The 72,089-nt window shown below is 34.8% G+C and overlaps 5 protein-coding genes and 1 long non-coding RNA gene across 7 annotated transcripts; 4 read left to right on the forward strand and 2 right to left on the reverse strand.

The window, feature by feature from the left end:
• Positions 1 to 1,773: 1,773 nt before the first annotated feature.
• On the forward strand, positions 1,774 to 2,503 carry LOC110882104. Its single transcript, XM_022130193.1, has 2 exons — positions 1,774 to 1,778; positions 1,840 to 2,503. Exons 1-2 carry the CDS (start codon positions 1,774 to 1,776, stop codon positions 2,501 to 2,503), a joined length of 669 nt encoding a protein of 222 aa, XP_021985885.1.
• Positions 2,504 to 12,926: 10,423 nt separating this feature from the next.
• Positions 12,927 to 16,817, forward strand: LOC110885352 (probable protein phosphatase 2C 60). Of its 2 annotated transcripts, none has more exons than XM_035978527.1 (5): positions 12,927 to 13,227; positions 13,546 to 13,972; positions 15,178 to 15,545; positions 15,707 to 15,943; positions 16,291 to 16,817. In XM_035978527.1, exons 2-5 carry the CDS (start codon positions 13,657 to 13,659, stop codon positions 16,537 to 16,539), a joined length of 1,170 nt encoding a protein of 389 aa, XP_035834420.1. In that variant the 5' UTR covers positions 12,927 to 13,227; positions 13,546 to 13,656; the 3' UTR covers positions 16,540 to 16,817. The 2 variants fall into 2 exon arrangements, with proteins under 2 accessions (XP_035834420.1, XP_021988726.1); XM_022133034.2 differs by having other exon boundaries at positions 13,564 to 13,972.
• A 32,908-nt stretch (positions 16,818 to 49,725) lies between these two features.
• LOC110882103 (ATP-dependent DNA helicase PIF3-like) lies at positions 49,726 to 50,130 on the forward strand. Its single transcript, XM_022130192.1, has one exon. The coding sequence runs from the start codon at positions 49,726 to 49,728 to the stop codon at positions 50,128 to 50,130; it is 405 nt and encodes a 134-aa protein (XP_021985884.1).
• A 38-nt stretch (positions 50,131 to 50,168) lies between these two features.
• LOC110882101 lies at positions 50,169 to 50,642 on the forward strand. The gene has a single exon (XM_022130191.1). The coding sequence runs from the start codon at positions 50,169 to 50,171 to the stop codon at positions 50,640 to 50,642; it is 474 nt and encodes a 157-aa protein (XP_021985883.1).
• Positions 50,643 to 52,849: 2,207 nt separating this feature from the next.
• On the reverse strand, positions 52,850 to 55,252 carry LOC110882100 (ATP-dependent DNA helicase PIF1-like). Its single transcript, XM_022130190.1, has 2 exons — positions 55,018 to 55,252; positions 52,850 to 53,955 (listed from the first exon to the last, which is right to left on the reverse strand). The coding sequence occupies exons 1-2, from the start codon at positions 55,250 to 55,252 to the stop codon at positions 52,850 to 52,852; spliced, it is 1,341 nt and encodes a 446-aa protein (XP_021985882.1).
• A 705-nt stretch (positions 55,253 to 55,957) lies between these two features.
• Positions 55,958 to 56,716, reverse strand: LOC110885351. Its single transcript, XR_002562103.2, has 2 exons — positions 56,449 to 56,716; positions 55,958 to 56,270 (listed from the first exon to the last, which is right to left on the reverse strand). It is a non-coding gene; the product is annotated as an uncharacterized LOC110885351 (long non-coding RNA).
• Between the last annotated feature and the right edge of the window lie 15,373 nt (positions 56,717 to 72,089).

Genomic DNA, 72,089 nt, shown 5'->3' on the forward strand with positions numbered 1-72,089 from the left:
AATTCGATTTAATTCAGATTCTTTAAAACATGTAAAAAACTATCAAAATGAAACGTAAATTTTAAAGCAGCCATAAAGCACGATATCACATTAAAAGTTTTCAAATAAAGTACCACAAGTCTAAAATTCAAAACGAGAAGTCGGGAATAATCACTCCACATTACAAGTTAATATTTTTATGGTTAGAAATCTATTGATAGATACTTAGGTTTTACTTATGGGTCATGTAGTGGGTTTGGTAATGGGTAATTTTAATACTTGGAAAAAATTTTGAAAATAATTTATAGTATAGCTTAATAAAAGTTATATTTGTATTATATATAAAAATAATAAATAAAAATGTATAATTTTTATTCGAATTTCAAATCGAATCGAATTTGAAATTACAAATTCGTATTCGATTTACTTGACTCGAATTGAATCGAATTCGAATTCTTATAATCGAAACGAATTCTTGATAATCGGATCGAATTTAAACGAATTTCGAATTCGAAACGAATCCTGAACACCCCTACCCCCTCCGTCCCGTCCCCATCGTTCGATTATTGCCGTTTGCGATGGACCAAACATGTGAGCCCCCATCTGAAAAGTAGCCGTTATTAAAAAAATGGAAAATTTAAGTTACCCCGGAAAAAAGTTTATGTTACCTCTGTTCCTTGGTTTGTTTGCGAAGTTTAAGTTAAAAAGAGAAGAGAGACATGATATTTTAGGTGTTGCCGGAGCTGCAGGGTTTACCGAAATTGCAGCTTGCTATTTCGGTGGAGCGAGGAGGGAGATGAGATGAGGGAGACGATTGAAAAGAATAAATAATAAAAATAAGTGTATAGGCTTATTACTAGTTAGTAGGCATATAGGTTGTTTACTTTTTTGCAGGAAAGTATATGATTTGTTTTATATGATTTGTTTTGAAAAGAATAAATAATAAGAATAAATAATAAAAATAAGTGTATAGGCTTATGACAAAGGTAGAGCGATATGCGAGTACGACGAAAACGCATCTACTGGAAATTCTGTTTCAGTTAGTGGGGAACAACAAGATTTGAACATGTTCGCTCTACGTAACGAGTACACACATCATAACCTACAAGCGGACTTGGTGGAGTACATTTGGAACAACGCTCAAAACGAACCCGACCACGACATGGAAGACGAAGACTAGTAGCTTATTTTAATATATTAGAATTTTTTTTAAGTTTATTTTTTTTAAGTTTATGTAATGTTTTTTAATATTAATGAAAATATTTTGTTAGTTTATTTGTTAAATGTTAAAAAAGTAGAAGATTAAAAAAATTAAAAAAACATAAAAGTGGTGGGGAGGACTATGATTAGGACCATCCTCCCATACCCTCTAGTTTTGGGGGATGGACCATCCTTGGGAGTATTATGACGTGGCGTCTACGTGGCGGATCATCCTCCCTTGGAGGACCATCACCATACCCTCTAGCCTTAGTACCTAAGTATGTTACTTTGTGTAAACCACAAAGACTAACTATGTAATTAAGTTTATGTAACAAAGTTGTCAACTTTTGAACCATCTCTTTTATTAAAATATTTATAAATAAATAAAAAAAAAAAAAAAAAAAAAAACTACATTTTACAAGAATGAGACGGTTGCCCATGAGAAGAGAGATGATTGGTTCAGAATGACATGCATGACCATCCATGTATTGTCATTTCATTTCATCGTACAACTCTCTTAAATGAGATGGGTCAATAGCGAAGCAATTTGGGGCTTTGGGCTACGATATCAAAATCACTAATAATTTAGTGGCAATGAGGTGATATCCATAACTTCGAGGCCATTGTAAACTATATTGTTTATTGGCGATGAGATGATAGCCAGGGTCTTCATTCTAGGCTGGAGCAGTTGATTGGGCTGCTGGATAATGTTCAAATCTCGGCTGGTGCGGCTCGGTGGAAGTGGACTGCTGATCCGACAGGGAACTTCTCGGTTAAATCGGTAAAAAAGTTGCTAAAAGATGATCTCAGTCAGGTTAATGGATTTGTTTTCGAATGGAGCAAGTGGATTCCGGCCAAAGTTAATATTCATGTGTGGAGGATGGAGTTAAATAAAATCCCAAGTGCAGATGCATTGAAGAAAAGAAATGTGGTTATTGTCGATTCGACGTGCCCTCTTTGTAGCTCGGAAGAAGAATCAGTCGACCACCTGTTTTTAGCTTGCTTCGTTGCTTCGAACGTATGGAATGGAGTTAGCTCTTGGTGTAATATCCCTAATATTTTTGCGTTTTCCCTTCATGATCTCCTTTCGATTCATAGTAACATCGGGATGTCGGAAAGGAAAAAGGAGGCGGTTAAAGGTATTATCATAATCGCTTGTTGGAGCATTTGGCGTGCAAGGAATAACCTCAAATTCTCAAGCTCGTCGGCTAGAATTGAAGATAATATTAGTGAAATAAAGGTTTTAAGTTTTCTTTGGTATTCGAATAGAACGAAACACAGGGATTTAGATTGGAAGGATTGGTGCTCATTTGTAAATATGTAATTATGTAGTTTGTTTGTCGGCCTGGCTTGGGTCGTCGTTTTTTTGTTAATGAAGTTTACCTTTCAAAAAAAAAAAAAAAACTGATAGCCAGGGTTAGCTCTGGGCTAATGTTTGATTTTAAATAAAATTTTGTATTTAAAAAAAGTGTAATGCAAAATATATTATATTTTTAATTTGGACTTGTGTTACTATTTTTAAAGTTTTATCGGTGTCATTTGAGTGTCCGAAACACATATCACACATAAAAAATGAGTATTGAATACTATATAATGTTAGTGTCACGTAAAAAGGAGTAACCATTAAGATTATTTGTCTTGATGATAAGACAGCATAGAAGATCGATATGCCATGTTGTAAAAGCACCCACAATAAAAAAGGCTAAAAATGCTAAAAACTAAACTGTGTCCAAATAACTATCATATCATAAAAACACTCATCAAAAAGTCTATATGTACGTGGAAATTGCCAGTAGACATTTGGAAACTTGACATTGGTGTGGTAGAGAATAGAGATTTGTGGAAATTGCCAGTAGACATTTGGAAGCTTGACATTGCTGTTAGTGGAAACTGGAAAGTACCAACTTTGTTTCAATTCCCTCTTCCTTGTTTATGTTAAGAGCAAAGCTACTAGAAAACTCCCTTTTGAGATGCTATGAAATAATGAACAATCGTGGTAACAAATATTCCAATTCCCTCTTCCTAGTATATAATGCTTAGTTCTTGCCACTGTGTAGTATGGTTTTATTTTCTATGTCGTCATCTCAGCGTCATATCAAATTTCACTTTCTTCCACTACATGGGGTGTGGTCAATGGTTTCACATTCCTTTGCCTCGTCATTTTTATTTTTTAAATACCAGATAATAAATTTATTTTTAATAATTATAAAAAAAATTATATATACACACACAAACATTACATAAAGTAAATAAAAAATTATATATTTTTGAAAACTTGATCCTTGTGCTCCTCACGGTATTTTTTTTAAGTGAGTAGTTCAATATATTGGTATCACTTTCTCACTTTTATGGTTGTTCCATATGTTGTAAATACTACAAAATTAACTGACCTTCATCTTCATTTCACGGTAATTCGAGATACAAGTATCAACAGTGTGATATGATTTCATTTCATCAAACAATGGAACTTCAAAGTGACCGTCTCGTGAAAGCCATCAATCTTTTTATTGTTTCTGGCGATCATGTCTTGCAATACATCGACCCAAGCACGAGCCAACGCTTCTTCTTCATCAGAAGTCCACTTTTGAGGACCATTACTTCCAACGGCTTTCCCACGTGCTCGTCTACGACGCTCTTTTACGGGTTTGGGTTATGTCTCCGGTATTGCTTGGGTTTGAGAATTGGGTTGGGAATCAGTTTGGGTTAGTGGAATAGCAGTATCACCATCGGCATAGTTTCAATTAGGGGTGAGCAATAACTGAACCGTTAACCAAACCGAACCGAAAACTAACGAAACCTAATTGAAATTAACCGAAAAACGAATTAACCAAAAACTGAATTAACCAAAAGTGGGTTATCGGATTTTTTGTATCCTCGATTAACTAGAATAACCTAACCGAGCAGAACCATTTATATTTTTGTATATTTCTAGCTTGAGTTAATTACTGTTTTCGTCCATGTGGTTTGTCAAAAATCACTATTTCAGTCCATTAGTTTAAAAATTGCGATTTCAGTCCTTGAGGTTTCACTTTAGTAACCATTTCAGTCCACCTCGTAACCATTTCAGTCCCTATACTTAACATAATAATGGATTGAAATGGTTACGAAAGTGAAACCACAGGGACTTAAATGGTTACTAAAGTGAAACCTCAAGGACTGAAATCGCAATTTTTAAAGTAATGGACTAAAATAGTGATTTTTGATAAACCACAGGGACGAAAACAGTAATTAACTCTTCTAGCTTTTATGCCTCAATTTCATGTTTAGGTTATGTCTCTAGTATTGCTTGTGTTTGGGAATTGGGTTGGGAGTCGGTTTGGGTTAGTGGAATAGCAGTATTGCCACCGACATAGTTCCAATTAGGGGTGATCAATAACTGAACCGACGAAACCAAATCGAAACTAATCGAAAACCGAATTAACCAAAAACTGGTTATCGGATTTTTTTTTTGCCCTCGATTAACTGAAATTAACCGAGCCGAATCATATATATTTTTGTATATTTCTAGTTTTTATGCCTCCATTTCATGTATTGTATTTAATGTTTTATACCTTCATTTCATGTATTTATATCTCTATTTCATTTATGTAAACCTCCATTTCATGTATTTATACCTCCATTACATGTATTTCTAAGCAAAAACTTTAGCCCAAGTTTGATTTTGATTATTAACCGAACCGAACCTAAAACCGACAAACTAACCGAATAAACGGAAAAACGATTAATAAATAAAGTAGATTAACCGATAACTTCGGTTTCGGTTAATGCTAATAACCGAACCAAATCGTGCACACACCTAGTTCCAATAACCATACTGTGGCCTGATTGAGGGAGCGGTACATAATAAGCTTGTTGATTTAGGTCATAATTTGGTTGCGAGATGGTATCCACCATGCGTTGCTGTTCGGGTCCATTTATTTCTCATTCTCTCTCACAACCTCTACAAATACATGCACCTAGTCAAGGAGTTTTCTACCCTATATCCCATACAACTCGTCATCCATGTTATAAATACACATCAAATAGATTACATTGAGTTTGATCTAACTACAGTTGGTTCATTTGACCATGTTGTATCTTCGTCCATTTTTAGATATCATCTCGTTTTAAACGAATTTCCAAACACACATGAAAAGAAGACAAATCATGTACATACGTAAATAGTAAAACAAAAGCGAATATCATCAAATGATTGTTAACTAGTAACGAATCTCACAATTTACTAAAATATTATTTTCTCACACACGAAGTCCCAACTAGACAATATTTCTTGTGACTTTTTTTTTTTTTTTTTTAATTCTAGTGATTACTTTTAGAGTTAATTACTATTTTCGTCCCTGTGGTTTGTCAAAAATCACGATTTCAGTCCATTAGTTTAAAAATTGCGATTTCAGTCCCTGTGGTTTCACTTTCGTAACCATTTCAGTCCATCTCCGTTAACCCCATCCATTTATTCTGTTAAGTACACGTGAATTGACCATAATGCCCTTATTAATAAAAAACAAAAAGATATCTAAATGAGTTAATTACTGTTTTCGTCCCTATGGTTTGTCAAAAATCACTATTTCAGTCCCTGTGGTTTCACTTTCGTAACAATTTCAGTCCAGTCTCCAAACACCGTCTATTTTACCGTTAAGTTTTTAATGAAATACCTAAATTACCCTTGTGTTAATTAAATAAAAAGCCATGGAAATTTAAAAGATTGTATTCTATGACCCACTTGTTAAAACACAACCCCACGCTACCCCACCCCACTGACCACTCCATCCTTGCTCTCATTTCCGGCAAAAGTTTCCGGTCATCATCTCCGGCATCACAACCCCACCCTCTTATGTCCAGCGACCCATTACCCCACCTCAATTAATATCTTCCTAGCAGCATTAGTTAACATAATAACTTTGAAAAATAATGCTTACCTGGACATTTTCTCATTCTAACATCAAAAATTAAAATTTTGGAACCATATATGTAAAAATAGTACCAGACTTCTACTTCTACCGAAGCTATGGTGGGTCGAACCCTACGATCCAATTTAAGTCCATATGTCATACAACAATAAAATCATATAAATCCAATAATAAAATCAAATAAGTTCATATTTAATTAACACAAGGGTAATTTAGGTATTTTATTAAAAACTTAACATTAAAATAGACGGTGTTAAGAGACTGGACTGAAATGGTTACGAAAGTGAAATCACAGGGACTGAAATCGCAAATTTTAAACTAATGGACTGAAATAGTGATTTTTGACAAACCACAGGGATGAAAACAGTAATTAACTCATTTAGATATCTTTTTGTTTTTATTAATAAGGGCATTATGGTCAATTCACGTCTACTTAACAGAATAAATGGATGGGGTTAACGGAGGTGGACTGAAATGGTTACGAAAGTGAAACCACAGAGACTGAAATTGCAATTTTTAAACTAATGGACTGAAATAGTGATTTTTGACGAACCACAGGGACGAAAATAGTAATTAACTCTTACTTTTATATTACCTTCCCCATCTTTAACTTTTCCGGAGTTTTGATCTTCTCATGTATGGTGTACACTTTATTTATTTTTTGACGAAAAAATTCTTTAATTCATTGTCGTCTGTATATATTGAACCCAATATCTCATTCTTCCAAACCCAAGTGTTTAAAGGATTTATTTTGCCAATGGACCATCACCCTATTGGTTGGTGTACACTTTAATTAGTTTCTCTTAGCCTACATATTCGAACTCAATATACTCATAACTTACTGTTTGTATTCTAAAATCTAAGTCATTATATGGTCTTTAATTGGTAATACGTTTCTAAACATTAACATAATCAATTTCTCTCATTATCTTGGCCATTTGTATAACAGACGTTTGATTAATATCTAGTTGGTCTACATGAAATGTTAAGAACGGATGACCCTATTTTTCTTATATTAAACATCAACATGTTGATCAACATATCTTTTTAATGATGTTTAGAGTTTAAAGATTTGTTATTCACACTGGCTTGATAACCTCTACTTATATTATATTTGTATTTTATGAAATAAAAGGCCATAATTTTGTTTCTGGGAGAATATGAGCTCTCATCTCACTCTAATACCACATAAACATATGAAAAATCAAACTAATGATATCATGTTAGCTAAATATTTTATAGAGTGAATTTCAAGGATTGTCCTTTATCTTTATACCCATTTTTAGGCGTTGTCCTTTATGTTCAAAATTGACGAGTTTTGTCCTTTATGTTTTCATATAATACACGTTTTGTCCTTTAGGCTTAACTCAATTAGTTTTTTCAGTTAACTTTGGTCATGTGCTTTGCACATGAGGGCATTTTTGTCAATTCAAAGGTTGCAAAAGCTTTGAGCTATAAATCTGCCGTTGAACTTACCTTTGAATTGACAAAAATGCCCTCATGTGCAAAGCATATGACTAAATTTAACTGAAAAAACTAACTGGGTTAGGCCTAAAGGACAAAACGTGTATGATATGAAAACATAAAGGACAAAACTCGTCAATTTTAAACATAAAGGACAACGACTGAAAATGGGTATAAAGATAAAGGACAATATATATAAATGAACGTTACCGAGGATTATGTGAAAATATAACTCAACTGAAAGAGGTCACATGGACATGCATTTCGGAAGTGACGTAATTTTAGGCTCAACACTCACGACTGGCATAAAAATCGTTATTGACCGATAAAAATCGTCATTGGCGCTTTTTGGCTTAAAAGTGTTATTAGCATTGCTATGTGTCATCTTATCATTGGTTGAAGTGTCATATTTGAAATTTAGATTTAAAATCCATTGAAAACATACTTTTGTGTTGTCACGTGTTATTTACTCATTGGTTGAAGTGTGCGGCCGCATTAGTTTGATACATACCTCTATTTGCGTATTTGCCCTGTTGGGCGTCCTCATACAAAACAATAACTGATGTCGTATCTTATTATGCTAACATTGTTTGATAAATTTTATATATACAATTTAGGGGGTGTTTGGGATTGCGTTTTCAACCTGATTATTTGATTATTGTGTTTTGAAATCGCAAAAAATCTATTTTGAGTGTTTGGTAAAAAATTAATAAAAAGTGATTTTTTACGTTTTGTATAGTTCAAAACGTGATAATCCATAAGTAGGTCACCCCTTGCTGCAGGAAAACGTGATAATCCAAAAACTGATTTTTTACGTTTTCACTTATTTATTTTTTTAAAATATACATACTTGCCAAACACTCAAATAGTTGATTATCTGATTTTTGTGATATCAAACAACATAATCAAATCCAAACAATGTTGATTATCTGATTATTGTGATATCAAACAACATAATCAAATCCAAACACTATCTTTCTGCAGCACGTTTTGTTACAGCTAATTATCTGATTTTAATTATTCAAAACGCATAATCTATTTTCAAAACTCAACCCCAAACACCCCCTTAATTACAAATGATGAATAGTAACTCAACGCTTGTAAATTTGCCACACATCACTATAATTAAAATAATTTTTATTTATTTTTGTAAGTTTTAGTTTCACTATAGTTCTTTCGTCCATTAACCTTTAAAAAAACTATTTATGAAGCTGTGTTTCATTTTATATCTCGATATTATGATTTTTTTAATTAAAAACAGAGTTGAATCAAGAATACTATTCTTTTTGTATCCGAAGGTATATCGAGTACCAAAATGTTACAAGGCAAACCAATACTAACCGAGTAACTTTAATAGTGGTATCCATATCTTTATTTTTGTTAGGATTATTGGATTTTATCACTCTTAATTATTGGGTATTGGCCGTTATCACCACCAACTATCATTTTGACTCCCACCAGTGGTGGAACTAAAAGAAAAATTCAGGGGTATCCCAAAAAGCGTTTACCTAGACATGTCTTTTAGAATTCAAGGGTCCTATGCGGCTAGTAAAAATGGGTCCTTAAATTCTTCTTTTACCTAGGTCATCCATGAGAATTCGAGAGCCCTTAGCGGCCTTATGCGACTAGTATATATATATATACTTACTAGGTCACAGACTTGTGTATCATACAATATAAATAAAAAATATTAAACAATTAGTAATAAGAGTTAGAAATTATAATATGATGTTTTGAGATAAGATAAGACACAATTGAAATTATGTATTAAATAAAAAAAAAACATTAAACAATTAGTAATAAGATTTAAATACTTTTTACAAATTTTATAAATAATATTGAGTTTGTGATAAAAAAATTCTTTACAACAAAAAGAACCGAAACTCGGTGTCCTTTAAAATCTACTAAAGCATGTAGTTTTATATGATTTTTCAATATTAGAAATTCTAGGTTTTAGTATGAATATCTTTATTTTTAATTTCATTATATAATCGCAGTTTAAAAAATTTCTTAATCATATATCCATAGAAACATATAGATTAAACATTCAAATTTTCTTCATGTTTATATAATATTTCTTTACATTTGAAAATAAAAATCTATTAAATCACATATTTCAAAGAGCTATTTTAATGTTTTTTCTATATTATTTACACTTTTAACTTGTTAAAAAAAGCCAGCGTACAGTAAAAAAGAAAATAAACTAAATGGTTAAAATTTTATCTAAAAAAATCTATTAAGTTATATATCTCAAAAGAACTATTTTAATGTATTTTCTATATTATTTACACTTTTACCTTGTTAAAAAAACTATCGTACACTTACACTGAAAAAGAAAATACACTAAGGGGCTGTTTGGTAGCCTCTGAATGATCATTAAGAGGCTACCTCTTAATGGAACCATTAAGAATTTTACCAATGAGAAGGTAGAAAAACGTGATATGTGATGATTTACCTTTCAGATGTTACCTCTTAACCATTCAGACTTGAGGTTACCTCTTATTCATTCAGAGGTTTTAAACCATTAAGAGACAACATCTGAATGGTCATTAAGAGGCTATCAAACAGCCCCTAAATGGTTAAAGTTTTGACATGACTTTTGTCTTTTCTAGATTTACTTTTTTCTTTACATTCAATGTTCCAATTCCCAAGTACCAACTCTTATTATTATATTATTAATTAAATATTAATAATACTTCATCTTCATCATTCTTGTATGATTTGCAACTTTACAATTTCCATTATCGTAAAATTTCCCATTCAATCGACCATGAAACTTCATTCTATTTTATCCTCACATACACTCAGGGGTATCCTAACGTTTGTTTAGAGGTATCCCATAAATAAAACAGAGATTAAAAAAAAAAGACATTGCATTACGCCAAGAAAGTTGAGGGGTATCCCGGGCTACCTCTCGCCAACCTATAGGTCCGCCCCTAACTCCCACCACTTCCAACTTAACACTTACACTGTGTTCCAGAGTTTCATTAAAGGAAATAAAAGAAAGGATTTAAGAGGAAATAATTTTTAATTGTGTTCCAGAGCTTTGAGAGAAAAGAAGAGAAAATGAGAGGTTTTTTGCCTAAAATTAATATTTCCAATTTGGAAGGAAATTAAGAGAAAAGAAAAGAAAATGAGGGAATCCTTTCTTTTCTCTCTTTAAGTTAATTCGGGAACAGAGCGTTAGTGTGTTGTGTCACCCCGCATGTGAACATTTCTTAGTGTTTGACTAGTCTTATTGGTGATATTAGGGTAACATTTTGTGAATTACTAATGACTACAGGTGTATTTGCTTCTAAATAACAAAAGAGGAGCAAAAAACCACTCAACCTGAGTGATAAAATACACAAAATGTTAAGTTAGGAGTGGTGAGAGCCAAAGTAAGGGTGTAAGGGGCACTCACCTCCCCTCTTTTACGCCCAACCAATCAACTAGTGCCACGTCAACTCCCCTTTTAAACTCCCCTAACACCCCATTTTGATGGCGGCACTCCCCTCTTAGGGGAGTTGGGTTTTTTTTTTTTTTTTTTTTTTTTTTGTAAAATTATGCATATTTATAAATTAAAAAAAATATTAATAAAAATAAAAATTAAATAAAAGACATTTCATTAAATTAAAAAAAAATACATTCAAACTAGAAAAATAAAAATTACATTCAAAGTAGAAAAATAAAATTACATTCAAACTAGAAAAATATAAAAACAAACTACTCGTCGTCCGAATCAACTTCAAGGTGAGGCAGATCTAAACTTCCGAGATGCTCAACGAGATCGTGTTTTAGTCTCCAATGCGTGTCTTCGTCAATGAGCTCCGTATAAGCTGTATCATCGAAGACGGGTTCGACTGGAGGATCTTGAATATGTACCGGTGCTATCGCCCTTCCGTCGTCTTTTATAATCATGTTGTGTAAAATAAGGCACGTATACACGATGGACCTTATCTTTCTCACCGTTTTCGAACGCATTGGACGATTTAGTATTCCCCACTTCGCCTCTAACACACCAAATGCCCGTTCCACATCTTTTCTTGCGGCCTCGTGTTGCCTCTTGAACTTTTTTTCATTCGGGTCGTGAGGATATGGAAAAGACTTCACAAACACGGACCAGGTAGGGTAGATCCCATCAGTAAGATAATACCCGCGTTTGTATAAGTGGTTGTTCACTTGAAATGGACAATTTGGCGCCGTTCCGTTTCGTTGAGCAAGAAATAATGGAGATTGTTGCAGCACGTTGATGTCGTTTTGTGAACCCGCCGGGCCACAAAAAGCATGCCAAATCCACAAATCTTGAGACGCCACCGCTTCTAACATAACCGTCGGGTATTGATGATCGCCTCTCATGTATTGTCCACGCAATTCTGTGGGGCACATTCTCCAGACGAAGTGTGTACAATCCAGACTACCCAACATACCAGGTAGGTGATGCCTCTCCTCATGAGCCTGATACAATAGCGCAACGTCGTGGCTCGTTGGTCTACGTAGGAATTCACCGGCATACCTTTTACAGACCGTCTCGCAGAAATATTCAAGGCACTCACGAGAGGTCCTTTCAGACATATTTAAATACTCGTCCCCCTCGTCTGGTGGGTTACCGGTTGCAAGTTGTTTAATCGCCGAAGTAACCTTTTGCAACGGCGTGAAACTTTTCTTCATTCTCCCGTCTAAGCCTTCTTTAAACCACTCGTCATACGCTTCCACGTCACTAACAATTTTTAGGAACAAAGACTTGGACATACGAAATCTGTGAAGAAAAGTATCATCATTAAATTTTGGATTTTCAACAAAATAATCGGCCATGAGTGTCTCATGGCCTCCCTCACGATCTCGACGGACAACTTTTTTTTACTAGACGATGCCGTGTCTAGTAGCTCCGCTTGTTGGACGAGATTTTGGAAGAAAATTAAGCTACCATCGCTTGACGATGCATCTCCATCGTCGGAAAGTCGGGTAGGGTAGAAAGAAACGGAAACTTGGAATCCATTTTTGTGTTGTATTTGAAAGATTTGAGAGTTTGAGAGTGGTGGGTGTGGTAAAAAATTTGATTTAGGTTGGTTTAGATTTATATTGTTTAAAAAAGTTGATTTTTTTTTTATAAAATGGACCGTTGAACAACAGTCCAATGTCGAACATCGTGCCAAACCAAGCGGTGACTCCACACCGATCCCCATCACCGATTCGGGTCTCCGCTTTGATGGCGACGGTGTTCCCGATCGGTGACTAAGGTCACCGATTACCTCCCCGAGTGGCGCCCCGTGCACCCTAATAGTTGAGAGTGATAACAGCGAATACATAATAGTTAAATAGTTAAAGGTGATAAAATCCGATAAAGTTTTAAGTGCACGCCTTGGACAACTCATATACACACCTTGTCCACTTTTTCTTCTTGATAATCTCCTCTGCCTATCTCTCTCTCTCTCTATACCCCGCCTGATAACCCCTCTCTCACACAATCACTCTGCTTTGCTGGCTTCAAGCTCCCCCCAATTCTTAATTCACTCATCATCATCAACAAGTGCTGTAATTTCTCCCACTCTTCATTCTTCAACCAAAAGTTTCTTCCAATTTCCCTCTCGATTTGATTCCTTCCATAGATCTAACTCAATTCACCTTCAGATCATCTTCAATTTCCCCTAATTTATTCTAATCGAACAAATTAGGGCTTTATATCCTCTTATCTTCTGTAAGTACACTATTCAATTACATTTTACTATGTATCTTTTTAATTTTGACGACTCCTATTTAGGTTTTCATTTCATTTATTTAAATTTCATCTGTTGTAATAATCATATTTCATATATATTTTATAATTTTGTAGAATTATTATTGAGATCGAGATTGAGGTTTGACTATTTCTATTTGACTGGAATTAGTTAATTTTGAATATTAATACTAAAATTAATAATAATCAGATTTGTTTCATTTTCCTTCTGTAAATTTCAAGTTTATAGACTGTTGTAATCATAAATTATGGTATATAAATTTATTTAATATTTGTTAGAATTGTTTAATTTTGTAGAATTCAAGATTGAGGTTTGACTGGCATAAGTTGATTGTGAATATCAATAATCAGATGTGGATAATTGGAAGAGGTGGTTTGATGAGATGAGGGATGTTACCAGGGTTGATGAACTATTTTTGGGCTTGTTTTCGGCCTCGGTGGGGGAGATATGTTTACAGTGGTGAATCCAGTGGTCGGCAGGACGGGTTGTTGTGGTATAAGGATTCAGGGCATCATGTCAGTGGGGATTTCTCCATGGCTGTAGTTCAGGCTAATAATTTGTTGGAAGATCAGAGCCAGGTTGAGTCAGGGTGTTTGAGCTTGCAGGAGTCCGGCCCGTATGGGACTTTTGTTGGAGTTTATGATGGGCATGGTGGTCCCGAGACGTCGCGCTTTATTAATAGTAATTTGTTTCAGCATCTCAAGAGTAAGTCAGTTGAGTTTGATAATGTTGTATGTAGCCTGTTAGGGATACTCATCATTGTGATGACTTAGCGGGCTTTACGTGACATGTTTAACCCTAATGGGCCTAACCTTGATTTTAGTGACTTTAGGGGCTCATTAGGTTAGGCCTTTTAGGGCTAGTCATTGTTACAATGACTCAACGGGTTTAAGCGGATTTAACCTGACTTGTTTAACCCCAGTGGGCTCAACTCTGATTTTAAAGAACTTTATGAGCACATTAGGGTTAGAGTTGTTACAATGGGTCAATGGGCTTAACCGTAATGAGCTTTACATTAGGGTTAAGTTCATTAGGTTAAGCCCGTTGGGGTTACGAGTCATTGTTACAATGACTCGATGGGTTTAAGCTGATGGTTTTAACCATAGTCACATAATTCGCTAGTTGAGGCACAATCTCCGATCCAGTTCGAACGATCCCAATCATGGTACGTTCGCGATTCAGGATCGACCCGGATCGCGATTTCGAAGTTAAAATTGGCGTTCCCAACTCATCAATTCAATTTTATTACGTGCTATCGGGATTTCGATTTGCTTGATTTCGGAACGTGTATACAAATACGTTGGAACGTCGAACCAAACCTGAAGATGGAAAGTCGGACAGAAAAAAAACAATTTCTCCCTGAAACCAGGAATAGCAGCGGTGCTTCCTGCGTTTTAAGCCTTCTAGGGTTGTAATAAGTTTAGGTCTTTTAACTTTTAGCCCCTCTATCTTTCACTAGTTCACATTTAATCCCTAAAACTTATAAAGTTCATATAAAAAGTGTAAAATTAGTTTGTATATTTTAACATTTAACCCTCTCTATCTTCACTACTTTACATTTTATACTTAAACTTATAAAATAGGACAATGTTTAACCGGTACATCGTACCACATTACATGGTACATCGTACCGGAGCGATCTGAAATGAGCCTACCCCCGACCGTACCGAATTTTAGGGACCTAGCGAATTGTGATTCCGTTCCACGTTCCCGTACCGGAGCGTACCACGAACCATGTGACTATGGTCTTAACCCTAATTTTAATGTACTTTAGTGGCTCATTAGGTTAACCCATTAGGGTTTTAATTGTTGCTACAATGACTCCATGGGCTTAACATGATGGACCATCTTGAATAAAGTTCTTTATGGGTCATGGGATATTGAATTCATCAAAGTTGTTGTTTTATCAGGGTTTACATCAGAGAATCAATCAATGTCAGTGGAGGTAATCAAGAAGGCTTTCGAAGCAACAGAAGACGGGTTTCTTTCTCTTGTAACCAAACAGTGGCCATTGCAGCCGCAAATAGCGGCCGTTGGATCATGCTGCCTTGTGGGAGTTGTGTGTGGTGGGAACCTTTACATTGCTAATCTCGGAGATTCTCGAGCTGTTTTAGGAAGACTTATGAAGTCAACCGGAGAAATTGTTGCACTTCAGCTTTCGGCTGAACACAATGCGTGTATAGAGTCTGTGAGACAAGAGCTGCACTCAATACATCCAGATGATTCACAGATTGTAGTTTTGAAGCATAACGTGTGGCGGGTAAAAGGTCTTATACAGGTAGTTATTGACCACACGATCCCAAGAATGATATTGCAATGTGTAGGGTTTTTGGTACCATACCCGATTGTGAAATCGTACTCATACCTGGTCCCACTCCATAAACTGTCGTATACTTTTATTATAATATTCAAGCCTTAAAACCTTTGCTTTCTCTGCAGATTTCAAGATCCATTGGAGATTTTTACTTAAAAAAGACTGAATTCAATCGGGCACCTTTGTATGCCAGATTCCGCCTTCGTGAACCGTTTAAAAGACCGATATTGAGCTCAGATCCATCTGTTTCGGTGCACCAATTGCAGCCACATGATCAGTTTATCATATTTGCTTCTGATGGCCTCTGGGAGCATCTTACTAACCAAGAAGCTGTTGACTTTGTTCAAAATCATCCACGTTCCGTAAGATGCTTAACTCAAAACATGCACACTTACACGTACTTCCGTTATCTTGTTTTTGTTTGACTTTTTAGAAGTCGAAATACCAACATGGATAGAATTTTTTTTAAATAAATTACTATCATTATTTATAATGTCTGCAGTACTTTTTATTTTAATATGATGTAGTTGATTCATGATTTTATTCTTTGAAATTATAATATTCAACATCAATGAAGCGATCAAATTGTTCTGTTTTGACCTGAAAAGTCAATTCGTTTTCTTGTATTTCAAGATATTTTCTAAAAAAAGACTATTTTATCCCTCCACACATAATTTTTGACTTGGAACTTCTTTAATCATTGATGCAGGGAAGTGCTAAGAGATTAGTAAAAGTTGCACTGCGGTCTGCAGCAAAGAAGAGGGAAATGAGATACTCGGACTTGAAAAAGATCGATCGTGGGGTCCGCCGTCATTTCCATGATGATATCACGGTGGTTGTGCTATTTCTTGACTCAAACCTCGTGAGTAGGGCTAGCTCGATTAGAACCCCTAACATATCCGTGAAAGGCGCAGGAATAAACCTGCGTCCAAACACACTCGCTCCTGGGCCCGCCTGACAGTCTGGTCTCTCTCTACATATCTATACTCTCTAATTTTCATACTTCTTGTATTATATCAGTGTGAATACCACCCAGAAAGAAAATCAACCTGGTGCACCCTGGTTCCATGGCTCTTAGCCTTGCCTGTTTAATGGTTGAACTGCGCAACCCCGGTGCACCATGGTTAACCGTGCTTTGAGCAAAAAAGTCGAAACTCTTAAATGTACACTGTAACCTGGAATAGCAATACCAAAACTTCACAGATGCAAGTAGTTTATTCTTTTCTTAGTTGATTACATGGATGGATCATATGGTGTGGTAGAGTTGAAGTTTACAGAAATTACCTTTTTTTTTTCCTTTTTCTGAGAACAACAAACTAACACACATTCTAAATCTATTCTTAAATTTACACCAATGCCTACAACGGGACTAAACCTTTACGCACAACACCTTACCACCTATCTACTACAAATTACTACCTATAATATGTTTGCCATACATGTTTGATCTTTGGTAGTTAAAAAGGTCTATTTAGTTTTCAAAAGTAAGTTTTACCCTCTGTAAATTAAACGATTTTTAAAACTCTTAAAGCCTTTTCACATGTTCTTCCTCGTTTATTTCTTGTATGACTTTTCGCTAAGGTTGCAAACGAGACGAGTGAATCGTGAGCTGCTCGAAATCGGCTCGAGAAAAAGCATGAAATGAGCCAAGCTTTATCGAGCCCGAGCCTAAAATAAAGCTCGTTTATTTTATCGAGCCCGAGCTTAAGGTTGGCATCTGAAGCTTGTCAGGCTCGTAGAGCCTTATCACGTCTTAGTGCAATATTAGTTTTTATTAATATTTAACAACATTTACTCTTTATTTTAAGTTGTTTAGTAAACGAGCCGAGCCGAGCCAAACTTATCTACACTTGTTTATGAGCCAAGCTTGAACCTAAAAATAAGCTTGTTTAGTAAATGAGCCCGAGTCCGAGCTTCAACGTGCCTAAACGAGTCTATCATTTCTGATATTATCTAATATATTAATTAATAGACTACAAACGAGTCGAGCCCGAGCCGAACTCGAGGTTGAGAAACTACCAACGAGCCGAGCTCGAGCTCAAGCTCTCATAAGTTAATCGAGCTTGAGCCTTCAACGGGCTCGGCTCCTTTGCGCCTCTATTTTCGCGACCTAGTATCAGTCACTAAATCACTTACGACAGCCTTTTTACGACATTCTCTCTCTTATGTCTCAACTCGCTTCTGCTCGTTCTGCCCACTGTTTCAATCATGTTTTTGGCAATCTGTCTTCGTTTGCCAGCTCGAATCAGCTCACCCTCGTTATCTCTGTCGCTTACTTGTCGGTTATCTTCAATCATCTCTTTCTAGGGTTGTAAACGAATCAAACGTTTATGACCTGTTTGCCAACTGTTCGGCAGAAAGTTCGTTTATGTTTATTTATTTAATAAATAAATGATCTTGAACAAATTTTTGTTCATTTAATTAAAGGAACGAACATAAACACACTCTTTGTAAATTTATGTCCGTGAACTTTTGTTTATGTGTGTTCATTTATGTTTGTTTTATTCGTTGATGTTCGTTTAAATTTTAATAAAAGTATATATGTTTTTATAAATATAAACATAAAATGGATTTTCTATTTCTAACTACTTAGTAAATATATATAGGATGGGGATTATTTAGGAACCACTTGTGAATACAACCAAAAATATCTTACAAAACTTAAAAAACACACAATTCTTTTTTAATTTTTTCCATTAAAAAAATTAAAATCAAAATTTTATTAATAAAAAGTCATGATTTTAATGGAAAAAATATTTTTTTAGCATTTAGTTTTAGGTTTAAGATTTAGTTTTTAACATTTAGCTTAGATGAGGGGTTTAGGTTTTTGGGGGTTTTTTTTTGGTAGGGTACTAGATTTTTACCCGTGCCGCGCGTTGCGGCGGCAATGTCGCATTAGCAACTTCGTTACACATGTTACGATGATGACATTAACGTGTGACGCTCTTGGGTGATATGACTTGTTTTAGACTTTATCACACACGTTACGTTCGTGACATTAACATGGTTAGACATAGATAAAGAAGAGTATAATGTCTCACACTTTGCGGTGTAAATTCGTAAAAGTAATTTAAACAAAAGAATTGAAATGCTGGAGAAGATGAGGCGTGAAGTTATTAAGTAGAAAAGATTGGGGTCAAAGTTGACAATTATCAAAAGTTAGAGGTCGGTATTTCACTTACCAAAAGATGTGGGTTGAATGTATAAAATATATGAAGTTGAGGGCTAGCCCGAAAAAGCCATGGTCGACACATGTTTTGTTCGTTGGTCTTTTTATCATTTAACTAAAACAACTATATAACTTTTTCGTATTTTATTTAGCTAAACAATTTAAAAAAGGGTAAATTACTTTTTGAGTCCCTGTGTTTTAGTGGTTTTAACTAGTTGAGTCCAAAAGCAAAAAGTTTAACGACCTGAGTCCCTATAAGCATTGTCTTTAACCATTTGAGTCCTTTTGAGTCCAGATTTTAACCTTTTGAGTCCAATTTTTTGGACTCAAATCGTTATAAAATAAACAAAATTGGACTCAAAACGTTATAAAATAAATAGCTAGGGACTCAGGGCATTAAACTTTTTGATTTTGGACTCAAGGGGTTAAAACCGCTAAAACTCAGGGACTCAAAAAGTAATTTACTCTTTAAAAAAACACCAATGACTTAGTGGTATAGTATTTGGTTCAACACAAAAATAGTGTGAATTTTTAAATATTTTGTACAAAAAACAAAATAAAATAAGAACTCAAGTTAAAGAATAATATAAGTAATGACTTGATAATTTATTGATTTAATGACTTGATTATAATTTATTACTGTAATTAATTAGGTGCAAGTATCAAATTTTACTAAATAAAATATGAACTCGTTACAAAAAAGAAAAGAGAAGCAAGTCATGATTACATGCACTTACAAAAAGAAATTTGAAGTAAGAGTCGAACCGTTGACCTCTTGTTAAACTAAAACACCACCAACCAATAGAGGACTTTAACATTTAGGCTCCCTTTCCATCGAAGATATCTATATATAGAAGATTGGTGCCTTTTAAACAAAAGACATGGTCACCGACCATGCTCTTTAAGAATATATAAATAGTTTTTTTTTTTTTTTTTGTGTGTGTGTGTGTGTGTGTGAGGGGGAGGGGGGTGGGGGGAGGATTTTGGGTGGTGGTGGGTAGATAGTCATCCACATTGTTTGTTTTGAGTCTATCATTTCTAATGTTTTGAGTTTAATTTAACATATTTTTATATTATTATTTTAATTTTGCAAAACGTTATTTTCTTTTTAATTGATTACTTATTTTTTTAATTTATTTTTTCATGAATAATAACTTTATTTATATAATAATATATAGTTTTTTAAAATTTTGTTATTTAATATTATAATAGTATATTTACTTTTAAGTTTAACATATTTTTATTTAATTATTTTACTTTTGTAAAACCATATTTTCTTTTTCATTTATTATTTATTTTTTAATTTATTTTTTTTCCTTAAATCATATTTTCTTGTTTCGATTAGTTTGATATTTCTTTAAGAACTTACGTTTGTTAATTTTTTTTAAGACCATAAACAATGATTTTATTTTTGTAATAATATATAGTTTTTTTAATATTTTATTATTTAATATTATAATAGTTTACTATTATATTTACTTTTAAGTTTTAACATACCTTTTGTTTTATTTTACTTTTTTAAAAATATATTTCTTTTATCATTTATTTTTTGCTTTTAGTAATTCATTTTCTTTTTTTAATCATATTTTCATTATCAATTAATTTCAAATTTCTCTAATAATTTACGTTTGTTAATTTTTTTCTAAAAACTTAGGTACGAGTTGTGTTTAATTATTTTCCTCTACATTCCGATATAAGTTTTGTTAAAATAAAATTGTATTCAAAATAGAGTATTTATTTGCTGTCGTAAAATGGTATAATGATAAACTAAACCGATTCTGACAGTTTGCCTTTCTAAACAACATGCTTCAATTTCAAATAACATTTGTTTTACATTGGCATTTGCTTCGTTTCGCTGCAACGCGCGACATCAACGAACCTAGTTTAAATAAAGAGAGAGAAATAATTAGGTGTGATAGAAGACATGATGGAAGTTGTGGGAACCCATCAAAATGATTTAAGCAATATTTTCTTCTTGGAAATAAAAGTGTCTACTTTTTGTTAAACACTTCTTTGCTTCAACTAATATATATATATTATAATTTTGAATAGAATGTTATATTTGCCTAATGAATCATGTAATATTATGATTTCGAATTTAATACTAATAAAAGAGTCTATTTATTGTTATATGACATTATCTCATAATAAAGCATTCTATCAAAATGTCATCTGATAATTTCTCATGCTACCTCAACTATAATAAATAATAAGTAAATTAATATATAGACCATTATCAACCTTAATAAATAATTCTAAATAAATCTCTTCTCCTTCAAAAGAAATTGATATATCATGATGCTTGGGTTAATAATTGTTGGACCTACAAAAGAACAGATGATATCCAAAGCCAAAACATGATCATCTGATCAATAAATAAACAGGAGTTTGATCTTAAACACCTAAATCGGAGCATCTATTGAAGACAAGCAAACATTTGATCAAAGCCTTGGAACCGTTGTTCAAGAAGAAACAACCTCTGTTAAAGGCTAAAGTCTGTTGGAGAGCAAAAGTCTGATGTAGAAGACCAAACATTTGTCTAGCCAAACAGATGTTTGGATCAAAGAAACAGAAGATAGTCCAAACAATTGTTTCGCAATGTAACAATACTTGTGTTTGTATTAGTGTTTAGCATAGTTAGGTCTGATGTAAGATTTGCACATATGTTTGCAATATCTGTGGAATCTTTTCTGTTAGAAATGTTAGATGTCACTATCAGGGTGATGTCAGCCAATCACAAACACAGCTTTCGTACTTAGTATAAATAGATCTCACTTGTTAGAGATCTTTCTATCATTACACAGCACCTTTTCTTTTGTAAAAACAAAATAGTTAAGTGATCGACTGAGGGGGAGTCTGTAGAGTCAATCTTTTGTAAAACATTTGTAATCATTTGGATTATTAATGAAAAACAGTTGTTGATGACGACTTCTTGTTTATGATTATTTATCATCTGTTATACAATTTAATATTGTTTTGATCTTAATTGTTTTATAATCACAAACCTTGTAAACTTGGACCTCAATTGGTATCAGAGCTTGGTCACGTTAAACTCGATTTCACAATCAGTTCAACAAACAAAGATCAGCTCAACAAAGATCCAATACTATTTGTTGCTCAGAGTTGTAAAGTGAAGAACTGGATAGTGTCTATCACATACTCTATTTTTCTGATAAAGAACAAAAGAAAATGGCACAAAATGATCCCCACAATACCGGCTTCAGTAATAAACCACCTATACTTTTCATATCCGAATTTAACATCTGGTAACGTAGGATGGGTCATATACTCGCTCAGCAAAAGATAAGGTGTTGGAAGTTCGTTGTTTTCGGACCATATATTCCAATGGTACCAAGTGCCGAGAACCCAAATGTGTTTGAGCCATAGAAGCTGGAGAATTACTATGAGTAGGATTATCAAAGATCTGAGCTAGATGCCAAAGCCTTCAATATTTAGGTAATGGCTCTGCCGAATGATATCTATGCTGGCCTGTTGCATTGTACCAGTGCCAAAGAGTTGTGGGATGCCTTGAAGGAACAATTTGGTGGAACAGACGATGTTATCGAGAACACTCGAGAAATCCTTAACCAACAATATGAAACCTTCACTCATATCAAGGGAGATACCTTGACTCAGCAATTTGAACGATTTTCATGTCTAATTAGTGAACTAAAGTTGGTTAATAAAGAATTTATCAAAACAACTTTAAGTAACCGATTAAGATCTTTGTCTGAGAGTGAACTAAAGTTGGTTAATAAAGATTTTATCAAAGCAACTTTAAGTAACCGATCAAGATCTTTGCCTAATAAATGGAACACTATTGCTATAGTGATGAGAATATACCTAGATTTCAAGGACATGAGCCTGACTCAACTTCATGGAAAGCTCCTAACACTTGAGAGGGAGCTTGTCCAGAAAAAGAAGCTCCACGAAACTGGCTGCCTCTAAGGTATCACCTCAAACTTTCAATGAGTTGTGTTCTGATAAATGCAATGTCACACCTGAATCAGAGGCGGAAGCACACGGTGTGACTTGATCAGTTTTCATAGCATACGATGTAAGTAAACAAACTATATGAAATAAAACATGCACGAGGTTCATCCATTACCATAATATAAAATACAAGTCATAAGTTGTTTAGCAACAAAAGACGACATAACTTAATAGATTTTACAAACTAGACTTGTCCAAAATAAAGTTTGAAAACAATAAGGCTTTGCATCTTATGTCCCATTCGAGGACGGGATATATGGATCGACGGGATATATAGATCAAACCCTTCCAAAATATGGATGATATTGACTTCTTGAACACCTTGAAGCCTAGTGACTTTCCACACCAAGATCCACTTAATTTCCTAAAATACATGTAAGTTTAAAAACATCAACAAAAGTTGGCGAGTTCTTGTGTTTTAAATGCGTATCAAATGAATCTTAAAAGCATTTGAAAGTTCGAGTATCGAAAACTGGTATGTAGAGCGTCAATGAACTTGTTGATCATTAATGTGTAGCCAGGACATTAATATGTGTGCCGACATAGGAAGCCACCAACCCGTAGACGATTTAGTACCGGTCTACCCGACTGGGACAACAAAAGCACTCCATGCGGCCACACAAGGACCCGTGAATGGGGCTCGCCCTGTACCCGATAGATCTACCCCTTTTTGTTCCTTGGTCTTAAACAAGATTAATGGTGCTTAAGTTTCAGCCTATTCGCACATGATTGAATATTTCATTCCATAGCTTAACCATACCATAGTAACATGTATTTCCCCCGAGAGTTATGAAACCGAAAATGTTTAAAAGAAAAGGGGGACATGAACTCACAAGTTTGTGTCCGTAATATGTGCTAGCAAATCGGGGTATCCAAAAGCGCATAACAACCTACAAGTGCACTAACTCCTTAGACACTTGGGTTTATGTTAAATCGTGTAAACGTTGCTCATCTTGAACGTTATTCTATTTGTATTTGTTATGTATTTGGAACCCTCGTGTATTTTAAATATGTTGGCATTTGTTTCATCTGTTAGTTTTAATATATATATATATATATATATACACACACACTTCTATTATATATATACTTTGCATTCATAATGTGTACGAACGGGCCTCGCCCTTCGTGAGTCGTCGTACCTCGCACAAATGAAAGTCCTTGTGCCACACACATGTAAGAATTCCGTGTCTCGCACGATATATGTGGGCCTAGCCCATGAGTGCCTTTGTGCCTCGCACAAATAAGAATGGGCCTAGCCCATTTGAGTCCCCGTGTCTCGCACAATATATGTGGGCCTAGCCCATGAGTGTCTTTGTGCCTCGCACAAATAAGAACGGGCCTAGCCCATTTGAGTCCCTGTGTCTCGCACGGTATAAATGGGCCTAGCCCAATAGCGTCTCCATGCCGTGTACGGGCGTAAGTTCGTTATGCGTTATATATATATTCTTCAAATATATATATATTTTAAGTTCAGTTAACCTCATTCAGGTGTACATGTATGTTCGGTTTGCTTGCGTATATTTGTTTCACAAATATATATACATATCTTTTCAATATATAATTGTTAAAAATATTTATTTTTAACATCGTATATATGTTATTGTACACGTACGATATTCTTTGTGAGTGTACACTTCAACAAGTGTTTTTTAGTACATCACTGTATTCATACTTGTATTTGTAGATTTCATCATTTGTATTTATGTCGTATTTATATGTATACGTATACCGTGTGTATACGTGTACATGTACATTCCATCATTGGTATTTATGTACGTCTTTATACGTATACGTATACCGTGTATATACGTGTACTTGTACATTCCATCATTGGTATTTATGTACGTATTTTATACGTATTTGTATACATGTACAATTCTTGTATTTTTGCAATTTCCACCAAGTGTATTTTGTACGTATTGTATACGTATTCGTATACTTGTACAATTCTTATATTCCCATATGTTTACACTTAGCGAAGTTTTACCTTATACTTTCCGAATTTCGTAGTCTTGAAAATATATATTGTCGAGTCTAAAAGTTATATTATTTTTAGTGTTTTGTTGTAGTAACCGAATATATATATATATATATATATATATATATATATATATATATATTTTCGTGTCGAAAGTTACCAAATGTCATCCGTGATATGTGCACGCTCCTTGTCGTGACACTAGGGCGATTGTTGCTGATGACGACGCTTTTATTCCGTTTGAGTGTTTATTTTATAATTCTCGTCGGTTTTGGGTATATATTATGATCTTGTCAATATATATATTTTGTATGGTTTGTCCGATGCCCGCTTGTCCGTTGTCCGTCTCGTTTAAGGGTATAATGTAAGTGTGTTTCATATGTGTGTATTTTTAGTGTCATCAACTTCCCAAGTTTATATACATGAAGGTTCATGTCCATTTTTATACCTTTGAGTATTTATAGAGATTTCATGTGTGGTGTATTCTTGTATTTGGATAGTATGATCCTAACTATAATACATACACACAATACACAAACATTTATACATATACACCCATGATAGTTATGAATATATATATATATATATATATACCCCTAAAATATATATACACTAAATAGGGTGGGAGTTGGCTACAAAGTCCATTTTTCCTACAAAGTGTAAGAAGTCATAAAACACCATAATGTCAAGAATAAATGTAACGCCCCAGAACTCGAATTATTAAGTTTGCTAGTATGCTACCATGTTTAATAAAATGAAATATAATAATTAGGTTATTAAACCAAGTTAAATGCCTAGCAAAACAAGTAAGGAAATGAGTTGGGTGACAATTGTGATCAAGTAACAAATTTGAAGGGCCAAGATTGCCAAAAATGGGAACTTGAATTTAATTAAAACGAAACCCAACACACACACTAGGTGTGGGTGCGTGTAATCGAACAGGGGGAAAGGGAAAGGGGTGCAAACCCTAATTCAGTAATTCATGAAACATCTTCAAATTAAAAGAGGAATTCAAGTTTAAATTCATGCATGAACCAAGATTCTTAATCACCTAAGTGTTCTACACACCAAGTAAGTTGAATTTTATGTTTTGATGAGAAAGGAAGTGGGTCTTGATTAATTCGTGTGTATGTATGAAATTAGGATTGTAAGAGGCTATAATCATCGTATGAGACTTGAATTATGCATGAAATTCGGATTAATTTGATGTTGTTATGTAAACCCACTTGTAAGTAATAATGTCATGGAAATGTTGATGAATTATGTGTTATACTAGTTGTAGTTTGATATGTGAAGTTAATTGTTGAATATTGATGTTATATAAATCTGATTTTTGAAAGGAGAATTAGGTGAAAACGATGAATGTGATGATCTTGATAAGAATTTGGTATGATTGTGCACAAGTTACTTGTACACTATGCTTGGAAAGTAGTACGCACACCAAGTGTTTGATGAAATGCCTAGTATAGGTTAATATGTGTTATCACTTGTAAGGAATGCTAATTAAGTAGTAATGAAGATGATCATGTATTATAAGTATGAAAAGTGCTTAGTTATGAGTGTATGTATGCTAATTGTGTTATATTTGTGACGACATGTACGGATAGGAGTCATATCAACATGGACATAAACATGGAAGGACAATGGGTCAAAGGTAAACACGGAAGCTATGCACGAACTCGGATGCACGAGGTAAGTAAACTCCTGGACTCCCTCTTTAGTAGTAAAAGAGATTAATTGTATGATAATTGTTAGAAGTTATGTTGAAATGTGTTATTGATGATGATATCAAGAAAGTAGTATTAAGTAAGTGATTTCCGAATCACTTCTTAGTTTATTTAAGCGAAGTTATGTGCTAGTTACTTAAGCATGATAACCGAAGCCTATTAAGATTTGGTTATTTAGAAGCAAAGGTTTTCGCTAAGTAGACCAACGGGTCAAAATAAGGATTTATTCAATACGGAATGATTGCATGAGTAATGACGATGGTATTATAACCGGGTAATGGGTAGAATTTCTTATAAGTACGCTAACCGAGAAACAGGGACGCGGGTTAAGGGTCAAAAGACTCGGTTGTGAGTTTTGATTAATTGGAAACAAATATCGTGTAAGGAAATTTTACTAACAAAGTGCAATTACGTATAATTGTTTGAAATGAATGAGTTTAAATGCATACCGGGTATCGGGTGGATAAACCCCATATACGGAACTTTGGATAGTGTAAAACTTTTATAGTTAAAATGTTCAAGTGAGTTTTGAGTATAAACTAATGAGTTGTTTGATAAAGATATGAACGTATCGAATAACTAGTAAATGAATATTAAGTCGAAAACGTATAAGTTAAGAATTTCCTAAATCCGGATGTTGGATTTCAAGTTCCTATGATAGAAAATCAAATTACGATCATGTGGGAAGAAAAGGGAGGTTAAACGGGTGAACGGTTTAAAAGTTACACGAGTTTTAGCGCTTACGGACAATTAAACGAATCTGCAGAAAAACGAAGGATAGAGGGGACATCGCCGACGCCCTGATGGGCCATCGCCGACGCCATGTCTGGTGTGGAATTTTGCTGACACCTTAAAACACTGCCTACGAGGTGTTTAGGTTACGTGAAAAACTACGAGGCGTCGCCGACGCCCTCCCCATGTTTAGAATGCTGAAATTTGTCATTTAGGTTGTTTTATCCACCGTAAGCTTCGATATACCAACCGTGGACCTCCCAAACTCAATTTTGATTGTTCCTTTGTTGTTTTTGGGTTAAATCCAAGTCTAAGCACTATGAAATTTTGTATATGAGTATGATGATCAAATTCGTTTAAGTTAATCAAGAATTGTATGTATGTACCTATGTAAGTATGTATGTATAAACGTATTTATGTATGTATGTAGCTATGCATGTGTGTATGAATGTACAGTGTCAGACCCCAACCGATGGCGGAATCATCGGGGCGCGGCACTAGGCGAATCAGATTGCTCAAGAGAATCCATAACAACTATATTGCGACAGTATTTAATGCGTTCATTATCCCATACTAATAAACAATACAATCACATAAGGTATCACAGATTTCTTGTCCTCTCGAACAATACAAATTCGACAACATAGATTTTAGGTGAGTTTCTAGACTTCCTAGCTTGATTTTGATGTAGACTGCGACTAAACCTGCAATATACGTTAAAACAACGTCAATACAAAAGTATTGGCGAGTATACAAGTTTTGATAGAGTAGCGTAAATAGTTAAAAAGTGCTGCGAATTACCAAATACATAAACGAGATACCTCAACATACATGCAAAAAGATAGATACTACTAGCTAAGTCACTCGAGCTGCGATTGCGATTGCTATTCATCCTAACTAGACCATGTCGGGTGCTATAGTACTATACTAGTTAAGGCGGGACCTTGCGAGTATAGGTCCTAACACATATGTAACTAGCATCACGTATAAGTATGCATAACAGTTATTCGCAAGTGATAAACAGTTTGATTGAATAGTTCGTTTGATAAGTTTGATTTGTTAGGAACGTATGTTACACCCAAAAATGCAATAAAAAGGGTTCGAGTATACTCACAGTCGGTGCTCAGCAAGCAAACACAACTTGGTTGGATTGAAGGGAGTGCGTCTGAGATTAGCCTGATTGCAGATTGATAGCGTAAGCGTTGAACAATGCGTTAAACGGTGTAAAGTGTCGATGGATCGGACAGTACTCCGATCGGATCGCAATCCGATTGGGTGGCCAGTCGATCGGGTGGCAATCCGTTCGGATGGTCATCCGATCGGATGGCCATTCGATTGGATTGTCACCTCGTTTGGTGAAGATGCGTTTGTGTATGATGGCTTGACCTTTGAAGTTTTCGTTGTAGCATTTTGAAAACATAGAAGTATCTCTACCTTTCAGGTGGATCGATCGAACGGTCGTTCGATCGGGCGACAATCCGATTGGTTGGACACTTTAGTGAGAACAAGTTCACAGCAGTTCGTCACTCGATCGGATTGTAGTTCGATCAGGTGGCAATTCGTTTATATTGAACATGTTGAAAATTGTTCGTGTTGAGTTCAAACATCACAGGGTCGGTTGGTCGGTCGGTCGGTCGGGTGGCAACCCGATCGGGCGACAGTCCGTTCGATGTTCAAACTCTTGAAGTCTGAAATAAAGTCTAAGTGTGGGACCCAAGGTGCAAGCCGATCGGGTGGCAACCCGGTCGGGCGTCAATCCGTCCTAGTCGACCTGATCGTCTTCTTCACTTGGTTGTTTTGGTAGTTTGTGTTTTCTCGAGACTGTTCAATAACGTGTCAAACGACAGAACCCCATCTTGACCCAAGTGACCCGGTCAAACAGGAATCACCCAAGTTCAACCAGTTAACTGGTTCAAGTCAGTTGTTCTTGCTTAACCCGAAATCGGTGGTCTCGTGGATAGAATCTAGATCTTGAGCTAACACAACACTAAGGACGAGTAGAGGTCAGAACGAGATCCGATTCCATCGGTTTTGAGTGCATTGAGTGTATAAGAGTTAAAAGAAAGTTAGAAACCCTCTTTCAATCCTTTTTCACCATGAATATGTTCAGATCTATGCAAGATCTTTGTTTATTTATGTGGAAATCGTTCAGATCTAAGTTGTTCTTGGTGGATTGAAGCCAACATAGGAAGCTCATAAGAACTCTATGATGACATCATCCTAGCACACCTCAAATCTGGTGATTTCACGATTAAAAGTTAAGATTCGAAAGAGAAAATGATGGAGAAGTGCGTGTAGATCAAAGAAGTACAAGATTTGAGTTGAAAACTTACAAAAATCGCGAGGAATCGAGAGGAAAAGGTCCAAAAGTGCGCTGGTCGAGTGAGAGCTGTCACATCACTGTTCAAGTGATGTGACAAGTGCTATTTATAGGTGAAGTGGAGTGAAGGAGATGAGGTGCAACGGATCGGATGGCAATCCGATCGGGTGGCTGTCCGATCGAGTGGCAATCCGATCGGGTGGCCACTCGATCGATCAGTCACTCGATCGGTGGTCTCCGACGTGTTGCGTTTCGATGTTTCGTTTTGTTCGTTAAGCCTTGCGATAGTTTGGTTACACATTTTCATACCCACATTCATATATTTATTATAATTAGGCACAAAGGGTCGTATATATATATATCCACATTTTAAAGTCTGCGTTGCGATAATAAAGTTGCGCGTTTCGAATATGCGTTGCGTTGCGACACATCACGGCTATCGAGGAGGGTAGAATAGGTCCTCACTCAACGTCATCGTGAGTGTTAATGCGTGCGATGTGATGTGTTATAGCGATAAAGTATGCGTAATATGCGAAAATACTGCGATATAGCGATGTATGCGATATAGCTACATTATGATCCGAATCTCTGATGCTAGGCGTAACGAGTATAACGAGTAGTAACAACGCACGAACGTGTGGGTTGTTACATACAGGGGAATATACGTATGCACGAAGTATGTATGTGTGTACGTATGTATACATGGTTTCAATACATTTGAGTATTGTCGATTACTAATAATGTGTCTTGAGATTGGAATGTAATGCAGGTATGAGAACGTCGGGTTCATGAGGAGTTGAAGCCGAACTTGGAACAAAAGAATTTAGGAGGATAACCGAATGAATCCAAGTTTATATTGTGGAATGTTATACGATTTTTCAATTATATAGAATAATGTTGTATGGTGTTGTCAATGACTAACGGTTAAATTGTATTTGATGTTCACAGGAACCACACGGATTTTCCTTCATCGCTAACGAGGATAAGCGGGTATAGAGCGATGTCAAAAAGCAAGGATTGTACGGAAAGATTGGTCACGTAGCTTCAATTATGTAACGCTTTGAAATGTTAATTAAATGTAAATGTTTGACATGTTGTAATTGAACCTTCACGTAAGTAATGTAACTAATAAATAAAGACATTTTAAGGGTCGTGTTTCCGCTGCGTTGTTTTTAGGATTAAACGTATTTGGATCTTACAATAAAACACAGTCAAAACCCACAAATAACATAGTGGAGATTACTAAAACACCGTATTTGTGGGTTTTGTGTTGTGTTTGGATGGTAAGGCTTTGATTATCGAATGACTAACATTAGTGTGTTTATGTTGATTATCATGTTGTGTTTTATATTCATAGTTGTATGATGGTGTGTTTGAAGTATTTAAGGACTGTTAGGGTTTGGATATTGTGTTTTAGTGATCTTCGCTATGTTATTTGTGGGTTTTGAGTGTGTTTTATGGCTGAAATTGTAGTGTTATATGACTTTGTACACTTTGTAGGAAAAATGGACTTTGTAGCCGAACCCCACCCCACTAAATAATACCCATTTTAACTTATAAAATATACATATAAGTGTTTATTAATATCCTTGGAAGATTAGGGCTTAAACCTTTTTATTAAAACTTCCTTAATCACGATTAAGGTTGCTAATCACGTTTAGCCTTGTTAATCACCCCGTTAATCACACTTTAAGCGCGATTAAGATTTTAGAAAATTTCGCCATAATTTCCCCTAAACTATGGTGTTTTCCACGTTTTAAAAACGTATTTAATCCATGTTTAAGCCCCTTAATCACAATCAACTTTCAATCAAGTTTCAAAACCTAATTTTACAAGTAATATTTCATACATAATTATCCTCATAATCCTTGAACTTTATATACATTTTTAACCACACTTTTTAATAAACATGATGACACTTTTAAATCTTTTAACAATATTATTTAAACCATCATATTTAACATACTTTATAACCTTGTTCTTTCATTTAAACAACTTTGATTAAGACACTTTTAAAGCCATTATAGTGTAAATCATGATTTTTAATCTTTATGAAAGTTATAAAATGTTAAAAATCACTTTTATTTGGTAGTATAGTTCATGGATTATTAATCTTTATGAAAGTTATAAAATGTTAAAAATCACTTTTATTTTGTAGTATAGTTCATGGATTATGTGGATGATGATCTTGTTAAGATTTAAACATCAAGATGTTTAAATCACCATTTTTAATCAAGTTCCATACAAGATCATCAAGCTAAACAACTTACTTTAACAATAACATCAAGAGTTTATAAACTAACTAGCACTAAAGAACATCATCAACACAAAATACATCATATTAGTAGACTTTTTATGTTGAGATTAGTGTTTTAATCTTTGACTTAAGTTAGGTTCAGGATGATTAAAATGTACTTTCATAATCTATATATCATAAGTGATAAGATGCTTAAAAATAACAAAGGATGATCTTACAATTTTGCAATTAATTAGTTAACTTTAGGATGAAGATTAAGAAGGTAATAAAGCTCCAAAGTGACCTCCTAATGCTTCTCCATGTGTGTGGCTTCTTAGATCATCTTAAAGTGGAGTTGTAAAGGATTAATTTAGGGTGTTTAGTGGTTGAAAAGAGGTGGTTTATGGTGGTGATGTATGGCCGAGAATGAGAGAGCAAAAGAAAGGTGTTATAAGTTTTTTTTTCTGAAGTGAAGATCATGATAAGTGATGGTGAATGAAAGATATGATGATCTTGCAACTTTGTAGTCAACAACTTCCTTAACCTTTCTTCTCACCATCATTTACATCTACAATAGGTTGAGGGTGTGGGCCCACATGGGGGGGGGTAAAGTGTAAATTATTTATAAAATATCTTTTATAAAATATAACATGTGATAGAGTTTGTTAATTGTGTAGATATTTTGGTCATTAAGAAAATCTTGCATGATTAAGACATTAATCATGTTTAGGGTGTTAAACTAGTCTTAACTAGTTCATTAGGTTAGTTGGTATTGATTTTGGATGGTAAAAATACCACTAGTTCGCTCGTCGGTTCGAAATTGATTAACATGTGAACGTTACATCATAATACCGGGAACGATGATTTTAATTTACCATTAATGCTTTGAAGTTTGTTTAAGGTGTTTACGACGTCAAATGGTAGCTAACTAGTTCGCTAGATTACTAGATTAGGGAATTGGGATGAAAGAAATATCACGTGTTCGCCTATCGTCTCGAAATTGGACAAGTTTTTCCAGCAAGCTTTTCAATAACTGATTTTTCGATTTCCACCAATTTAAACACTTTTTCAACCTTTCCACAATCACATTATGAATCGGAAATTCATCATCTGAAAACAATTTGTCAGATCCAACCATGAGATATGCCAACAATACTCGATCATCATTTGTTTTTGTATCAGATTCAGATTTTGAATTTTTCAAATATTTCTTATGAAAACCTTCTTCATCTTCATTTTGTGATTTGAAAATTTCAGTTTTGGTGGAATCATTTTCATCTTTGAAAACACTTTCAACGACCTTATTTACCACCTCTGATTCACCAACATCAGATTTGGTATATGTCTCGTCAATGTTCTCAGGCAATTTATCAACCATGTTTATTGCCTTCGCCACATTTTTGTCATCATAGAATGTATAATTATTCTCCAACGGCGGTGGAACCTGATGATATTCTGAACCAATTCCCTTTTTGTTCTTTTCAGAACCATTATCATCCGGTGTGATATTGAAAATGCGTTCGAGAACGTATGAAGAAGCATGATAACTTTGAAGTTTATTAATTTTCTTTTCTTTTTCAGCCAATTCACATTTAACTTCAGCAAGTTCATCAATATATTGATTTGAGACCCGTTGTTTACCTTCATATTTAGCTTCAATAAGTCTTGTCGTTTCAATATATTTTGCAAGTCTTCTTTCAATACTTTGCATTTCACTTTTCATAGTTTCATATGCTTCTTTTGCTGTATGATATGAAACTTTCATTACATCATATTCTTTCTTCATTTCTTGAGCAACATTTCTGTTTTGAAAACATTTTTTCACAATCTGCTGAACACTTTTGTTTCAAAAAATCATTTTCTTTTTCAAGAACATTACGTTTTAGTATCAGCTCTTCTATTTTTTCTTTCAAAAACTTCTTAGTTTTAGAAAATTCATTGTTTTTGGATTTTAACATTTCGTCCTTTTCAGTACAGGCACTGCATGATAAAACGTTTTTCCTGTACTGCATTTCATCTTTATTTCCAGATTTTTCATTACTTTCATCATTTTTACCCATTTCTTTAACCTGATTTGTTGATTTGGGAGATTCAGATAGAATTTCTTTCTCAGTTGTCTCCTCTGTATCAGGTGTCTTCTTCAAACTTTCTATCAACTCTTCCATACTTTTTATACTTCCATTAAACACCTTTTCCATACACTCCTCCAATCTTTTAACATATTCTATATCTCCTTTCTCCTTTGAATATAGCTTTCCAGCAGTAGGTATAGTTACAACTAAAACGTCAAAGTTTCGATTATTGTTAATTATTTTAATAAGTGTTTGGATTATTGTTGAATGTTTGGATTATTGGACCCAACAAAAATAATTAAAATTCGAGAAAACTGTTGTAAGCCGAGAAAACTGTCGAAAACTGTCTGGATTATTGTTGACATACTTGTAGTTCAGACTGACCTGTTTGGACCCAGCAAAACCTCAAAAACCTGAAAACTGTTTGGATTATTGTTGGTTGTTTGGATTACTTTTGACTGTTTGGATTATTGTTGACTATTTAGATTATTGTTGAATGTGTGGATTATTGGACCCAACAAAAATATTTAAAATTCGAGAAAACTATTGTAAGCTGAGAAAACTGTCGAAAACTATTTAGATTATTGTTGACATACTTGTAGTTCAGTCCGACCTGTTTGGCCCAAGTGTAACCTCAAAAAACCTGAAAACCTGAAAACTGTTTGGATTATCGTTGATTGTTTGGATTACTTTTGATTGTTTTGATTATTTTTTCGATTACTGTTAGTTGTTTGGATTATTGGACCCAACAAAACCTGAAAAAAATCAGCCTGACCCTCTAAACAGAGGTTTGTGTTGTGTTGTGTTGTGTTGTGTTGTGTTGTGTTAAAATCATCAGAAATGAGTTGTACACAAGTGATAAATGGGTCTGTTTTGAATAACTCAAACTAAAAATAAAAAATAGATGTGATAAACCAGATAAAAAAACAAATTAGATAAAAAATAAACTAGATAAAAAGACTACAAAATAGTTCGATATCTAACGATTGTTTTTTATGATGATTATAATTTTTATTCGTCTTTTAACCAACATCAATTCAGAACTACGGGTGGTGGTTATCCATTTCCAGTTGAACCACAAGGACCTTCAAACCATGGACGATCATCCCGTCACCATTTAAACCTTCTGGTTTCAAACCCTCTAACTTCAAACCCTGAAGTGGCAAACCCTTTTCGTCCGGTCGTCTACCGTCTTCCATCTTCAAACCCTCCCCAGGTGATAAACCCTCCTTCGGTGAGAAACTTTCCTTCGGAGACAAACCCTCAAGATGATGATCCATTTTTTTGACGGGTGAAGAGTTGAATTGGGTGTATGACTATACCTTTGCTCAACTACAATTTGCTGGACTGCGAATTGGCGAGGAGCATCAGCGTCCGGTGGCAAACACTCCTATAGTGCCAAACCATCCTCCACTTTCAAACCCCTCTCATGTGGAAAATCCCAGTAAAACACAAGAACTACCGAGCTGGACTGAGGGGTACGAAACTGACCTAGGGCGGAATACGAACCACCCATGGATGAAGAAATGATTTGGGAACCTTAAGACAACTTTGATGATGGTTACCTCCACCTCAATGATAATGATATATTATGTGGTTTATCTAATGTTTTATTATGGTTTAGTTAATTTGATTTCCAAGTTTTTTTCTCGAATTAGTTTGAATATTAATTACCTAGATGTTTCCGTTTTAATTATGTATTAGTTTAAATTTATATTTATTAGTTAATTTTAATCGTGTTTTAGTATAAATTTAAATTGGGTGTTTGAATCTTTAACTTAATTATTAGATTAGAACAGTAGAAAACATAATTATCCACCCCCCCCCACACACACACACACTCTACTTGACTTAAAAAACAAATTGATATGAATCTAAACATATGGAGTTTTCACTTTTTTAGTTACCTAACATTGAACACTTAATAGGATATGTTTGATTATTTTTCCGTTAAAGAATTCTCATCATTGAGAAATGATGGAGCATGGTATAATCTAATCCTTGTTATGGTGGAATTTATTTGGCATGACGTCGGTGAAAAAAGATTAGTCGTTATTTTTCTTGATCAACACGTAATGACATTATTTTAATTTGCTTTGTGTTATACGAGTAAGCGTTTTATCCACCACTAAATTTGTTTTGTTTTCTAGAGACAAAAAATTGTTGCGATCGTCCCACAACATTTAATACACATATATAATGACACGACATTGATGGGTGTTTTTTTTTCCTTGAATCATTTCCAAATTACCAGAATCTAAACATATGGAGTTTTCACTTTCTATTATTCTCCCAACCACATCTCAAGTATCATGAGTACCCAAAGTACCAGAATTACGTGTTAGTTTGTTCCGAGAAAAAATCGTGATCAACGAATATACAAAGCTTTTTCCACTTATGCTTACAATTTCCAAGAGGTGCTTCTTTATATCCATTGGTCCCTTCTATTATAGAACTAAAGCATGACAGAAGACCTCAAAAATTCATATAAAATTCCCGTCTATATTTTTTATTAAATTTATAAAAGTTTATATATATATATAATATAGTGAATACGATTTGGTTGTAGATGTGATTGGGAGAATAATAGAAGGTAAACGCGATCGATGTTTTTTTGAACTTTCTCTTTAAGATAAGACGTAAGTTATTATTCTTGTAAGAAAATATTATTATTAAAAGAACTTTAACCCAAAATCGTTATATACAGTAGGCACACAATACAAATGTTTTTGTCTGCCTTGCAGCCTTCCGATGTTATACGTACCATTCGAGCCGTACAACAAAAGTCTATCATATATATATATCGTGTGTGAAGTTGGTTCATCTACCAGATAGTATATTATGTTTTACACGTGAACTTTCTAAAAATTAGTTATATTTAATGGCTCATCTAATTTAATAAAAGTTATATTTTATTTGTTATTTCAGTTAGTTTATGTTACAAACTTTTGGTGTTGTTATATGTTTAGTTGTTGAATATTAAAGCCCATGTTGGTGTTTTGTGTTTTGATTTTTGTTTCCATCATATTGAAGTAATGTCCTAATTGTCTTTTTGTTTCCTTCCTATTGTAGAAGTATACTTTACTTATTGAAGTAATGTCCTAATTGCCTTTTTGTTTCCTTCCTATTGTAGAAGCATACTTTACTTTGTCTAATCTTATATTATGTCGTTACAAGTATGTTATATTACTTGATTTACAAGTAATAGTTACGCTTATTTTCCACCAAACTATAATCTTGTTAGATTGGACAACTAAATAATTATTATTTGTGTTAAACGAAGGTATAACCATGGCTTACCATCCGGTTGATATAATCGTGTTTGAGATATTAACGATGGTCACAGCGAAGGATGTAGGTCATTCTAAGAGTGTTTGTAAGGAATGATATCCGTTTCTGTCAAGACAAGATTTCGTAAGGGTACATTGTTCTCGCTCATTAATTTCATCTAACTAGAGAGTTCTCTTAATTAACAACCTAGCATGCTATGTTCATCTGATCATCTTTCAATACAATGATTATGGGCCAAGCTCCATAGTTACATTTCCATTCGATCACCAAAATAATGATGTCTCGATACTTTCACATTTGAATGGATTGTTGTGTGTTTGCTTGAATCATACATACGAGTTGCTTCTTTGGAGTCCAACAACTACTGCTTTCAAGCGTTGTTAACACCTGATTCTATGGATTCTATACAAATAATCTTGATGTCGTTGGTTTGTACGTTGAAGCTGATGATGATTACAAGGTCTTGCATATAAAGCGTAGGTGTGGTGTACTTGGTGTCTATGTTTATTCTAGGGAAGTAGACTCTTGGAGAAATATTCCTTTCATAACAAGACAAGAGTACCTAAGCCCCAACTTCGATTGGTCAGCTGACACATTTTGTGGTGGTACTCTATATTTCATTGTTTGCGAATGTTGGCTTGGAGGTAGAAATGAGGTGATTTGTTTTGATGTTAACTCGGAGCAGTTCAAGGAGATAGGCTTCCCACCCATTCCTTCTACAGGAATGGTTTAAGGAGTTTTAGTGAATGTAAAAAAAATGAGCTTCACATGTTTGCTAGCACTGGCATGTTTGAGATGACAATTGACCTATGGACGCTACAAGAGGATTACTGGATTAAGGTCTTATCATGCCCTCTGATCCCCACAATATCATTGTCATTGTGGTGCGAAATAACACATTATGTGACAAATGGTAATTAGTTTGTGATGACTAAATTAGGGAAGCTGTTTACAACTGAAATGGACATGAAGCCCTTCGAATGTTTTTAACTCGCTACTTGGTTCCGTGGTTTTAAGGGTGCGGTGTTTGTGGAGACCGTTGTTCCACCAACTATTTAGTTTGGCTTTCACTTAATGTTATCAATATGTATTTCAATGTTTTAAGGATTTGGGTTTTTTTCTCGAAGTCACAATATTTGGTTTAAGTCATGTATTTCGATGTTATCATAACTGCTTCAAGCGCTATCATTCATTTTTTTTCCTCTAAGTCATGTATTTCAATGTTGTAATGATTTTAGAATTTCATCATCTATGATAACTCTCTTTTATTTAATTTTTCCAAGGTATTTGTCACTTTATCAATTTACAATGACTAATGGACAACCAAACCATGGTAATCATGCTTCTAGCTTGAGTGCATCTACTAAAGCTGAAAAACAAAAAGAGTATAACAAAAGATACTATGTTGCACGCAAAGAAAATAAAAAAGTAGCGAAATTTGGGTGTGGTGATGTCTCCCAGAGTCCTTCATCAATATCTTTAATGAGTAATAGATTAACAGAAAGGACACCGTTAAGAAGTTTACAAACTAATAGTACTCAAAATACAGAAATGATAAATGAGAAAGCCTCGAGTATTTCTACTATAAAACAGAAGGAGTACAGTATAGGATATTCTACTACACGAAACGATAATGGAATGCGTATTTCAAATGGTAGTCAAGTTAAACAAACCCCGACAGATGATGCTACGCCGACAACCACATTCCCCTTTTTAATTGATGTAGTCAGGCATAGAACATCATGAGGTTTCTATTTATTTAACAATGATTTCTTTATCAAACTTGACATCTTTTACAACCTTCATTACTTACTACAACAGTTTTTTTAGGTATTCGAATTCAACCGTGTACACTATTACCCCAATTTGGTGAAGTAATTGATCAACCTTCCTTCCAAGATGAGAGCGTAGAAGATGATCCATATAATTTTGTTTATGATGGTGTACCTGGAGAGCATCGTGTTTTAAAAGAATGGGGTACATGTCCTGATTGTGGAGCAAAACAAATTCAATTTGAATTTGATACCTTTTATTGTATGAGTGGGAAAATTGTGTTAGCAAACTCAGAAATTCCAGAGGAATTGTACCGACTTTTCACGGTCATGATAAATTGGAAATATGTTTAGGCAAAACATTCGTTCTTATAACACCAATTTTTCTTTTGCCTCAATGGGTGTGACGTTGGATGATACGTTGAACAATATGAGAGACAGTGTATATACTTTTCGTACACAAAAAGGAATATATCACAAAATCGACCAATTAGTTCCGAGGGATGGAACCCCTAGGTACTTGCAGTTGTATTTTAATGATCCTGATAGTGAGTTAGATCACAGACTCCAATGGCCAAATCTTGATCGACGTATTACTCAGATTTTGACACGCGTTCTTTCTACAAACCCATATGTCGATGCATTTTGAAGACTTGCGGAACTAGGACCACTGCATAACTATAGAGTCACTATGAAATTTGAATACTTTGGTTGAACTTGACCAAAGGGTGTACAACCGACCAACGACATCGGAGGTATATAAAATATTATATTAATTACAATTATTTAATAGTATTGCTGACTTTACTTACTTATAGTTCGCGATTATATAGGTTGCTGGCATTTGGGTTGTAGGTAATGACAATATCACTTCGTATAAACGAAGTATTGTTGTGTACGGTAGGTCTGAATATAGCCAAACTATTCAGTCGTACTTCAGTTGTTACGATCCATTGTCGTATCCTATATTTTTTCCTATTGGTGAGTCGGGTTGGCATGCTAACATACCACGTCATGGAGTATCAATCAATAAGGTTCGCAACAATGATAACATCGAAGGAGAAATGGAAGGTACCAACTATTTATTATCCTTTTTAAGTGACAATCATAAAAATACCCTAATGTTTTTTTTTATTTTTATTAACTGATTGTTTTTAAAATATCTTCATCGTTCATAGGCTAACACAAAGTGGTAGAACAACCGTGGCTATGCGAGAGTCCTACTGTTACAAGTTCCATATTCGATCTACCGAAAACGTGCTTCTGTTCAGTGGTAGACTGCTACAACAGTTTGTGGTAGATGTTTAAATAAAAATTGAGATGTCACGTTTAGAATTTTGTGAGAGAAACCAGGCTAAGATACGGACCGACTTGTACCAAGGTATTGTGGATTGCGTCAATGTTGGTGAGGTTCATGCAAGCAGAGTCGGAAAAAGAATTGTGTTGTCTGCATCTTTCATCGGAGGGCCTCGCGACATGCGACGTCGGTTTCTAGATGTGATGACTTTAGTTCAAGATGAGGGCAAGCTTGATATATTCCTTAAAATGACGTGTAATCCTAAGTGGCCTGAGATATGTGATAATTTACATGTTGGTCAAACTGCACAAGATCGTCTAGACCTTGTTTCAAGAGTGTTTCGGGCTAAATTAGAAGATCTTAAGGAACAACTCTTCAAGAAACATATCCTCGAGGAAGTTAAGGCATACGTTTATGTCATCGAATTTCAAAAGCGTGGTGTAACGCCCTGCTTTTTCATACTTTCCATAATTAGAAAGCTCGCCTTGTAATGCTATTTTTGGAAATCTTGTATTATTGTAGTCGTCTTTTCGTTGTAAAATCCGAGACTTGGATCATAAATAAAATTCGTATTTCTTTAAATTCACCATCTACATATTCATACATGTTCATACGTTCGAATTCATTGTACATCGAATCCTTATTTGTAATTCATACTTATACGATACTTATTCACGATGCATGTCCATGCTTGTCCTTAAATTGTTGATACCTAAAAACCCCTAATAATATGCTTATTTATACAACGGTTAATCATCTAATATGTGACATATACTTGTCACTTACAAACATGTTACATACTTGTACATTACACTTTTTACCTAGTTAAATCATGTTTTATTTCATATTTCACCTTGTTACAAGTTAGGGGAAACATTGTTGCATATTATTACACAACTTAATTAACAAAATTACTCATTATAATGTTTTAAAAAAATAAAAAAATAAAGAAATATGGCAGCCCCAATTCAGCAAAATTCAGCCCCATATAGTTGGGTTTTGTGGGCTAGTTTCAAGGTGTAACCCCTTCTAAACACTTACAAAGCCCAACCCATTGAAACCCTAATCCTTCCCCCTATAAATAACACTTATAACCAGCCTCCTACCACTTTTGCAACACTAAAAACTCTCAAAACATACTCCAAACCGTAGCTGAAAGCAAGGGTTTGAGCAGATTGACACCCCTTCACGAAAATGAGCATAACTCACTCGATTCTTATCCGATTCACTCGATTCTTTTTCCTACTACTTTGTATTGACCTTATCTACGTTTCCATGGGATTTTCACAGTAAATAAGTCCCTGGAATGTCCCCAAATAGGCTCCAAAGTGGGCTGTTCGTTTCTGTTTTTATCTAAACTTTGTTAAACTCATCCAACTTGTGTCTAACACATCTCACACCTATGTCCTAATGCTTACAACCTCACTTATGGTTGGTTAAGCTTAAAAACAAGGTTGAGACACTATAAATCAAAGGTTAAAACCTCAAATACTTTCTGTTTTGTTAGGGTATTTAACCCACAAATCATGTCAAGCTTAGATCTTGATGAATGAGTGATTATGGAACAACTTGGGTTGTCCTACATACAATCCTCACATGATTTGATGATTTCTCTATAGTTAGGTTGTTTATGTTATTGTGCTAAACCTAGTTCGTGACCATCCTTGGTTGTTTTTACATCAAGTGAAGTGGTGAACATTCAAGGGGTTCCTAAATGGAAGCATGTTCTTCCTACCCCATACATGACATCTATGATAACACGAGGTGCCTAAATGAAGATCCTAATATCCTACCTCCTACTTGAATTATTGGACTAAATAATATGTAGTACTTAACCTAGATATATATATACACTCATTCGAACCTTTGATGTTGAACTTATGTTTATATGTTAAAGTAGTAGAACATCACCTAAGACATAAACCTTGTTGTGATTCTTATGGGTGTTCAACTCATGAAAACATTATCATAACCCTTGTGGTTACCAAGTGTCATACAAGTGTTAAGTGTTGAAGATGATTATTTTCACATGCTATTCTCATATCTTACTTTTATGATTGTTTTAAATACCGAATCTCGACTATAAGCATACTTGAACTTTAACCCTACACATTCAATCTTCTAACCTCATCAACTCGTCAATAATTGGATAATTGGAAAGCATATGCAAACTTTGTGAGTATACTCGTATTCCCCTTTTTACTTTTACCACTTTTGGGGTGTAACATGTTTATCTATCAACAAACTTACACATGAACATTTTGCTTAAACACATGAACATTCCTATAACATGCTTGTATACGTGATGGCTTGATGCTTTAAACTTGGATTTATCTTATGTGTTGAATTTATCATTAACTTCGTACGAGCCAAACCGTGACATATGTAGCGCTATAGGATTAACGACCCGCCTCTTTATCTTCGGTTATGTCATGAGCATATTGCGTTTCCTTGGTTTGATATGTTAGACACATACCATATTTAAATGTTCATCTTGAATCACATGCTTGCTATGAGGAATTGTTCAAACTTATCTTTTGCTATGTACGTATCAAACTTGTATACCCGCCTTTGCTTTTGCATTGAACTTTATTTTAACATGTTACAGGTGGATGTTGACGATGCATGGAATCTAGTAGGATGCTTAGATACACACTTAGAAAGAATTGTAGTTGTATTGTATCATTTTATTATTTATGTTGTTGTATTTTGTTTCAAAACCTTGTACTTGATTCTTTAGAAATGAAATGAAACGATTATTTAAATACTTGTCACAATTATTAGCGTTATGATGTCTCGAGCAATCTTCACACTTCGTCTCATCCCGATGTTTCCGCCATTGGTTGGGGTGTGACAGATTGGTATCAGAGCCATAACTATAGGGAATTAGGAAAAGTAGGAATGCTTTAGCCTAGTTTATAGTTTTAGAGCCTTATTCTTATGTTTTACTTGAAACTACTTGCATGCTACCTTATTTGCTCTTATTCATTCTCTTTTGATCTTTTAAGCATATATGGCGCTTATGTGTTAACACTTGACATGCTATACTTGCTTTATTATGTGCTAATACATGTTTTATTATCCCACACATTATGTGCTATTCTAAATATGCTTCATTGTGCGTTTATATTTGTTGTTTATTCCTTTAACATACTCTTTCCCTCATGCATTTTACTCGACTATTCTAAATCCGTAAACACTCGAGACGAATTCACCAAAATAGGCGTGAAACCCACAATTTGGTGAACAACTCACAATCTACCTATTCTTCTTTTTACACGAGATATCGCCATTAAGCTAGGAGTGAAATCCACATCTTAATGGTAAATCTCAAATTTCAAATTCTAATGGACCCTCGTCAACATGTCGAAATTAAATTTTGACCCGACGAGTACCAACCACACTTAGGATACGAAATTGTCAAGTTAGGGGTGAAACCCGCACCTTGTCGACTAGTTCCACTCCTTGATATTTTGTTTTTCATAAATCCCGCCAAGTCTCGAAATTTCGATTGATTTGGGACATGTAGTAACCGGAAGGGTAAATACCGTTAACCGACTTGTCGGCGAGAGTATTTTACCTATTAGGCCAAAGCATGCTCCTCAAATTCGAAAGACTTTTCGACCACTTTGGTTAGTCAAAGTTCCGTTTTGGAACCATCCAAATTTTGATCAACATGTGTTTCTAATATTTATTTTATACGATGCAATCTTTCAAACTCGAGTATACTTTCGATATTCTCTTTTCATGCACACAACATATTGAACCTTTACCATACATTTATATATATGCATGATTTCATATAATATAATTTCATATTCCTTGTAACGACGAGTGGAGACATATCATTAAGATTGGAGTGATTTCCTTACCTTGACGACTAACTCCACTCCCCTTTTTCAAAAAAAAAAAACGACATCACCAACGAGTTGGGGTGATTCCCTTACCTAGGTGATCGTTACCAAAACGTCTCTTCAAAATATCTTATTATGCAAACTCGATCATATTTTATACCCAAATTGTTTATCATTATTCAAAATACCCACTCATACCGATTTCAAAATGCATTGTTTTATCGAACGTACTTCTTATTCTACAATCTATTTTCACTCAACTCATATATGCGAAATTCATAATCATGTCTTAAAACGTTTTATTGCTCGAACTTCAAAACCTTACGAAATGCTACCTATCAATTTAATCGGCTCAATGAAACTCTTGCCCATGAACTTCATATTCGACTTAATCACTAAAACATGCTCACCTTCTACTTTTAATCAAAATCCAACCAACCTTTCTCAAATACTTATAAGATCTTATAGAGGTTATATGATTGTTTTACCAAATACTCTTTTCAACATCAACAAATCATTTGTTAATTTTTTTAATCACCAAGTCCTTTTGCTAAATTTCTCTTCTAAGGATCCTAGTTTTCACAAGAACCTCCTAAATTCATAATTTCTTCTTTGATGAAACGAACTTACTTTTTAACGAAAACATTTTTCCTACACCAATTTACAAAACACGTGGGCAAGAAGACTTCATAGGACCGACCATTTTTCGGATTACGTAAACCCTTTTAAACAAAAATTAGCATTTCTATTTGTTACAAAATACGTTATGCATAACCAACGAGTACTTTATGTTCCTTTACATATACAAACTATATTCTACCTTTCAAACCAGGCTCAATCTAATTTTGATTCGATAAACTCAACGTTTTGTTGGAACAACTATACATGCACATCGTCATACACGTTTTAGTCGATATCTCGCGATAACACCATTTATATCGTTCGTATCTACATACTTAGCCTTTCTAATCCGCAATGCCTCAACGTACACCATATACGCAATATTTATTTTTCATACCTACACCTATGTTCATACGCTTTATGCTTGTACTCATACACATACTACTTATACGTTTTACGCTTCTGCTTGTACACATACTACTTACATGTTTTATGTTTATGCTCATACATACATGCGTATTCATACTTAAACTTATGCTCATACTTTCATCCTTACTCATGATTCATACATTCGTACCTATACGCGAGCGTAACCTGAGGGATTCGCTTGCGTGGGTCCCACACATACTTAAACATGGACTTGCTTATATACTATATTCTTGTACGTACACATTCTAAACTTTTTTATGTATACCCCGATTCATACACAACTAGTACAAGCTATGCGGATCATGCGACGATCAAAATAATCACGGGTGCACACGGGATTATAGTGATAGGCGTATGAGAACCATAGAGTGTGCTACTGCGTATGGTAATACACGGAACGTAACATGACACCAAAGACGAAACGGAAGTAACATGGTCAAAACATGGTGGATACGCCGCTGGTACTTCCTATATATAAGTGTTTTCACCATGTTACCAAAATTTCGTAATACGTGCCATGGGAAATTCAGTGTTTTACAGACCTCTTGGACCTAATACAAGCGTTAAGCAACTCACAAACACATTATGTCCGATTATCCATGACGAGACTTCATCCTTAACATGCTACTTTCATCTATCTAATGCCCATATCATTCGTATACTTGCGTTCATTAGTGTCAATTGTTCGCCCCATGCTCCTATTTCCTTCCTTTCATACGAACCTTGTTCACAATCAAGCTCGTTTAAGCATTCAAATCCTAACTTATCTTATTACCCTTAGAACTTTCTAATTTTTAGCCATTTCAAATCGTTTTACCTATACCTGTTTACCCCTGCTTATGCCTCAAACCCATTTCGGCTCGACAAAGCATTTTACAAATTTATCTTTATCTTCCCAAAATCTCGTACTTTTCAAAACGTTTCAAAATCTCAAGTCTCGAACTGTTACCAAAACTCTTTAAATCTACCTCTTAAATAAAATTCGGGACGAAATTTCCTAAAGGAGGGGAGACTGTAACGCCCTGCTTTTTCATACTTTCCATAATTAGAAAGCTCGCCTTGTAATGCTATTTTTGTAAATCTTGTATTATTGTAGTCGTCTTTTCGTTGTAAAATCCGAGACTTGGATCATAAATAAAATTCGTATTTCTTTAAATTCACCATCTACATATTCATACATGTTCATACGTTCGAATTCATTGTATATCGAATCCTTATTTGTAATTCATACTTATACGATACTTATTCACGATGCATGTCCATGCTTGTCCTTAAATTGTTGATACCTAAAAACCCCTAATAATATGCTTATTTATACAACGGTTAATCATCTAATATGTGACATATACTTGTCACTTACAAACATGTTACATACTTGTACATTACACTTTTTACCTAGTTAAATCATGTTTTATTTCATATTTCACCTTGTTACAAGTTAGGGGAAACATTGTTGCATATTATTACACAACTTAATTAACAAAATTACTCATTATAATGTTTTAAAAAAATAAAAAAATAAAGAAATATGGCAGCCCCAATTCAGCAAAATTCAGCCCCATATAGTTGGGTTTTGTGGGCTAGTTTCAAGGTGTAACCCCTTCTAAACACTTACAAAGCCCAACCCATTGAAACCCTAATCCTTCCCCCTATAAATAACACTTATAACCAGCCTCCTACCACTTTTGCAACACTAAAAACTCTCAAAACATACTCCAAACCGTAGCTGAAAGCAAGGGTTTGAGCAGATTGACACCCCTTCACGAAAATGAGCATAACTCACTCGATTCTTATCCGATTCACTCGATTCTTTTTCCTACTACTTTGTATTGACCTTATATACGTTTCCATGGGTTTTTCACAGTAAATAAGTCCCTGGAATGTCCCCAAATAGGCTCCAAAGTGGGCTGTTCGTTTCTGTTTTTATCTAAACTTTGTTAAACTCATCCAACTTGTGTCTAACACATCTCACACCTATGTCCTAATGCTTACAACCTCACTTATGGTTGGTTAAGCTTAAAAACAAGGTTGAGACACTATAAATCAAAGGTTAAAACCTCAAATACTTTCTGTTTTGTTAGGGTATTTAACCCACAAATCATGTCAAGCTTAGATCTTGATGAATGAGTGATTATGGAACAACTTGGGTTGTCCTACATACAATCCTCACATGATTTGATGATTTCTCTATAGTTAGGTTGTTTATGTTATTGTGCTAAACCTAGTTCGTGACCATCCTTGGTTGTTTTTACATCAAGTGAAGTGGTGAACATTCAAGGGGTTCCTAAATGGAAGCATGTTCTTCCTACCCCATACATGACATCTATGATAATACGAGGTGCCTAAATGAAGATCCTAATATCCTACCTCCTACTTGAATTATTGGACTAAATAATATGTAGTACTTAACCTAGATATATATATACACTCATTCGAACCTTTGATGTTGAACTTATGTTTATATGTTAAAGTAGTAGAACATCACCTAAGACCTAAACCTTGTTGTGATTCTTATGGGTGTTCAACTCATGAAAACATTATCATAACCCTTGTGGTTACCAAGTGTCATACAAGTGTTAAGTGTTGAAGATGATTATTTTCACATGCTATTCTCATATCTTACTTTTATGATTGTTTTAAATACCGAATCTCGACTATAAGCATACTTGAACTTTAACCCTACACATTCAATCTTCTAACCTCATCAACTCGTCAATAATTGGATAATTGGAAAGCATATGCAAACTTTGTGAGTATACTCGTATTCCCCTTTTTACTTTTACCACTTTTGGGGTGTAACATGTTTATCTATCAACAAACTTACACATGAACATTTTGCTTAAACACATGAACATTCCTATAACATGCTTGTATACGTGATGGCTTGATGCTTTAAACTTGGATTTATCTTATGTGTTGAATTTATCATTAACTTCGTACGAGCCAAACCGTGACATATGTAGCGCTATAGGATTAACGACCCGCCTCTTTATCTTCGGTTATGTCATGAGCATATTGCGTTTCCTTGGTTTGATATGTTAGACACATACCATATTTAAATGTTCATCTTGAATCACATGCTTGCTATGAGGAATTGTTCAAACTTATCTTTTGCTATGTACGTATCAAACTTGTATACCCGCCTTTGCTTTTGCATTGAACTTTATTTTAACATGTTACAGGTGGATGTTGACGATGCATGGAATCTAGTAGGATGCTTAGATACACACTTAGAAAGAATTGTAGTTGTATTGTATCATTTTATTATTTATGTTGTTGTATTTTGTTTCAAAACCTTGTACTTGATTCTTTAGAAATGAAATGAAACGATTATTTAAATACTTGTCACAATTATTAGCGTTATGATGTCTCGAGCAATCTTCACACTTCGTCTCATCCCGATGTTTCCGCCATTGGTTGGGGTGTGACACGTGGTTTGCCGCACGCACATTTTCTCCTTATCACCCGCACGACAAAATCAATAACGCGGACCATTATGATAAGGTTGTGAGTGCTGAAATTCCTAACAAACTAAGACATCACAAATTGCATGAGATACTTGTCAAGCACATGATTCACAGTCCGTGCGGCAATTTACGATTAAGCAGTCCTTGTATGTAGGGTGATCTTAAAATTTGTCGTTTTCGCTATCCTAGACAATTTAATGAACAGACAACACAAGAAGAAGATGCATATCCATTATATCAAAGGAGGGACACTGGAATAGAAGCGGACGTACGAGGAAAAACACTTGATAATAAATGGGTGGTCCCATATAACCCAAGGCTTTTGATGTTGTTAAACTGCCACATCAATGTTGAAGTTTGCTCAAGTATAAAATCTGTGAAATATCTTTTCAAATATGTTTATAAAGGACATGATAAACAGGTTATTCAAGTTGATCAAAGTGAGCCAGGGGTTGTTATTAATGAAATACAGAGATTTCAAGATGCATGCTACATATCGCCCCCACAGGCTATGTGGCGCATTTTTTCCTTCTCTCTTTCTCAAATCTTTCCTTCTGTTTTAGCCTTACAACTTCCTCTCCCAAATAATCAGATAGTTAGATTTAGAGATGATGACATAATGTGTAATATTGTTGATAGGGAAAGGAATAAGAGAACCATGCTAACAGCATTTTTTGAGAAAAATAGAATCGATGAAACAACAAGGGCATATTTGTATAACGATTTTCCAAAACACTTCACGTGGAATGGAAGCACACGCCGTTGGAATCGTCGTTTCGGCAAAAAACAAAGAGGTCATATCGTTTCCGCTAATCCAGTCGAAGGAGAAAGGCACTATTTACGCCTACTTTTGTCAAATGTCAGAGGGCCTACTTCTTTTGAACATCTTTGCACAGTTAATGGTCAACGATGTGAGACATTTCGAAAAGCAACTCTTGAGTTAGGCTTAATAGAAAACGAGGAATATATATCACAATGTCTCGAAGAAGCCTCTATATTTCAGTTTCCTATTGCTCTTTGAAGGTTATTTGCGACCGTTATGATTTTTTGCCAACCTGGAGATATTAGAAAGTTATAGAATGACCTATTTGATTCACTGTCTGAAGATCATCGGTTACACTGTCAAAGTATCGAACGAGTTCAAAATATGGTTCTTACCGAAATTAGTGTCTTTCTACAATCCATGGGTAAAAATATCAATGAATTCGACCTTCCTAAGATAACAGACGATGTTAACTTACAGGATATGGGTTATCGTGAGTTACAAGAGGAGTATGGGAGTGCCAAAGATTCACTTAATCCGGACAAAAAAAACGTGTTTGATGAGATCATGATGCATGTTGATAATGATAATCCACGCATCTTCTTTATTGATGGTACATGTGGAACTGGAAAAACATTTTTGTACAATGCCTTGCTTGCTGAAATTCGGTCGTGTGGACTTATTGCTCTCGCAACAGCTTCATCAGGTGTTGCGGCTAATAATATGCCAGGATGTAGAACGGCTCACTCGAGATTCAAGATTCCTATTAATCTTGAAAATAATTCAATGTGCAATATCAAAACACAGGGTGGGCCGCTAAACTAATTCGGTCTGCCAAAATAATCATATGGGATGAAGCGTCGATGGCTAAACGACAGGCGATAGAGGCAGTCGATCGTACATTCCAAGACATTATAGGCGTTAATCTCCCATTTGGTGGGAAGATAATGGCTATGGGAGGTGACTTCAGGCAGGTGTTGCCGGTTATTAAACGTGGCACTCGAGCACAGATTGTAGACTCCAGCCTACAAATGTCACCTCTTTGGTCTTTGCCTAAAAAGATGCGGTTGACCATAAATATGAGAGCACTCAAAGATCCATGGTTTTCTGAATTTCTTTTAAGAGTCGGCGATGGAACTGAAGAACCAAACGAAGGAAACTATATTCGCATACCCGATGACATGACAATTCAGTGCAACAATAGAGAAAACTCTATAAAAGAATTGATCAATGTCGTCTTTCCATCAATTGAAGATAATGTATATTCTTCAGATTATATAATCTCTAGAGCAATATTGTCCACTAAAAATGAGAGTGTTGACGAGATTAATAATTAAATTATTGATATTTTTCAATTGGAGTAAAAAGTTTATTACAGTTTTGACGAAGCTGAAGACGTTCAGCACAACTTCTATCTGATCGAGTTCTTAAACTCGTTGTTCTTAAACTCGCTAAATGTTAGTGGTTTGTTGCCTCATAAGCTTTGTTTAAAAATTGGATGCCCAATAATATTGTTACGGAATATCGATCCATCACAAGGCTTGTCTAATGGCACGCGGTTGATATGTAAAGGTTTCATGTGAAATGTTATTGATGTAGAAATTGCAATCGGTCAACATGCCGGAAAAAGAGTTTTTTTTTTTTTACCAAGAATCCCTCTACCTCTTTCTGAAGATGACATGTTCCCATTCAAGCTGAAAAGAAAACAATTTTCAATTCGACTTAGCTTTTCCATGATGATTAATAAAGCTCAAGGTCAAACAATTCCGCACGTTGGTATTAATCTACCGGATTCTGTATTTTCACATGGACAACTTTATGTGGAGTTATCAAGAGGGATTTCAAGACAAAATACGAAGGTATTGGTACATCTCGCCAAAGATTTTAAACAACGCGGAGTTTACACATCAAATGTTGTCTACCAGGGAGTGTTGCGTGATTAATGAACCACATTCGTATCAAAACATAGGTCGGTTTGTAGATTTTGTGCTTAAATTGCTTCCAGAAATTACTTTTGATTGTGATTACTTGATATCATTGTTAAAGACCCGTCACGGGACTTATAATTTGTATCATAGCCTTAGAAACTATTTCTAGGCTCGGTTTGATATCAAGAGATTCAAGTTTGAAGGAGTGGTCGTGTTTGTGTTTTAAAAAGTTGTTTTCCCCGAGAATTGTTGGTGTTCTTGGTGGTTTTAGTAAAATAATAATATATTTTACTTACCTGATCTTCGGAGGAACTGGAAAAGAAGAATAGGGATTTTTGGAAAAGATTGAATTTGAATTTTATTAGATAAAGATTTGAAATCTCAGACTTCTTGGGATTTCAAGTCTCACTAATTCTTTCTGGTTGCAGGGTTACAAGGTGGAGTTTGAGTATTGAGTTTACTAGTTGTTTTCAAGTTGCAATTGTTTACAAAGTCAAGGATCACCAGAAAACCATATTTTGGATCGACTTTAACAACTCATCTAGGACAACGCAAAAAGAAACGAACTCAAAGATCCTTGATGTAGCCCTATAAATACTACAATAAGTAGATAACAAAGGCTTAAAGATCATGAAATATATTATATTTGACTAGCCATTTACCCGCGCGATGCAGGGGGAGTGGCGATTTACAATAGGATACTCGTTTACCGTTAGTTTATCAGTCGTCTCGTGATATATTGTGTAGTACTTAAGTTAGTTTTCTTACTCGTGATATGTTGGCACTGGTTTTTCTGTTAGTTTATCGATATTTTTGTTAATTTTTTTAGCTATAGCTTCGGCGTGATCTATCTACAAGAAGAGTAAAAAACAAGGAAAAACAAGAAGAGTATACATTCGTTCGCTCATGAATTTCTTGTATCTTCGCCTCTACTGTACTAGATTTCGACACATAAAAAAACCTGTTAGACACTTACAGGTGTTTTAAAAAAGTAATTTCTGAAAGCAATTAAGGCACAAAATCTACAAACTTACCTTCATTTTGATACGAATGCGGTTCATTAATCATGCAACACTTCCTAGTAGACAACATTTGATGTGTAAACTCCGTGTTGTTTAAAATCTTTGGCGAGACGCACCAACACCTTCGTATTTTGTCTTAAAATCCCTTTTGATAACACCACCTAGGTTGTCCATGTGAAAATACAGAATCCGGTAGATAAATACCAACGTGCGGAATTGTTTGACCTTGAGCTTTATTAATCATCATTTAAGCTAAGTCGAATTGGAAATTGTTTTCTTTTCAGTTTGAATAGGAACATGTCATCTTCAGAAAGGGTTAGAGGGATTCTTGGCAAAAAAAACTCTTTTTCTGGCATGTTGACCGACTGCAATTTCTACATCAATAACATTTGGCATGAAACCTTTACATATCAACCGCGTGCCATTAGACAAGCCATGTGATAGATCCGTATTCCGTAACAATATTATTGGGCATCCAATTTTTAAACAAGCTTATGAGGCGGCAAACCACTAACATTTAGCGAGTTTAAGAACTCGATCAGAGAGAAGTTGTGCTGAACGTCTTCAGCTTCGTCAAAACTGTAATAAACTTTTTTACTCCAATTGAAAAATATCAATAATTTGATTATTAATCTCGTCAACACTCTCATTTTTAGTGGACAATATTGCCCTAGAGATTATATAATCTGAAGAATATACATTATCTTCAATTGATGGAAAGATGGCATTGATCAATTCTTTTATAGAGTTTGCTCTAGTGTTGCACTGAATTGTCATGTCATCGGGTATGTGGATATAGTTTCCTTCGATTGGTTCTTCAGTTCCATCGCCGACTCTTAAAAGAAATTCAAAGAACCATCGATCTTTGAGCGCACTCATATTTATGGTCAACCGCATCATTTTAGTCAAAGACCAAAGAGGTGACATTTGTAGGTTGGAGTCTACAATCTGTGCTCGAGTGCCACGTTTAATAACCGGCAACACTTGCCTGAAGTCACCTCCCATAACCATTATCTTCCCACCAAATGGGAGATTAACGCCTATAATGTCTTGGAATGTACGATCGACTGCCTCTATCACCTGTCGTTTAGACATCGACGCTTCATCCCATATGATTATTTTGGCAGAACGAATTAGTTTAGCGGCCCCACTCTGTGTTTTGATATTGCACATTGAATTATTTTCAAGATTAATAGGAATCTTGAATCTCGAGTGAGCCGTTCTACATCCTGGCATATTATTAGCCGCAACACCTGATGAAGCTGTTGCGAGAGCAATAAGTCCACACGACCGAGTTTCAGCAAGCAAGACATTGTACAAAAATGTATTTCCAATTCCATATGTACCATCAATAAAGAAGATGCGTGGATTATCATTATCAACATGCATCATGATCTCATCAAACACCGTTTTTTTTTTTTTTTTTTTTTGGTCTGGATTAAGTGAATCTTTGGCACTCAAGTGTTTAGATTCCAAAACAATCCCATACTCCTCTTGTAACTCACGATAACCCACATCCTTTAAGTTAACATCGTCTGTTATCTTAGGAAGGTCGAATTCATTTATATTTTTACTCATGGATTGTAGAAAGAAACTAATTTCGGTAAGAAACATATTTTGAACTCGTTCGATACTTTGACAGTGTAACCGATGATCTTCAGACAGTGAATCAAAGTGATCATTCCATAACTTTCGAATATCTGCAGGTTAGCAAATTATTATAATGGTCACAAACAACCTTCTAATAGCATTGGGAAAATGAAATATAGAGGCTTCTTCGAGACATTGTGATAGATATTCATCGTTTTCTATTAAGCCTAACTCAAGAGCTGCTTTTCAAAATGTCTCGCACCGTTGACCATTAACTGTGCAAAGATGTTCAAAAGAATTAGGTCTTCTGACATTTGACAAAAGTAGGCGTAAGTAGTACCTTTCTCCTTCGGCTGGATTAGCGGAAACGATACGACTTCTTTGTTTTTTTACCGAAACGACGATTCCAATGGCGTGTGCTTCCATTCCACGTAAAGTGTTTTGGAAAATATTTATACAAATATACCCTTATTGTTTCATCGATTCTATTTTTCTCAAAATTGTTGTTAGCATTGTGTTCTTATCCCTTTCCCTATCAACAATATTAGACATTATGTAATCATCTCTAAATCTAACCATCTGATTATTTGGGAGATAAAGTTGTAAGGCTAGAACAGAAGGAAAGATTTGAGAAAGAGAGAACGAAAAAATGCGCCACATATGCTCTGCGGGTGATATTTAGCGTGCCCCTTGCTCACTTTGATCAACTTGAATAACCTATTTGTCATGTCCTTTATAAACATATTTGAAAAGATATTTTACAGATTTTATACTTGAGCAAACTTCAACATTAAGGTGGCAGTTAAACATCATCAAATGTCTTGGGTTATATGGGACCACCCATCTATTATCAAGTGTTTTTCCTCGTACGTCCACTTCTATCTCGGTCTCTCCTTCGATAAAACGGATATGCATCTTCTCCTTGTGTTGTCTGTTCATTAAATTGTCTAGGATAGCGAAAACGACAAGTTTTAGGATTACCCTACATACAAGGACTGCTTAATCGTAAATTGGCACAAAGACCGTGAATCATGTACTTGACAACCATCTCATGCAATTTCGGATGTCTTAGTTTGTTAGGAATTTCAGCAAACGCAACCTTATCATAATAGTCCGTGTTATTGATTTGTCGTGTGGGTACATGATAAGGAGAAAATGTGTGTGCGGCAAACCACGGTTTTGAAATTCGATGACATAAACGTATGCCTTAACTTCCCCGAGGATATGTTTCTTGAAAAGTTGTTCCTTAAGATCTTCTAATTTAGCCCGAAACACTCTTGAAACAATGTCTGGACGATCTTGTGCAGTTTGACCAACATGTAAATTATCATATATCTTAGGCCACTTAGGATTACACGTCATTGTAAGGAATATATCAGGCTTGCCCTCATCTTGAACTAAAGTCATCGCATCTAGAAACAGACGTCGCATGTCGCGAGGCCCTCTGATGAAAGGTGCAGACAACACAATTCTTTTTCCAACTCTGCTTGCATGAACCTCACCAGCATTGACGCAATCCACAATACCTTGGTACAAGTCGGCCCGTATCTTAGCCTGGTTTCTCTCACAAAATTCTAAACGTGACGTCTCAATTTTTATGTAAACAACTACCACAAACTATTGTAGCAGTCTACCACCGAACAGAAGCACGTTTTCGGTAGATCGAATATGGAACTTGTAACAGTAGTACTCTCGCATAGCCACGGTTGTTCTAACACTTCGTGTGTTAGCCTATGAACGATGAAGATATTTTAAAAACAAACAATTAATAAAAAACACATTACGGTATTTTTATGATCGTCACTTAAAAAGGATAATAAATTGTTGGTAACTTCCATTTCTCCTTCGATGTTATCATTGTTGCGAACCTCATCGATTGATACTCCATGACGTGGTATGTTAGCATGCCAACCCGACTCACTACTAGGAAAAATAAAGGATACAGACAATGGATCGTAACAATTGAAGTACGACTGAATAGTTTGGCTATATTCAGACCTACCGTATACAACAATACTTCGTTTATACGAAGTGATATTGTCATTACCTTCAACCCAAATACCAGCAACCTATATAATCGCGGACTATAAGTAACTAAAATAAGCAATACTATTAAATAATTGTATATATTTGATATTGCCAGAAGAGTGGTTTGAAAGTGTCTTTCAAAGTTGTGGTTGTCCTAGGCAAGAAATCATCCTACTTTAGCAAACATGAAGACTAAAACCTAATCCATCAAAATTACAACTTTCTTGAATTAAATGATTCAAGACAACTTGCCTGAAGAACAACAGAATTGATGATATATGTATATCTCACAACAAAATTCAACGACATACACCTTGCTGGCACAATACAACTTATGCTGATTTTGCACCACCACCATTGCTGGAACTCAGAATCAAAAACAAATCGGCAAAATCAACTATCACTCAAGAAGAACAAACCGTAGATTAGTGTGAATATTCATCTATTAAACTAAGGATTAAAGAAAAATACCCTTTATAGTTTTTTTTTTCCCCTACCCTGCAACAACTATAACTGATGATATCTCTTAAACATTAAATTAAACAAAAGTAACACTCAAAAAGGTCGTATCTAACCTTAACGCCACCGATGGTGAAAACGTTTTGTCTTCAGAACCCTAGCCGCCATTGCCGGAGAGCTAGGGCTCCATCTCCGCTTAATGCGTGTTCTCCTGCGTTTCCATCAACGACCACGAAGAATATAACCGTCGTCGGAGAGAAGGTCTCCGAAACAGTGGCCGACCCTCCTCCTCTCTCTCTCTCTCTCTCCTGTGCGTTGTCTCAGTTTGTTTGTACCGGTGTGAAAGAATAGAGAAAAAAGGTTTGTCATGGGCGGAACGGGAGTTCAAAATTTGGATTAATTGAAAATGGGTGCTTGAAAATAAATAATCTCACCTGACCCAATTTAGCAGATAATAGTTTAAAGTCAGTTATTAGCTGATAATAATCCAAATTGGTCAATTTTTTTTGTAAAATAGTCTGCCGTTAAAAGAGCTTAATGTAGTTAAGTTTTTTTTCCAAATTACAAACTGATGTTTTAGAGTTTTTGATCAGAACGAGGATACGAGTCGATTGATTTAAAACTTACCTCGAAATACTGCCCCAACCCACGAAAAACGGTGCTTCAATTCGGGTGTTTAAACTTCTAATTAACAAAAATCAAGCCATTTCGAGCACAATTTCGAGGTAAGTTTTAAATCAATCGATTCGTATCCTCGTTCTGATCAAAAGCCCTAAAACATCAGTTTGTAATTCGGGAAAAAAAAAACTTAACTCCGTTAAGCTATTTTAACGGCGGACTATTTTACAAAAAAAAAAAAAAATTGATCAGTTTAAATTATTATCGGCTAATAACTAACTTGAGATTATTATCGGCCAAATTAAGTTAGGTGGGATGATTTATTTCTAATTCACCATTGAAAATTTGTCACGCTTTAAGAGTTCTACATCATGCTTATATTCTTGTAAAGCTTTTAAAATTGGTATTTGTCATGTTTTAAAAATGTAACTATTAACTAATCATTTATAATTTTGTTAAAATTGAGAGATTAAAGTGTAATAAGATGAGGGATTAAAAATTTATTTTTGTTTAAAAGAGCAATTTACTCTTATTTTAGGGTTGTACCTTATGCATGAAGGAGGATCGTTTTTTTTATTTTTTTGGGTATTTTAAAAAGTCTATCCCTCATGTATTATACATTATAACATAGTATAGATAGAAACTTTGATTTCACATAATACTTTACTTATAATGTAAATCGACCCTTGAACGCAAGATAAAAAAAAATTAGCATTTAAGCATACTAACAACTTGCTTCAACTTTAGAGTAGTGCGTAAGAAGTAGTCGGCAATGCTTGACTGTGTTGGCATTAACAAACATTAAACCAAACATTGGACCGACCATCTAGCGTGCAAAAGAGGTAGGGCGATCCTCTCTCTTCATATAATCATCTTCACATACGCCCTCTTTTTCTCTTCCCCTTACCATCTCTCCTCGCCCGTAGAAAAGGATTCCTAACGTTCTCTATCATCATCGCATCATCTCCATTTCCCCATCTCTCTTTCACACATGCCACATGTCCTTCTACGGATCCCGCGTTGGTGATGATCCTTAAGGTTTCGGATTTGTAGTTTATGGGTTTTAAGACGGATCCCGCGTTAGTGATGGTCCTTAAGGTTTCGGATTTGTTGCTTATGGGTTTTAAGACGGATCCCGGGTTAGTGATGGTCCAGATTTGTAGTTTATGGGTTTAAAGAAAAAACAAGTTGGTTCGCACTTTGCTTGAAATTTTATTATATAAAAATAAAATGATTTATTAAATGTTGTCCAAAGGGGCAACCATCAAGAGGCTAAAATCCACCTCCGTCCTCGAGCCCCTCTTGCTTTTTCTTACAACCCTTGGATTCTGGCCCCTCTTCTCACTTGCATATGATCTCCATTTTCACTACTTTATCAAGATAAATTAATATCAATGACATGTGCAACTACCAATGCCATAATACAACTTAATATTTTATTTTCTTATAAACTATATAATCTTTGTTGAACTATATAATAAATGGAGTATTTGTTTTCTTTTTTAAAAATAGCTTTAGGTTTACCTCTTGTATAGATATATACAAAAGGTATATATGTCAGGTTTTATCTGATGACTAGATTATACACGACTTATCGTTCTATAAGCTACCTATACGCAACACATGAGTTTTTTTTTACCAAACTTTGGCAGATTTTGGTTTCATTGTTGCCTATACATGAAGTTAAGGATGAGCTCGGTATCGTACCAGTATCGGAAGTACCGAGCCCGAAAATCGTCAAAATTTGGTAACGGTACTGATAATGCTCGGTAAGGTACGGTATATTATTTGAAGGTAAAAGTCGGTAAAATACAAGTGCCTTACCAAACCGGTACCGAACCGAAAGTACCGATCCTGAAAACGCCAAAAAGTGGGTACCGAATTGGTGCCGAAAATGATTCGGTACGGTAAATTCGGTACCAATACTGGTACGGTATCGATTCGGTTTCGGTATTTGGTACGATTTGCTCATCCCTACATGGAGTGTAACACTGTACACCACGTATACAATTTTTAATACTATAAACATTTTTGTACAATATCTATCGTATTAGCCAATTTTACAAAAATATAAGTAAAGTTTCTTTTTTATAAAAAAAATGTTAAATAACTTTATATAAGAACATTAGATATAAGGTTGTAAATTAAATGTGTTAACATTAGATATATAACTTTTTTTATAAAATAATAACTTTGTTAATTAATCAAAACTAAACTGTTGCATGATACGTGACCAAGCAAACAAACTAAACGTTGTAAACAAACATTACAAAAACAACCAACTGAGCAAACAAACTAAATGCTGTAAACAAACATTACAAAAAACAACCAACTGAAAATGTATATATATAAAAGGAGCGTTTTACAAAAACGGTTCTAAAAGGAACGCTTTAAAAATAAACGGTTTTAAAAATGAACGAATTTAAAAAATGAACTATTCAATATAAAAAAAACGAAAGACTTAAAAAAGAACAATTTTAAAAACAAACAATTTAAAAAGAAACGATTTTAAAAATGATAGATGGTTTAAAAAGGTTATAAAACCAAGGACAAACGACAAACTATCAGGACCAAAACTATTATCTTTTGTTGTGAATGCATAGTTTGTGGAATATTGGTCATAATTGAATCCAGATGATATATCAATGTAGTGATCAAACTGATCATCCTATATTCCTGAAGATGGTCCTTCCTGACTCAGAAATATCGTGTTTCCAAAAACATATTCGTAGGAAACTTTTCTAGTTTCCTGGAGCTTCTATTTCTAGACAAGCTCACTCTCAAATGTTAAGAGCTGAGTCAGGATCAGGACATTAAAGTCAGGGGTTGTTCTCATTACTATGGCTATTGTGTCCCACTTCTTAGGAAGTGATCTTAAAAATCGGTTACTTAAAGTAGATTTAGGGAATTCCTTATTTACCAACTTTAATTCACTGATTAAACAAGAAAATCTCTCAAATTTTTGTATAAGGGTTTCTCTCTTGACGTGTGTGAAAGTCTCGTATTGTTGGTTAAGGATTTCTCGAGTGTTCTCGATCACATCATCTGTTCCACCGAACTCCTCTATCAATGCATCCCATAACTCTTTAGCACTGTTGCAATGTAACAAGCCGACATAGATTTCAGTTGGCAGAGCCATGGCCACAATGCTAAAGGCCTTTGCATCTAGCTCAAATTTTTGGAAATCTTGCTCTGAGTAGTTTTCTGGATTCTTTGGCTCTTGAACACTCGGGTTTCCGGCACTAGGTACCATTGGAATGTGAGGTCCAAATATAACGGACTTCCAACACCCGATGTTCTATTGAGCAAGTATGTGAGCCATCCTACATTGCCAGATATTATACTCAGATCTAACAAGCATATGAGGATTGTTACTGAAGCCGGTCTTATCGGGATCAGTTTGTGCCCTTTTCTTTGATTCTTTTGAAAAAAAGCAGAGTAAGTGTGAAATACTTTTGAAATCAACTTTCGACAACTCTGAGTTACGAACAGATTAGTTATCTATGCAAGCTGATCTTTGTATATTAAACTGATTGTGAATCAAGTTTAATGTGACCAAGCTTTAATACCAATTGTAGGAAGTGAGTCTATAGAACTTGTGTATTAATAGGTACCGAGTCTATAGAACTTGTGTATTTAAGACAAGAAGAACAAATAATTTGTAAATTGTAGTTCAAATAAAATAAACACACAAGTAGGAAGATATATCAAAACTGTTTTTATATTAAAATCCAAAGATTATAATTACTATACAATGATTCTACAATCTTCTCTAAGCCTTATCGCTCACAAATCTGTTTGTACAAAAGAGAATGTGATGAACTTATAAAACAGATCTCTAACTAGTGAGATTTATTTATACTAAGTTCAAAAGGTCTGTTTGCAATAACTGACATCACCGTGATAGTATCATCTAATATTCCTAACTATTAAAATTCCACAGATGTTAGCAAACATCTGCGGAGATCTAACATCTATTTTCTTACATGAAAAAGTTGTTCTAAGCTAAGTACTGTTACATTGAGAAAACCTATGTTCTTCAAACTATTGTTGGCTTGTATCAAACATCTGTTTGACCATAACAGATGTTTGGTCTTCATGATCAGTGTTTTGCTTCAATAGAGCTTTGGCCTTGAACAACGATTTCTTCTTCTTTAACAGTGGTTCCAAGGCTTCAAACAGATCTTTGGATGTCTTCAAACAGATGCTCTAATTAGTGTTCAAGATTCACTATCTTTGGGAGGAGAATGCTTCATCTACTATTTATTTCTCGTCAAGATGTTATGTTTTGGCTTTTGAATATCATATGTTCTTTTAGAGGTCAACTAAAGTGTTTCATATGGTTGTAACCTCCATGTCTTCTCAAAATCTTGGATTAGTTAATCTTATGAATATAGTACTTTTATCTTATTTAATGTGTTTATCCTTTACTAATTCTTGGTTTATCATCTTTTTGTGACAGGATTGCATGACCCTTTTGAAACTAAATTAACTTAGCATCCTACTTTACTATATTAATTTAACCTAACTAATGTGACAAAGGTGTGCGTACGACTTCTAGTTCCCTTAATCAGATACGGTGTGCTTAATAAACCATTGAGGTGAAGCTTATTAGTACACTCATGGCCTGTAATAACCCAAATACTAATAAGGGAAATCCAAACTTGGTTTATTAAGATTATTATAATGTAGACTTTTGGTAATGAACTAGATTCGTGTGACAGCTGGCAAATAACCGGCAATTCTGTACAAACTAATCACTATTTTATTTACATAATCTCATGCATTTAGCATAATTTAATTACGTAGCTGTTTCGTTTATTAGATAAAAGTGTTAAGACAAGAAAACAATGCTAAAACATGTGTTGGTTTTCGTCGTATTTCGAAACCAATCAAACAATGTCCTAAAAGTGTTGGTAGAAAGTATTGCGCGCACTATTCACGGTTACACTATTCATGCCAGCAAACCGTGAAAACAAAACGAAACAATGAAAAACGACACACGAGCAACATGACTGAGTCCATATACATAAGAAAACACTAATATGAAAGCATATCTTGCAAAAATATAAGACTTTCCGATACAACGCCCTGATCGCTAAAACGTCTGTTTCGCTAAAAATATGACAATTTTAACTCGTCCGAATCTATAATTTAGTATTTTCGAGACTCCGGAACTATGACAAATGATAACAAACATATGAAAACAACATGAAGATAATAATAGGGTGTCCGAAAAATAAGCTTTCGACGCTACGCCGCAACCCCCAGAACTTGTCCGTTATGGGACTGACAAGCTAGTTAACCATATTTTGGTCGCGAAAACAACCAAACGGACAACATGGCGAACTAGTTAAGCTTAGTTTGGAACTCGAAATCACTTCATACATCATTTGGTTGCGGGATAACAACTTGCGGCAAACCTTCGTCGGTACGAAATGAAAGTGTCGTTAACTAGCCGACGCCTAAACGGAAAGCATTTAAGGTATCAAAATACAACTTACACTAGTCTTGCGAACTAGTTAACCATATTTTGGCGTCGTAAACACCTTACATAAATGCCATAGCAACAATGATGAGTTAAAACCATAGCTCCCGGTATTATGTAGTACCTTTCGTATACCATCCGGCATCGAACCGATGAGTGAACTAGTGGCATTTTTGCCATCTAAAATCTATACCCTCCAAACTAGTAAACTAATTAGAGTTTATTTAAAACCCTAACTCCCATTAACACCCTAATTAAACTTAACTAGTGGGTTGTACCCGCGTTTCGCGGCGGGACGGACTATTTTTCTAAGACCATACATAGTGTATAATTTTGGGCGTTTTCTCCCAAACACGCCCAATCACGCCCCATCCCCACCCCACGGGTGTTTTCTAGCGTTTTTTTTTCAAAAAAAGCCCCCCCGGCGTTTTTTAAACCACGCCAAACATCTAATTGTTTGGTCAATCACAAGCATTCTTTTCTATTCTTGCCCAATACCATTTTTTGGATGTTTTTTTATTTAATTGTTTAACACCCCTTTTTAATATAATTCCCACATCCCCACTACTCCCATTTTAGAAAAAAACGCCTAATAATGCCCCTTGCTGACTGTACTGCCACATGGCGTAAAACGCCCAAGGATAGGGGCTTTATTTACCTAAACCACTACACATGGTTTAACTAAATCAAATGGAATTGTCGATTCAATGGTAAAAATAACGTGTTTTAAAACCAAAACGAATATAATACTGATCTAATGAATGATAATAATGGCACATGTATTGATGTTATTCGATAAATATTAAAATGGATAATAGATGTTTTACCATTTCATTTTATATTTGCATATTGCAAATAGTTTAAATCATTACTTTTTTTATGATTTAATAATAACAATAACCATCCATGATAGATTTCCAAATGAGTGTTGCATGGTTTTTTTTTTCTTTGGACTTAGACCCCAAATTAATTTGAAAATACAAAGCCCGCTCCTTTCTCTCCCGGACGTCAAATACATTCCAATTTAATTTATCTTGGTTTCAATTGATGTATGTTTTATACACTTAATCACTCTTTCTCTCACTAAACCTTTTGTTTCCTCTCTACGAGTCATTCAAGGCTTTTGTGTGTATGTGGATACATATCATAGGTTGTATCGACATCCATGTATCCATTCAAATCAGTCATTTTCGAGTAAAAAAGGAGTTGCACGAAGCGATTTGCCGGATCTTACCTAAGTTCGTCGTAAAAACAGCAGTCGTCGACTGATGTAGTTTTTCAGTTTCCGCATACATCGACTAATGTAGCTGTTCATAATCCGCCGCCATCGAACGCCTTTGTAGATTCCATTCACTCGTGATACGACTCACCTCCACCGCTGTCCAGTCGCTATACAATGTTTCTACAATCTCCACGACCACCGCAACACCACGACAACCGTCTGCTACATCACCGACCATCTTCACACACACTCTCTCTCTCTCTCTCTCTCTAAAAACCTAACTTTTACTTTCCCTCACTAAAAACCGCCTTTACCTCCTTCCACCGCCTTAGCAACCATGGTGGTCACCGATCTTGTAGCCGACGACAACGTCAATATTTCCGTTTGTGGTGGCTGTCGATGTCTGAGAATGGGTGGGTGGGGAAGCCTCCATTGCAAAGGAAACCGTAGAGAATGGTCATGTGTGATCACAGCGTGTGTGTGAGAGAGACATGAGGTGAATACCATGTGCTACATCTTGTGTCAACGATAGGGCTGTCCAAACTGCTCGACGATCGAAGATCGCTCGACAATCGTTCGAAAAATGCTCGAAAAATGCTCGTTCGATTCCCGCTCAGTTTGTAAATGAGCCGATCGGATCGGTTCGATTCAAATTCAATCCGAGCATGAGCAAAGCTCCGCTCGCTCATCGATCGCTCGGTTTCGCTCGGATTATTTTTATTAATAATTAATATATATATATATATATATTATAGATTTTATAGATTAAAAACCCCAAAAAAATAATAACCCACAAAAAATTAAAAGCCCAAATAATATATATATATATATATATATATATATATATATATATATATATAGGGTAAGGATAGTGTAAAAAGGGCCTAAAGTGTGAGAAGTGTATTATAACACTATATATAATACTATATAACACCATATAAACACCGTATAACAATATGTAACACCATATAATACCATACAACACTATGTAACACTATATATCATTATATAACAAATATAACACTATACATCTATCATAGACATGCTATCAGACACCCTATAGTGTTATATTTGTTATATAATGATATATAGTGTTACATAGTGTTATATGGTATTATATGGTGTTACATATTGTTATACGGTGTTTATATGGTGTTATATAGTATTATATATAGTGTTATAATACACTTCTCACACTTCTTACACTTTGAGCACTTTTTACAGGATCCTCTACCTATATATATATATATATATATATGTATATATATATATTAGATTTTATTGATTTGAAGTTGAATTTTGTGGATGAAGATGATCAAGATTAAAGAAGAAGTTTATGGCTTTTGAACTAAATGACAATTTGTATTCGCACTTTATTTTGTGCTTCTTTATATTGTTAAGAACATTTTTAGAATCATGAGTTGAGTTATGTATTCTTTTTGTTAGTAAAGTATTGGACATGTTTTAATTAAGTTAGAATTTGTTTTTGTTGAACGAAGTCTTATCATTCAATCGAGCGAAACCGAAAGAAAACGATCCGCTCGATTTTTTTTAGGATTTGATAAAAACCAAGCAAAACCGAGCGAAACCGAGCCGATCGATTCAAATTCAATCCGAGCATGAGCATCACTTTTGCGCTCGGTTTTGCAAATTCGATCCGCTCGGATCGGATCGGTTGTAATTCAATCCGAGCATGAGCAGACCCTCGATCGGATCGGATCGGCTCATGAACACCACCAAAGAGTAAAATTGAATAAACCAATAAGATGTAAGTAAAATTGAACAGTGATTTGTGAGGGAGCTCAAAACTTGCAAAATTATAGAGGGGGAAATTACACTAATTGCCAAAATATCTTCGATTAATATTTCAACATGTGACAAATAATTAAAAGAGTTAATTACTGTTTTCGTCCCTGTGGTTTGTCAAAAATCACTATTTCAGTCCATTAGTTTAAAAATTACGATTTCAGTCCATGTGGTTTCACTTTCGTAACCATTTCAGTCCATGTGGTTTCACTTTTATAACCATTTCAATCCATTATTCTGTTAAGTACAAGGACTGAAATGGTTACGAGGTGGACTAAAATGGTTACGGAAGTGAAACCACAGGGACTGAAATCATCATTTTTAAACTAATGGACTGAAATAGTGATTTTTGACAAACCACAGGGACGAAAACAGTAATTAACTCTAATTAAAATAAGGATAATGCCATTCTTGTGCCCATTCCCCCTCACATTCACGTAAGCAAGGTGGGGGACCCACCTTGACTTTGTGTTGAAAAAAAAAAGATGGAAGAAAGCATGGGCATGAAAGTTTGAAAGATTTCTTTGCAAATTATAAGCCACCATATCACCATTATCTCATCATTTCAAGATTGCAAAACATAAAAAAAAAAAAAAAACCTTCCATCTCACTCTACCTACGGCTTCATCACACACAATTCACTTTTCATCACTCATTTAAACCCCAAATTCAAGCATTTAAAGTTATTTCATGATGATCCAAGGGTGTTACAAGTAAGGAGGAGCATTAGGGCTTTCTTTAGAGCTTAATTGTCTTCTTAATCTTCACTTAATCTTGTGCAAATTTCTAAGCTCTCAAACCATCATATTTAAGTTCCTTATTACTAGTAAATACTAAAAGTACAAGTTGATGATCTTGAAATTAAAGATAAACATAACCAAAAACCCTAATCTCAAACATAATAAATCACTAAATATAACTATATTAAGTGTGATTTAGTAGATTGCGATAGCTAGTTAGAATAATCTTGTAGGTTATGTTGATCATGTTAGAACAAGTTGTTTAAAAATGGGATTATGATGATCTTGATGCTTATATATTGTAGTAATCTATAAGCATGTTACTCTTGCCATGTTAAACTTCAAAATATGATTTAAACATGAATATGTTTAAATCATGCAAGGTCATCATCTCTAAAATCATGAGCTTTATATGTGTATATAACCTTTATTATGGTTCTTGAAATATTAAACATGTAATGGACATGAAACTTGACTTTAAAAACTAGTAAACTTGATATTTATATAAAAAAAAGTGGCATATAAAGCTTGTTTTAAAAAAAGGGGTGATATATAAAAGTCTTGGTATTTTACTAACTTGGAAAATGTATATATGTTAAAACTCATGAAAGAATGAAGACATGTGTGATTATTACTTGAAAAATGGGTTTTTGGTAAAGCTTAACAACTTGGTGATGATTTGGAAAATCGATTATGGTTTAAATACATTTTTATAACGTGGAAAACGTCATAGTTTAGGGGAAACTATGGTAAATTTTTCTAAAAATCTAATCGCGATTAAAAATTGGGTTAAAGGGTGATTAACAAAGTTAAACACCATTAGTGGTCTTAAACGTCGTTATGGAAGCTTTGATGAAAATGGTTAAGTCACAAATATTCAAGAGTCCTTATGAACTTGAATATATATTTTCACAAAAATAAATAGGTGAAAATATTAACCATATATAAGTATAACTTTTGGCAAAAAATTATATATTTTGGAAACTCATCAAGTATATGTATTATGTGTATATACTTAGATACACTTAGGGTGATCAAAATAATACACCCATGATACCAAGAAATACTTGTATGAAACAAGTATAAAAAGACACAAAAATACATATACATGCTTCCTACATGTTCCCAAAGAAATGCAATGAAAATGGATATAAATAAATCCTAAACATATTATATCCATAAGCGAATAAACGGACGAATAAACAAAACGGACAACGGACGAGCTCACAAGAAATGTATATTAAGCGATCACAACGACGTGTCTAACAATATATTTTAGACAACCGGGCGAATATATGAATATATATCACCAATAACAATTTCGGAAAGTTGAAAGAAAAAAAATACAAAATTCCTAAGTATTCTTTAATAAAAGAATGAACATTATAAAAATTACATATTTAGTAATTTCTACAAATGCAAGATTGTTAAACATATGGACTCCTAAAAATCAAGTTGGGCTAGGCCCAAATTACTAAAATATATGGGCTAGGGCCCAATGATAAAATATGCTAAAATACATGGGCTGGAGCCAAATGATAAAATATTTGGGCTAGGCCCAAATTTCTAAGATACATGGGCTGGGGCCCAGTGATAAAATATTTGGGCTAGGCCCAAATTGCTAAGATTCATGGGCTGGGGCCACATGATAAAATACATGGGCTAGTACCCAAATTACTATAGAAACGTGAGTTAAAGCCCAATGACATAGAAACGTGGGATAACCCCAAAGACAGGGTTTAGTCCCAATGACATAGGTTCAACTCAATGACACGCGTGCGAAGCACGAGGACATGTGCAGGGCGAAGCCGTTCACATATAATTCAATACATATAAAATATATGTATGACCTATGAAATCTATATACATAACAAGTGAACGAATAAACTACCAACACTCTAAAATACAAAGTTGTTCCAAAATGACAAGTGAAAACACAATAAGAATTCAAGATGAACAACTTGTACGAGGTCGGATAAGACCTAGGGTCTAATAAAGTTAGTACACGTGTAGGTTAATCACACGTACGGATGCTCACTACGATATCACAATACACGGAACGCAAAATTGTGAGTTCATGTCCCTCCTTTCAATGATTTCAATGTTCTGTTTTAAAACAGTCGAGGGGAAATATATGTTAAAACTATGGGTATGTTAGCTATGGGTTTAGATGATAACATGATCAATGTACATAAGTAGGATGATGACATAGTAACCATTAATCACTTAGTGACCAAGGTGCAAAAGGTGTAGATCTATTGAGCTTGAGACACGCTCCACTCCTGGTTGGTATACCATGGAGTGCTTTTGTGATCCCAGAAATGTCAAAGTTGTCTCGAGTTGGTTGCGTACTTATGGTACATTATGTCAGGGGGCTCGCTACCCACTGATAGATCCATAAACTCCATGAATGCTAATAACATACCATGATTTCATTACAAGAATACAAAGATTTCATATGATAACAATAACTGCATGAACTCGCTCAACTTTTGTTGACTTTTTAAAACTACATGTATTACAGGAAACAAGTCTTGAGCCGGTGATACACTACGGGAAACGGGAAAGTCAATGACAACGATAGCCGCTTTTGGAGGGTTTGTCTTTTATATCCCAACTTCGTATGGGTATATAGGGGACAAAACCTCACTATGTTTATGTTAAAAACAAACTTTTGTGTTGAGTAACATAACTTAAACTATGTCATGTTTAACGTTGTGAACGTTGGTGAACTTGAACCATGTTGGAAACTTGTAATATTTTGTTGAAATCAATACATCTATGTCATTGTTGTTAGTTTATATGTTTATGCATTTGGATGCAATGATTACCTTTCTTACGTCACACACAATACGCTTCCGCTACTAGCAGGGTGTGACAACTCGTGTGACAAGCTTCTGGTATCGAACCAGATCTTGGGGTAATAAAAGGCATCTGATATTACATCGAGATCCTTAGGGAAGGCTTCTGGCAATGCACCAATATCCTGTTGGGGGTAAAAGTTAAGATAATAAATTAATGGGGGAATATGGCAATCCGGTGGAATAGAAGATAACCGGTGAAATGGGACCTATTCGCTTATTCAGTAACTTAATTAATTTAATGTCTAAATCACTTCGGTAATTTAAATGACCCGTAAACGTGATCCCATTTGTTAAGCTTGAAATGCAAGCACCTTTTAGTTAAGTTACAAAAAAGATAATATAACCAAAATGGCCTTAAGCCAATCTTCTTGTGACATATCGTTTACTAGTCGCAAAGCTAGGGAGGTTCATTATGTTTAAGTGGAAAGAAATATTTCTCAACTGGTCTATCGATATGTTGTGACAAGATTGAGGGAGGTTGGTGACCGGACCAAGGAAGCCACTTCTAATCTAATTAAAAGATAAAATTGAAGACTTAAACATTTTCCTCATTTTATATAATAAACTATATTATTAAGAAAAACTTATCCAAGAGTCCTTTACTACTATTTTAGTCTACTAAGCTAACAACAAAAAAGAATGGTCACAATAATAATAAACGGTTGAGTAGGGGAAGCATATTCCTTGGACGATACTTGATTCTTATCAAAAGCTATACTATACGTTATGGGTTATCTACCCTTTATGTTTGTTTAGTTTAAATAAAAATCATTTTTAATAAATTAAAAACTCGATAATCGTGTTCCTAAGTTATTGAGTTTACGCACTAAAGTGTGCTCAATGTTTTAAATTAATATATAATTGTTGGGATTGAACCCTACAAAGGAACAGTTGATTAAAGCCAAAACTAGATCAGATCAGTGGATTCAGAATAAGCAGTTGTTTGTATCAGTCTTCCTCCTTGAATGTGGCCTAACATCTGATGACCTCTACCTATTGTTCTTCTACAACAACTGCTGACCTTCAACAACTGCTGAGACTTGTAAAGACTATTAAAGACTAAGCACTGATGCTCAATCTGCTGTCATGGTTCAAGTACTGCTGAAGACACAAAGCACTGCTAGGAGTATAACAGTTGAATGAGAAGCAGTAGTTTACCTTCCTTATTGTACTATATTTGTAATCGGTAGTTAGAAAGCAGTGCTTGTATAGATCAGTGGCTATAGGTTGTTAGGAGGTTAGATGTCACTTTCATGGTGATGTCAGCAAAGATGCTTCAGTGGTTTGTTTTGTACTATAAATAGAACAGTGCCCTATACTGTTCTATTAGCTCTCTTCATCACAAGTCATTCTGTACGTACATTCACTGTGAGCTCAGGCTGAGGGGGAGATTGTATGCATGCATGCATTGTAATTGAAGATTGTAATAAATATAATCATTCGATTTCATGTTAAACATATTTGTTAACAGCAATTCTCTCATTTGATTGTGTGTTGAAAGTTTGTTTCATTTAATTCTGCTGCACTTATTTCTAATTCATCTTCATTATTATCAAACGAGCACAATCATAAGAAACTCAAATCCTAACAATTGGTATCAGAGCTAGGACAGTCAAACTTGATCTAACAATCATTTTGACGTAAAAGTTCAGCTCAAAATCGTTGATACTTTAATTGTTCGTTTTGTTGTAAAACAGAGTATGGTGTAATCACGTACAAAGTTGATTATTCAGTGCCTGAAAAACAACCAGAATGACGTCACAATCACAGGATGTTAATAATAACATCGGTTCACTCTTCAAACCACCTATGTTGAAGAGATCTGAATACAACATTTGGCAGCGAAGGATGGGTCACATCCTAGCTCAACAGAATACCGGATGTTGGAAGTCGGTTATCTTTGCACCACATGTTCCAATGGTGCCGAGTGCTGAGGATCTAAAGGTCTTTGTTCCTAAGAAAATTGAGAACTATACTGACCAGGATTTTCAGAAAATTGAACTGGATGCCAAGGCATTTAGCATCATTGCATCCGCACTACCAAATGAAATTTATGCTGGGTTGTTACACTGTAACAGTGCCAAGGAATTGTGGGATGCACTTAAGGAACAGTTTGGGGGGACTGAAGAAGTAATTGAAAATAACAGGGAAATTTTGAATCAACAGTATGAAACCTTTTGTCACATTAAGGGTGAATCATTAACACAACAGTTTGAGCGATTTAGTTGTCTCATAAGTGAACTAAAACTTGTTAATGTTGAATTTGCTAATGCAACACAAAATAGCAGGTTTCTTAGGTCACTTCCTAATAAATGGGATACAATTGCTTTTGTAACTAGGAATTCAGTTGGGTTCAAAGATCTAACCCTGACCTAACTTCATGGTAGACTCCTGACCTATGAAAGGGAGTTGAACTAGAAAAAGAAGTTGCAAGAGTCTGGGAAAGTTGCAGATGATTATTCATTTGGCAACACAGCTCTTTTGGGTCAGGAAGAATCTGGCAGTAGTAAGGATCAGAGTTATGATCATTTTATTGACATAACAGCTGGTGGAAATTTTAACTCTGATTCTCACTCATCCAATTATGCTTTCACAGCAAATGGAGAAAGCCATAATTCTGATAATCTATGCTTTGTGTAACATTTATGCTTGTAATCATCATGAACAGTTCAATTATCAATAAAATAATGTTATTTGATCCCAATGTTTGTTTCATTGTGTTTTACATTTTTCGTGTTTTGACTTTTATTCAATTCCAAACTCTACATCGCTTTCTGGAGCATTATACGCAAACTGGTGCGTAAACGTACTCAGTTTAATGCGACAAATACTCCGGAACATCAACATATACTCAACATACCTTAAATAACCTTTACATAACTTAGAAATAAGTTTTGAAGGCTTTGGTATAGCAAAAACAAGTTAATTCGCTTACAGGGACTAAACTTGACAAACTGCGAAAGTATGCCAATTTGAACTGTAACGAACATTCCGGAACATGTCCATAAGTTAAACATAC

This window comes from Helianthus annuus, chromosome 10 (assembly GCF_002127325.2).
Source record: "Helianthus annuus cultivar XRQ/B chromosome 10, HanXRQr2.0-SUNRISE, whole genome shotgun sequence".
In the NCBI taxonomy this organism is placed as follows: domain Eukaryota; kingdom Viridiplantae; phylum Streptophyta; class Magnoliopsida; order Asterales; family Asteraceae; genus Helianthus; species Helianthus annuus.

What these genes read in the sequence shown, in the direction of transcription:
- LOC110882101 (XM_022130191.1), top strand. Translation starts at nt 50,169, where the DNA reads ATGGCTAAACGACAGGCGATAGAGGCAGTCGATCGTACATTCCAAGAC.
- LOC110885352 (XM_035978527.1), top strand. Translation starts at nt 13,657, where the DNA reads ATGTTACCAGGGTTGATGAACTATTTTTGGGCTTGTTTTCGGCCTCGG. An exon ending in GGGTAAAAGGTCTTATACAG is followed by an intron (nt 15,546 to 15,706) that starts GTAGTTATTGAC and finishes CTTTCTCTGCAG; the next exon opens with ATTTCAAGATCCATTGGAGA. An exon ending in TTCAAAATCATCCACGTTCC is followed by an intron (nt 15,944 to 16,290) that starts GTAAGATGCTTA and finishes TCATTGATGCAG; the next exon opens with GGAAGTGCTAAGAGATTAGT.
- LOC110882100 (XM_022130190.1), bottom strand. Translation starts at nt 55,252, where the DNA reads ATGACTTTAGTTCAAGATGAGGGCAAGCCTGATATATTCCTTACAATG. An exon ending in CATCGAATTTCAAAACCGTG is followed by an intron (nt 53,956 to 55,017) that starts GTTTGCCGCACA and finishes GCTAACCTGCAG; the next exon opens with ATATTCGAAAGTTATGGAAT.
- LOC110882103 (XM_022130192.1), top strand. Translation starts at nt 49,726, where the DNA reads ATGGGTAAAAATATCAATGAATTCGACCTTCCTAAGATAACAGACGAT.